The sequence below is a fragment of the Durio zibethinus genome, chromosome 24 (genome assembly GCF_047325235.1).
Source record: "Durio zibethinus cultivar Kanyao isolate XHJ-2024 chromosome 24, ASM4732523v1, whole genome shotgun sequence".
Taxonomy (NCBI): domain Eukaryota; kingdom Viridiplantae; phylum Streptophyta; class Magnoliopsida; order Malvales; family Malvaceae; genus Durio; species Durio zibethinus.
Window position 1 is genome coordinate 19284374 of NC_143185.1, and position 72089 is coordinate 19356462.

At 29.9% G+C, this 72089-nt stretch overlaps 5 protein-coding genes, 1 long non-coding RNA gene and 2 pseudogenes across 9 annotated transcripts; 5 read left to right on the forward strand and 3 right to left on the reverse strand.

Moving 5' to 3' along the window:
* Window positions 1–4477: 4477 nt before the first annotated feature.
* LOC111299968 (protein IRX15-LIKE pseudogene) lies at window positions 4478–5764 on the reverse strand (annotated as a pseudogene). The gene has a single exon (XR_016333028.1). The product of XR_016333028.1 is annotated as a protein IRX15-LIKE pseudogene (transcript).
* A 5398-nt stretch (window positions 5765–11162) lies between these two features.
* Window positions 11163–13542, forward strand: LOC111317092 (putative inactive receptor kinase At5g67200). Its single transcript, XM_022919431.2, has 2 exons — window positions 11163–12719; window positions 12802–13542. The coding sequence occupies exons 1-2, from the start codon at window positions 11294–11296 to the stop codon at window positions 13344–13346; spliced, it is 1971 nt and encodes a 656-aa protein (XP_022775166.2). The 5' UTR covers window positions 11163–11293; the 3' UTR covers window positions 13347–13542.
* Window positions 13543–13834: 292 nt separating this feature from the next.
* LOC111317091 (kinesin-like protein KIN-4A) lies at window positions 13835–25043 on the reverse strand. Its single transcript, XM_022919429.2, has 26 exons — window positions 24580–25043; window positions 23932–24078; window positions 23686–23835; window positions 23281–23534; window positions 22451–22638; window positions 22244–22368; window positions 21610–21646; window positions 20798–20889; window positions 20465–20572; window positions 20262–20375; window positions 19955–20048; window positions 19621–19733; window positions 19122–19220; window positions 18935–19048; window positions 18712–18828; window positions 18528–18608; window positions 17904–17975; window positions 17335–17428; window positions 17224–17255; window positions 16753–16850; window positions 16572–16670; window positions 16171–16392; window positions 15520–15682; window positions 14959–15114; window positions 14579–14879; window positions 13835–14260 (listed from the first exon to the last, which is right to left on the reverse strand). Exons 1-25 carry the CDS (start codon window positions 24694–24696, stop codon window positions 14667–14669), a joined length of 3099 nt encoding a protein of 1032 aa, XP_022775164.2. The 5' UTR covers window positions 24697–25043; the 3' UTR covers window positions 13835–14260; window positions 14579–14666.
* A 7405-nt stretch (window positions 25044–32448) lies between these two features.
* On the forward strand, window positions 32449–35465 carry LOC111317094 (SUMO-conjugating enzyme SCE1). The gene is made up of 5 exons (XM_022919433.2): window positions 32449–32784; window positions 32878–32961; window positions 34574–34726; window positions 34831–34944; window positions 35203–35465. Exons 1-5 carry the CDS (start codon window positions 32716–32718, stop codon window positions 35263–35265), a joined length of 483 nt encoding a protein of 160 aa, XP_022775168.1. The 5' UTR covers window positions 32449–32715; the 3' UTR covers window positions 35266–35465.
* Window positions 35466–36906: 1441 nt separating this feature from the next.
* On the forward strand, window positions 36907–38443 carry LOC149512017 (uncharacterized). Its single transcript, XR_016333151.1, has 2 exons — window positions 36907–37951; window positions 38069–38443. It is a non-coding gene; the product is annotated as an uncharacterized LOC149512017 (long non-coding RNA).
* Window positions 38444–46821: 8378 nt separating this feature from the next.
* On the forward strand, window positions 46822–47825 carry LOC111317093 (ethylene-responsive transcription factor ERF011 pseudogene; annotated as a pseudogene). The gene has a single exon (XR_016333092.1). The product of XR_016333092.1 is annotated as an ethylene-responsive transcription factor ERF011 pseudogene (transcript).
* A 1459-nt stretch (window positions 47826–49284) lies between these two features.
* LOC111317095 (CBS domain-containing protein CBSX1, chloroplastic-like) lies at window positions 49285–53261 on the reverse strand. Its single transcript, XM_022919434.2, has 8 exons — window positions 52882–53261; window positions 52157–52244; window positions 51996–52060; window positions 51350–51398; window positions 50839–50888; window positions 49949–50064; window positions 49649–49706; window positions 49285–49553 (listed from the first exon to the last, which is right to left on the reverse strand). Exons 1-8 carry the CDS (start codon window positions 53098–53100, stop codon window positions 49479–49481), a joined length of 720 nt encoding a protein of 239 aa, XP_022775169.2. The 5' UTR covers window positions 53101–53261; the 3' UTR covers window positions 49285–49478.
* A 1201-nt stretch (window positions 53262–54462) lies between these two features.
* Window positions 54463–59046, forward strand: LOC111317097 (polyadenylate-binding protein 2-like). Of its 2 annotated transcripts, none has more exons than XM_022919435.2 (9): window positions 54463–54925; window positions 55413–55531; window positions 55645–56301; window positions 56428–56505; window positions 56601–56690; window positions 56918–57055; window positions 57986–58147; window positions 58275–58478; window positions 58587–59046. In XM_022919435.2, the coding sequence occupies exons 1-9, from the start codon at window positions 54637–54639 to the stop codon at window positions 58833–58835; spliced, it is 1986 nt and encodes a 661-aa protein (XP_022775170.2). In that variant the 5' UTR covers window positions 54463–54636; the 3' UTR covers window positions 58836–59046. The 2 variants fall into 2 exon arrangements, with proteins under 2 accessions (XP_022775170.2, XP_022775171.2); XM_022919436.2 differs by having other exon boundaries at window positions 57986–58141.
* The last annotated feature ends 13043 nt before the right edge of the window (window positions 59047–72089 follow it).

Consider the following 72089-nt stretch of genomic DNA (forward strand, 5'->3'; position numbering starts at 1 on the left):
TTAATTGAATCCTCATTCACGGTAGGATTCTTCAGCCTTCAATCACAACCCAAAAAAAAAGAGAAAAAAAAAAGAATAATCAAATAAACAAAAAAATCAGATAACTGAAAAAAATTAACAGATAATTAAAAATAAAATAAGATAAATCCAAAAAAATATTACAAGATAAAAAATAATAATAATAATAAATAAATTATAATATAATAATAAATATATAACTATATAAATAAAATACATATAAATATTAACAGAAAAAAAAAACCAATAAAGATATACATATATTAATCCATAGTAATAATAAATAAATAATAAAATTCATAAAATAAAAAAGGAAAAAAAATAAAATAATACCAAATAAAAACCAAATAGGGCTTACCCATTTGGGCCAGGCCCAATTGATCCGGACCTAGACCAAATTGGGTGTCTACACTAGACATGATTGTCGATGAATCTTTTACTTTTCAAAGTTGTGGTGCTTCTGTTTAGAGGAGCATTTATTTTTTTTCAAAGTCGTTAAGCCTCTATTTAGAGGAACTTTGTTTACTTTTTCACAAAAAAAAAGAAAAAAACAGAAAAGATGAATGTGTTGGGATGAACATATGCAGTGTGTCTACGTCTTTGCACAATTTCTGTTGCACAAAAAATACGTAAAAAAAAGTAACTATAGACACCTTAATTGGTTCGGACCCAAGTCGATTGGGCCTGATTCAATAAGATCCGAGCCTAAACCCATAAGGCTCGATTCAATAGGGTCCAAGTGATAGGCCCAACTTTTTTTTTTACTATTATTATTTTTTTTATTCTTGTTTTTATTTTAAATTTTTATTATTTATTTTATTAGTAAAAAAAAAAAAGAGGAAAGATTACAAATTCTGCCGTGCATAAGCACTAGCAGAATTGCAATTAGTTTCAATCTCTACAGGATAGTTCTTAGAGTTTCTGATAATGTGAAAATTCTATTGAAAAGAAATTCCTAATTGATCAAAAACTTTGTTAAGTGTTCTCTATAAATACAATCCATGAACAAATCAGAGGGGAACACATAAAAATACAGAAGGTAGAATTCAAAAAAAAAAAATTTATAGGGTGTCAGAGGCAATTTTAGGATTTTTAGGATTTTTCTTAGAATTTTTGTTTTTTTTTTGGGAAATTTCTAGAAATTTTCCAGTTTTCGTTGAATTTGTCGACGCTGGTTGAATTTTTCAATGACTTTTTCGACGTCGTTTGAATTTTTCGAAGAGAAATTTCAAAATCTGATGATACAACCCAAATTCTAATGATGTTTTCTAAAATTCGATGTAGATTCAATCGGTGTTCATCCGGGTAGAGAGAGAAGAAGAAGAAATAAGGGGGAAAAGATAGGAGAAAGAAGAATTATGTCGAAAAGGTTGAGAATTAGTCTTATATACCCATTGAAAATGACGTCGTTTTAGTCTTACTAATCTCAGAGGATTCACACGTTTTCAAGGGGGCGACCTGACCTATAACGCGACCCAAACCAGCAACCCGCGTCTCTGCCTAGGCTCCAGCCGAGTCGAGCCACAAACCGAGCCTCCAAGCGGCACCTCTGAACCGATCTTTGTCCCTCAAGCCGAGCTATTACAACCGCTGAACCGAGCCACGCCAAAAGTTTTTTTTCTTTTTCATTTAGTTTTATTATTTATTTATTGATTATTTTTCCTTATTTATTTAATGACTAAATTAAAATAAGTTATTTATTTAATTAAACATCCTTTAATTTTAATGATCTCTTTAAAATGAAATTTTGAAAAAAAATATTTTTTGAAGGAAACTTGAATGTATCAATTTCCTTTGAACATAAAAATTAAAAATATATATTTTTAAAGAAAAAGTTGAAAGTATCAATTTTTTTTTAAAATAAAACTTGAAGAAAAATATTTTTAAAGGAAAAGTTGAAAGTATCAATTTTTCTTAAAAATAAAATTTCTAAAATAAAAATTTTCAAAAGCATTTTAAGGAAAAGTTGAAAGTATCAATTTTCCTTGAAATTAAAATTTCAAAAAAAAAATTTTGAAGAAAAGTTAGAAGTACCAATTTTTCTTAAAGAATAAAAATTATTAAGAAAAATATTATTCAGGAAAAGTTAAAAGTATCAATTTTTTTTGTATAAAAACAATGAGTTTTTTTTTTCTTATAAAACGAAAAGAAAAAGATTTATATCAAAAGTTGAATCATTATTTCTTTTTTTTTTTTTGTAAATTTTTTAATGTTAGATAATCTGACGATTGAGCCTCTGCAAGTAGAACAGTAATTTTTTTGCATACTCTTGAGGTGATGAAACTTTCTTAATTTTTTGTCAAAAATATTGTAGTCAATTAAGAATAATTTTTAATAATTAATTACTTGATAAAATTTTTAAAGTTTAATGGATAACACAAAATTGAGCTGATACCATCTTTTGATGAGACACCCATGAAGAGGCACATTTCAATACTTGTATGCTTCTAGCCGAAATTTTATTAAACATGGGAGCGTATGGATTAGTTCGCATCAATATGGAATTATTACCCCACGCTCATTCCATATTTTCTCCTTGGTTGATAATAGTGGGTACAATACAAATAATTTATGCAGCTTCAACATCTCTTGGTCAACGAAATTTAAAAAAAAAAAAAGGCCTATTCCTCCGTATCTCATATGGGTTTTATAATTATAGGAATTGGCTCTATAACTGATACGAGACTCAATGGAGCGATTTTACAAATAATATCTCATGGATTTATCGGTGCTGCACTTTTTTTCTTGGCAGGAACGAGTTATGATAGAATGCGTCTTTTTTATCTCGACGAAATGGGTGGAATGGCTATTCAGATTCCAAAAATATTTATGATGTTCAGTATGAGCGTTGTAAGATGCTATAATATTTTTCATATGTAATCGTACTTTCGAATTTAATTATAATTTCACAGATATTAAATTTATCTTTTAAAAATATCTAAATCAAATTTAAAATTTTTTTAAAAAATAAATTTAATCAAATGATCAATTATACTTAAATAAAAAAATTTAATAATAATTTTTTAAATTAATATCTAGATCCTCAAATTTAGATATTACAATGATATATCTTCACCAAATCTCTTAAATAGCCTTTTCGAACCAATGAAAAGATTGAAAGTATTTGAATATACCTCTACTGAAAGTAGTTGGATATATATCAGCTGTCTGCCTGACTATTAAGTATACCAAACCCAGTGGCGTTGTCAGATTGCAATAAACATGATTGATTAAAAGAGGTTGGATATATCTCTGCTGTCTGTTGGGTTAAGAATTTCAATTCGCTGTTTAAAAACGAAAACGATTATCCATTGATTTTGTCAGACCGTATATCTTATGGATGTTGACAAGTTTATTTTTTTAATGTAATTAATGATTGTATCAAAGAAGAATTTGGGCAAAATATTATAAAATACAGTGCATGGTGATTGCAGATCACTTAATCAAGTGATTATTAAAGGATATTTCAGATCCTTTTCTGCTTATTATCTCCTTTGCTCTCTATAAAAGTTTTTACTATATTTTCCTTTATATATGAACGTGGTCTAATAAAATTGATGCATGCATCTTAACTATTGTCTTGGAATTTTTTCCTGATTACTTCTGTTTTTCTACGATTTTGAGAAGTATCATTGTATTTATCTTCGAAATTATATTGGTAATAATATTTCAAAAAAATTTTGTGATAATAGAGAAGGAAATTTTGAATTAAAATCTTTTGCTTGAAGACAATGCTTAATCACTTTGAGTTTTATCACAGGCTGAGGTTGAGATTGAGAAAAGGTCTGTAAGATTTGAATATGAGATATTAGTATATCATTTTTTTTTTTTTTACATAAAAAAGAAATGGTCTAACATTTGGAAAATTGTTTCCCCACCATTATTGCATCATTCATGTAATTTATTTGATCAAATGTTGTTTAATCCCTTGAAACTCTAACATTTATAAAATGTGGACTAAAATCTTATATTAATGTTAGGATTTGAAAGATTTATTAAAATATTAATACAAGTGCCAATCGAGTATTTATTTAAATGATGTATATATTAAATCAATTTTAAAAATATGAATTTAAAAAAATTTAAATGCGTAATTTTTTTTTAAATGAATTAAGTAAATAAAATTTCATATATATATATATATATATATATATATATATATATATGGCTCTCAGTTCCATCGGTTGGTCTCCAAGGAATTGGTGTTTCTTCGTTGAAAGTACTTTTTCTTATGCTTGCCAATGCCATCCATCTTTAAAATGGGTCGCCAGGGGCCTAGCTACTTCACTTTCTTTTTAGTTATGAAACTCTACAAATACAACCAGTATGCAAACCTTAAACAACAAGTCCTTGATTTAATTGACTGATAAGACATATTTATTGATTGCGGGTGCTCTTCTGTTCTCACACATTAACCCAAAAAACTAAACAAAGGGAGAAGACTGAAGAGAAAGGAGAATTTAAAAGAATTTAAAATGATGATAATTTGAAGTCCTGGAACTTCTGATTCAATGAACTTACATTTTTCATTGTCAAAAAAAATTATTTTTTACACGCAGACACCACCCCTAAGAGCAAAGGTCGATCTAGACAAATTTCAAATGATGATAAATAATTTCCATATTCACCTCTTATGCCATATATTTTGGACCCTTGGGACTGTATATGATCATATTTTATGAACTTGATAACAATAACTAGGAGGATGAAGCTTTTGTTGATGTATTATTCTTGTTGCGACAGTACTGGAAGCTGTTCTCTTCCATTCTTTCCACCACGAAATGGGCAAGCGTATCATTGTATTCCACCAAGTTTTCCTTGCACAAAAACTCATCCCCACACATCTGTTCCACATCTCTATAGTAATCATGAACAAATATGTGAGTCTTGGGATTGCCCCCTTTCTTGCTTCTTGCTAGCACCCCTGAGGTGAAGATTGGCTGCATCCTGCCAGGGCCTTCAAGTCCATCTCCTCTTGGTCCATCAATCAAAATCACATCCCAATCGACTTCATAAACATGGTTTGGCAAATCATTGATTCCAAGCTTGCACTCTGAGAACAAGAGGTTTTGGACTGGCCTACATTCGTTGCGAATTTGTTCCTTGGCAGATGCTATAAGCTCTCTTGTTTCACTTATCTTGGTCGTATATTGGACATCAAAGGCATCTATTTCGGGATGTAACTCTTCGAAATAAGCAGCGTAATAGCGGTTTTCATCGATGAAAACTGTGCGGCCATTGTTGTTCAATGCCTTCCAGAGAAGAGTTTCCTGTGTTAGGCCAAAAACAAGGAAATTGCAAGGAGAGGAGCATTTACGTAGGACATCAGAGATTGGCTTCAGCTCGGAATATGCCATGTGAAAACTGTCATTGGATTTTGAAGCATAATGGAGAAGGGTGTTGATGACAGTGGTTGGCAATGGTGCACCACCAAAGGTAGAGACAGACGAGCTGGGGCCTGTCACGGTTGTACGTGTGGCTGTGGTTTTACCGGTAATTGTCTCTCTGGAGTATATGAGAGTAAGAAGGAAAGCAATGGTAAACAACGAAATGAAAGCGAGAAGCCATAACCTGTTAGGGCTTCCTTGTTTCGGGATATAGGGATGGAGGAGGATTAGCTTGGTATTGCTATTACTGTTCTTCATTTCTTTTGGTTTTCACTTAAAAAAGCGACACTTTTAAGACTCTTTTTCCTTCTCTCTTGCAATGGAAGAGAAAGATTTTGACTCCTGAGAGAATCAGGAAAAAAAATGGGTTTGATTTAAAGAAGGATATACAGAAGTTTGAAGCAATATAGGATTAGCAGCCAACATGAAGTGACATTACAGACAACCTAATAATATTCAAGAAACCAAATTAAACCACATGGAAAAAAATTCAAGTATTTTTCCCCTTTTTTAAGTTTGTTGGTTTTGTTTCCTTGAAAATCTTATTGGCTAGTGATGCTTATTTTTGTTGAAGAAAGGTGAAAAAGGCTGATCCAAAACTTGATGTTGTTTGAGAGCAGAGAAAAACATAGTGGTTGGAGCAGGAGCTGGTGAGGAGAAGGTGGATGGAACCATTGTAGCGACCCAGAAACTAATTACAAGCCAAAAGTCGCTTTTCCTTCATCGATTCCTGGTTTAGTTTCCAAGTAACCTTTTTGAATATATATGATTTCTTGAATAATTAGTTACCATTGAAGGTGACAATTCACCTGCTTCATATTCCCATTTGCAGAAACATGGCCTTAGGATTATGTCGAATTAAAGTTGATTTTTTGGATTGATTCTGCCGTCAACAAACAAATTATGTCGGTTTCCTATATTTGTAGAACAACAGATGTCTGGTTTATAGTTATATGAACAAAGTATAGCCCACATTTTTCATAAAAATTCAGCTAATCTAGTGAGGCAATAGAGACAATGCTAAGATGTAAGTAATTATGTTTAATATGAAATTCTGGATTTGCAGAAAAGTTGACGAGGTAATATCAAAATAATGTGAGTTTGATTTTGGAGTAGACCTACAAAATTAATACCTGGACACCCCACCAACCCAAATTGTCAAGCTAGAAACTCCGTTAAATCCTAATCGCTGAAATTAAAAATTTCATATCCTATTGATAGATCACGTTTATTGGCTCCCGTTCGCAGTCAGCTTGTACATGTAATATTGTATTTGCTGTTGGAATAATGCTATTTTATCTGTTAACACTAAACTCACTGTCTCAAATGCTTGAAAAGCTTTCCTCAGGGGACCAGTGTCATTGATTGGCAACTGAAAATTTCAAGACTACTTTGAGAAAAACAAATATCTTTAAAAAATAAAACAAGGTGATGCATAGCATTACTGAAATTTTCCCTTCAAACAAGGTTACAAGTGGTGACAAACCTTAGCAATGGCCCAAATATGAGACAGGTAATGTCAACCATTTGCTTTATGCTTATAAACTTGTTTTTTCTTTTGGTTTGCAAAGACAATATGCCAAGCCCTAAACAAATTAGTTATAGGTATTGTCCATTTGAATCAGTTGTGAGACCCCTCTATTTTCTTAGCCAGGTGTTTTCCTGGGTTATTATTAGGATAACAATGGTATGAATAAAATTGGATTGGATTTAACTTTTTTTTAGATATTACATAATATTATAAAATTTTAAATTTTGATTCAAATCAAAATTTATATAATTTAAATTAAACTAAATTTATTAGTTTGATTTAATTTATTAATTTTAAATTTTTATTTTTATATATTATTTTAATATAATATTTTAATATATTTAAACAAATTTTGATATAAAATTATTATTTTTATTTTATAAAAATTTAAAATATATAAATATTAAAATATATATAATTCGATTAAATTTGATTTTTTTTTATTTTTCACCTCTCAATCTAAACTTAATATATATATTTAATATCAAAACTTGATCCAAACTAAATAAAAAAAATAGATTCGAGTTGAATATTGTAATTTCAAATCTAGTCTAATTTTTTTTTCTCATCCCTAATTTTTATTTTACTTTTTAGTCTCCTGTCCGCTCAAATGCCAGTGGTAAACACTATGTAAAGCTTGACCATCGTTTTCAAGCAAGAAAATGAACAGATTTCCAGATGGTTTTTTAGCCAATGGCACGAGAATTTCAAGTTGGGGAAAGGGGAGGCTTGAAAGGCTTTTGTGCGCTATGGCCCAATTGCTACCATAATTTATGAAAATACAACACTGACATGACCTTCGTGGATTGGTAACGTTCTCTTTGGTCGAGAAAGCATCAATCTTCTCCCCCATTGGAATGGAGCAAAGGGTGAAAAGATCAAAAAAGAAAACAAGCAAAAGAGGAAATCAAAAAGCATGGGGACAAGATAAGAAAGGCACATGTTTCAAGTGCGTTAGCTTAGAAAGATGGGGCAGATGGGATTGGATTTTCAAAAAGGTAAGGAGAAGATATCCCATGGATGATGAACATTAATGAAATATGTACTAAGTTAATAATTAAATAACAAAACACCCATTGTGATTTGTGATTCACCCAACTTACCAATGGAGACAAAATGGAGGATGCATAAGCATCCAATGTTTCTTATTTTTTAAAAAAATATGATAATATTTTGTACGAAATGTGATAAATGTTCGAATTTAAATTTCAAACTATAATTATATGATTTAAATTAAAAGCGTAGCTAAAAAGTAGATATGAGCTATGATCCTCCAAAAATTTTTACACCCTTATAGTACTTTTTCTTATGAAATTTATTATTTAACCATTTTTTCTCGCTAAATTTATTATCCGACTTTTTTTTTGGATTTTAATTTAAATGAACTAACTTTTAAATTTAATTTTTTAAAAATTTCAAGAATTAATTTGTATAATAATTCATAAAGGTTTCCTGTCAATAATAAGTTAGACTAGATTAGGAGGAAAAGTGGGGGATTTCGTTTCATTGTATATAATAGCATCATCAACAATTAAATTATTACTATTACTTTACTTCACAAGTTCATTTATATTTTATCTAATGGGAAGTTTCAGGTGCTCTTTTTTTCAAATTTCCTTTCCATTAGTGGGCACCATGCCATCATCAAATATGATTGAAATTTAGGAACTTTTTGGACCTGCAAAGCAAGTATTGCTTGAAAAATATTTCTTTTTATTGGAACATAAAAATATGTTATGACAGAGGAATTCATCAACAAGAACTGAAGTAAGAAAGATCTTATGATGTCAGAATGAGGGTATGACATAATTTGTGTATAAAAATAGTTTGATAGCTACTAGTTATAAACAAAAATAAAAACATTTTCACCCAAAAAAATAAATCAAACATTTTATTTCACAAGGAAAAGGCTCCTACAAATAAATTCCTATTGAATAAAAAATTATTTTTAATTTCATTTTCCTTGTTTTAATGTTTTCTATGCTTTTTTAACTGGATTTTTCTAAACTTATTTTTGTTATACATCACTTAATTAAAAATAGTTTAAATAAAGATAAATAGCACTTAAATACTAGTTGAAAGTATATGAAAATGCTATTAATAATATATTTATATAATATCCAAAAAAAGATTTTTTTTTTCATTTTTGCAACACAAACAAATTTAACAACTATATTGTTGGCCGAGCATGTACACATATATAAAATTATTTTTTAATCCATTTGATGATAAAAGGAAATTTATTAATATATTAACGTCTTATTTTTTGAATTTCATGCAAAAAATTATTATTGGAATATGAAAACTTTTGTATAAAAAAACTCACTTCTTTAGTCACTAACAAATAATTTAGATCTTTACATTAATTAATTAATTAGTTATAGATTATAAATCCGCTCTTAATTTATATTAAAATAATATAAAAATATAATATGATATATATGTATAAATTTATATTTATATTCATGATATTTTTTTTGTGAGATAAAATTTTTAAAATTTTGAATCAAAATAAATAATATTTTTATAAATTGAGTACAAATTTTTCATAAACTTTATATTATGATGAAAATCCAAGTAATGAATAGTAGCATACCAAAAATAAGAGAATGAATAGAACTTAGCTTTAAATTTTGCTTAAATCCAAAAATAAATAATGCCTCATCATGGCATTGCCATGGGGTAAATCGAAAGTAGAAATAAATCATGTAAAATTATTATTATCATTCAATAAAAAATAATGCAACCACTTTCTTTGAATCGTGAATCTAAGCTGAGCTGGCTCTTTCGTTGTTGCTGACCGTTGCAATGTCATGGCCTTAGCTCTTGGGGGGCTCCGGTCCTTGGACTTCACGGGCTAGGCCTAACTAGTCCGAAAGCTGGTTCGTTTGACTAACGTTTGACTTCATCGAGACTCAATCGAAAGACTCGAACATTTGTCTTTGGTTTATTACAGTGAGCTTCATTAAATCAGCATTTGCCTACGTTTCCCAAACGGCGCGTGAGTCATAGCAATCGTATTAATATAAATGTAGCATCCACTAAATGGAATTTTAGTACATATACACAGAATCTAATTAACCGTTTTAATAACTTTAAAATTTTTCTTATAAAAAATTGTAGTCGCCGGATTTTAATTTTAAATTTATTCATTATTATTTTAAAAAATAATTATATGAATTAATTAAAATTAATCTTGAATTTATTTAAAAATTTTATTTATTCATTTTTTACATTTTTTTACTTTTTAAAATACTATTATTGGTAAAAATATCAAAATTTAAAGGTTGTGTACTATATTACTTAAAAATATAATTGTTTACAACTATAATACCATACAGCACCAAAATGTTAAAACATCCAAATAAAAAGCATAAAGAATCTAGGAATAATATATGTGAATTTTGGTCAACTTATATATAGTATTCCATGTTTTTTGTTTTATCTATTTAGTATTGAATGAATGCTTATTCAAAAGGGAGCAATTAATTGAGAAAAATAAAACCTTAAACACTACCAAATAAAGAACAGGATCACTCAAATGTCCCTTTCCTTGTTTTTTTTTTTTTTAATGTCAATTAATTTGCTTCCATGTATATCATTAGAAATGTAATTGAGTTGAGTCAAATCGATACAGTAAGAGTTTAAATTCGAGTTCGACTCTCAATTCGTAGTTTGATGCTCGACTCAAACTCGATCGAATTTTATTTTTTTAATTCGAGTTAATTCGTAATAGAAATTGAACTACTCGAACTTGCTTAATTAAGTTCGATTAATATATAAAAATAAATTCGATTCGCATACTCGATAAGAGTTAGATTATTTATACTCGAGTTCAAACTCGAATTTGAGATATTTTATTAATTAAAATAATAAATATATATTTAAATATAAAAATTCGATTAGACTCACGAGTTATTTGAATCGAATATAAAAATACTCAAATTCGACTTGATCAATGAGTCGAACTACTCGAGCTCGACTCTATAATAATCGAATCAAATTTAAATTTTTTTCAAATCAAATCCAAATAATTTACGAACATTAATGTATCATTTACATCCCTATATATCACCACCAAATCTAAAATACTAAAATATTTTATCATAAAATATAAAATAAATGGCTCCTTACTCACAAAGGAATTAAAAATGAAGTGAAGTACACGCGCTGTTGAGTGGGATAGCTAAGGCTAGAAGTAGAAGAATAATCTCCAAACGTCGAAATTCCTCCATGACCTTCACGTGAGTCTTATCTGCCTTCCCCAGTAACCCAGAAACAGCTCCTGTCTTCCACAAACCACAAAAAACATAGACAGAAACAGGAGAAGCCAAACCTAAAACGAAAAACATAAACAATGCCCAAAACCAACTCCAAAGCTTTGCTTCCACTTTTCTTCTTCTTCTTCTTCTTCTTGTCCTGCTTTTCTGAGCCTATAACCTACCCTCCACAAACCAACTTACTGCTCCCATCCGACGCCGTTTCCATCCTCACCTTTAAATCCAAGGCCGACCTCGACAACAAACTCCTTTACGCGCTCAATGAGCGCTTCGACTACTGCCAATGGCGAGGTGTCAAATGTGTTCAAGGTCGTGTCGTCCGCTACATCCTCCAGAATTCCGGGTTGCGTGGCACTTTTCCTGCGAACTCCCTCACGCGCCTCGACCAGCTCCGTGTCCTCAGTCTCCAGAACAATTCGTTATCCGGTCCAATCCCCGACTTGTCCTCTCTTTACAACCTGAAAGCCCTTTTTTTGGACCGTAACAATTTTTCTGGAACTTTCCCTCCTTCGATCTTTTTTCTTCATAGAATAACTTCCCTCGATCTTTCTTACAATGTTTTAAACGGTCCGATTCCGGCTAACTTAACCGCCCTGGATAGGTTAAACATCCTCCGGCTCGAGTGGAACCGGTTTAACGGAACGGTTCCCCCTTTAAACCAATCATTTCTACTCATTTTCAACGTTTCAGGTAACAATCTTACCGGACAAATACCTGCCACCCCGACTTTATTGAAGTTCAATACGACGGCGTTCTCGTTGAACCCTAATTTATGTGGGGAGATTATCAACAAACCTTGCACTTCACGTTCTCCGTTTTTCGGTTCTCCTTCAGCGTCGGGTCCGCTAGGGCAAAGCGCGGAGGCCCAAGGTGGCGGCGCCGCCACCGGTGGGATTGTAGTTCTTCCACCCCCGTCTTCACCGAAGAAGAAACACCAGAGAACTGGGGTGGTCTTAGGGTTTACAATCGGCATTGCTTTGATAATATTTTCAGTTTTGTTAGCTTTTGCTTTGGTTAGAAGACAAAGCGGTAAAAAGAGTGTAGACTCAAAAGAAACAAAGCCAACAACAGCTTCATCAGAAGCAACGAACTCAAACGTAGGAAACTCAAAAACCCAAGTTGAAGAAGTTTCGGGGAGGAAACTAGTAATACCCGGAATTCAAAAGCTGAAAAAGAGTGGGAATTTAGTGTTTGTTGCTGGGGAAGTTGAAGGTTACAGTTTAGAGCAGTTAATGAGAGCTTCAGCTGAGTTATTAGGGAGGGGTACGATGGGGACCACGTATAAGGCAGTGGTTGATAGGCAGTTGATTTTGACGGTGAAGAGATTGGATGCTTGCAAAACAGCGGTAACCAGCGGTGAAGTTTTTGAGCAGCACATGGATGCTGTTGGAGGGCTGAGACATCCCAATTTGGTGCCAATTAGAGCTTATTTTCAAGCTAAAGGAGAAAGGCTTGTGATCTATGATTATCAACCCAATGGAAGCGTTTTCAACCTCGTTCATGGTATGATTTTAGACTTTCTGTTTTTAATGATAACTAATTGTTCTGGGTTTACACAGTGAGTTATGGCCGAGTTTATGAACAGGTTCAAGATCAACAAGGGCGAAGCCTCTTCATTGGACTTCCTGTTTAAAGATAGCAGAAGATGTTGCCCAGGGCCTAGCTTACATCCACCAAGCATCAAGGCTTGTCCACGGCAACTTAAAATCCTCCAACGTCCTCCTTGGGACTGATTTCGAAGCCTGTCTCACGGACTACTGCCTTGCTCTCCTTGCAGACTCTTCTTCTACTGAAGATCCCGATTCTGCAGCCTATAAAGCTCCTGAGATTCGAAAATCGAATCGCAGATTCACTCCCCAGTCTGATGTTTATGCTTTTGGTGTCTTTCTTGTCGAGCTTTTGACGGGCAAACATCCATCACAACATCCTGTGCTTGTGCCCCATGACATGCTGGAATGGGTTAGAACGATGCGAGAAGATGATGGTGGGGAACATCACAGGCTCGGAATGCTAACTGAAGTTGCTAGCGTTTGTAGCTTGACATCACCGGAACAGAGGCCGCCAATGTGGCAAGTGTTAAAGATGATACAGCAGATCAAGGAGAGTGCGATGATGGAGGACAGTGCATAGAAAGCATCAAACGTTCTTTGACGCTAAGATGGAAGCAAATTATAATTTATTGTGTGGTGTTCAAGCTTAGCTGAGAAATTTATTCAAGCTCTTGTATATGACGATCCCGATTTCATCTATTACACGAGAGAGATTATATGATGTTAAAAAATGCAATGGGAAATGATAAAAATCAGAACTCATTAGGCTTCAAAGCAATAAATTAAGCACTTAAATTTAAACGATAGTTATAACGATCATATTATGCTGAAATAAGAGTTATGTCTAAGTTCGAAGGCTGCTCCCATCATCTGCAAAACTAGCATTTTGATCAGCCTATAATACGTGTAGCACAATGGCATAGGGTGGTGCATAAATATAGGATGGGCATTCATCCTACCAAAAAATAGATCAAGTTTTGCCAAGATAAAAAAAAATGTTAGAATTAATACAACAACACGTTAAGTTTTATATCTCATATTCTGAAATCGGTTACATTAAAAACCCAATAAAAGAATCAGGATTAGATTATAATTTGAGTTTTTTTGCATCACTCATTTCTATAAGAAATTAATATGTACACCCAAAAAAAAAAAAAAACAATTTGAAGGTCAATCATACAAAAACTGCATGAACTCCGGGCAAAAAAATGTCATTTTCATGATAAAGAATAAACAATAAAACAGGGGACTACAAAACTGAAACATCTTCGTGAACCACCAACATACTCGTATATAACCATGCTTAGTCAACTATAAGCCACTTTCCAGCACATTCGAGGCCTAGCAGTCTGCCAACATGCTTCAATGTGATGATTTACTCCCCTACAGGGTTTGAAATCCAAGCATTAGCTAAGGCCGCACAACGTACTCATATATAGACATCTCAGCTGACTATGGCAACCACCAATCTCTTATTACCTATTTACAACGTGCCTGCATTAATGGAAAAAAGAGAATCATATAAGAAATACGAATTTTCAATTAAGCAGGGACTTCTCTTGCCACTGGCACTACATCAGATTGGCTGGTTAGGAAAACAACTAAAGGGCAACAAAAGGAGCCACAAAAATGACTTAATTATGTGGAAACAGTTCAAGCAGCAAAATGTGTAATCATCCAGGAGAATGGGCTGGCTAAAATAAGGTTCCAGATCACAAAGGCAAGGTAAGTGTATCAACTGTAGCAGGCATTAGTAAACTTCAATGTTTCTTATTGTGTCAACGGATAATTAAATAACAAAATGGGAATTACCTGCATTTATTTTCTCAGTAAGCCATGCCATTATACCAGTCAAGATGTATTACAGGATTAAGAAAGCTGTTGAATACAAGCTCATCAATCATATCATTTCAATCAGAGGCTGTGAACGAGGCCTTGATCTCATGATTGTTTCATCACTGTGTTTGATCCATTCAGAGAGTTTCCATGGCTTCTGCCACTTCCATCTGAATTGAAGCAGCCACTGGTGATGACTTCTCTTCCACCTCCAGAGTCTTCCAGTTTGTCCCAGGGTTGTCGATTTCTTCATTGACAAATGTCCAACTGGTACCATCTGCACACACAATATCTATACTTTATTGATAAAGCAGAAAGAAACCAATCCAAAATAAGGCATGGAGCAGATAATTTACCTTTCTTGTCTCATCTAGAAATGCTGCTGAATCTCTAACAGACCCATTAACAACACCAGGGGTAAATTTCAGTTGCTTGGGGACTGGGAGTGACATCAGTGAAAGGGGACCACTCAAATCATCCGCAAAGTGTTTTGATGAACTGTGGGAGTTCCCCTGTGGAATTCCATTTATTAAATATGAGAATAGAAAATTAGGGATACATTATACAGTTCAATATTGTTAGATCCTAACGATTGATTTATTTCTAGTGTCATTAATGAGTACTTTGAGTTGGTCAGGAGATGATTTTTCTTAAGTTTCATAGATCATCCAATGCTCATAATTCAGACATTACTAATGGAACCAAGACATGAAATTATAGAAGGTTATATGGTAACCATCATCACCTATAGAATTCTTGATGCCTGCATTACTAGGATGTTCTGCCTTAAATAATTTCAGTCCAAAACATCAGTTAATAAGGAGTGATTTGAGCAAAGTTTTTAATGAGAATGTATTAGTGTATTACACATCAAACATTAAAAAAAAAAAAAAGTGGTGCGGAGATGATAATCTCACTGAAGGTGATGTAGCCAGGGCAATAGCAACAGCTTGCTCCCTCATCTTTTGCTCCTTCACAAGCTTTTTTTTCTGCGCCTCACTTTGCCATAATAGAGTTGTGAGATCTTTCAACTGCTGTTTGAGGTCCTTCATCTTCAAATCTTTCTCCCGCAACTGGCACCTGTTCATACAGGAACCATGGACATTAACGTTCAAACATGACAAAATAAATCTTCATGACCCATAAAACAGAGACACCAATTTTATGTTTTCACAGTGACCTCAATCAGAAAGCCCCATAATAGTAGCACCATCAGGTGGTAAGGTAAATCGGGGTAAAGAGGTAAAGAGATGCATGTGTAGTCATTGTATTGCCTGAATGTGCAAAACAAGTAATTAACTCAAGACATCCATATTTTCTGTTCGTATGTGTTCGAGTTCGCATAAGATAGTGTATAAACATTCTAGCTTCTCACATGTGTGCATGACATTGGGAGCCTATGTATTTCCAACATCTTAGCTAAGTACACATCTTCAGTTGCATTTAACCATCTACATTTAATTAATCTTAATAAATGGGTGCATTACTTAAAGTGTCTGATAACCAAATTCAGCAGAAAAAAGGGAAAGTTAAAATGAAATTATTCAGATTCCAGTTTATATAAGCACCTTGATTCTGCAGTAGCATTAAACAAGTATTGAAGCAAGTTCTTTGCATCATTTATTGAGCGTACTTGATTCCACCACCCGCGACCAACCAAACCACGTGCCTTTTCTTCTGCTTCCAAGAGTTGTGAAGACATTTCTTTGAGCACATTTGAAGACATTTTAAGCATGTTCTCAAGGGAAGTTATCCTTTCCATTCTCACATTTGGTGACATAGATAACAATCTAATTGGTTGGAAATAACATAGTAAAAGGAAAACATAATTAATTCACCATAGTTTTCTCAGAAACTTCCATTGTTTTCATAAGATGTACAATTAAGATATGATCCTGGCATCCTACCGTATATACAGAAAATATTTGGAGAGAATATATAGAATAAGTAGATACATAATCTTACATACCTAGAATGTCCATTGTTTACTCTTTTAGGAATGTCACTGTTTGAAAACAACTGATCCACTTCTTTCAATAAGGTTAACTCCTCTGTTAGAGCAGTTTGCCTACATAATCATTTAATATCAGACTTTCAGAAAGCTTACAACAGATAGTGAGTGTAAGAGAAAAAAACTGATGGATGCTTACATTTGGATCTGTTTCTTGTATTCAAAACGAACTTCGTGCACATTCACCATTACTTCTAGATCAAGATCAAGCCACCTTTGCACAGATTTTTCATTGCTCTAAAGATGCAAAAATCAAAATGAAAAATTGCCAACATTAGCTATGAAACATAAGTAACACAAAATCAACAACTAGCTTAGTTTGGACCTAGAATTGTCCATTCATTTTGTAATCAGGTGATAGAAAAATTGCAAACTCAACCCCTCATTACAGTTAATTTACTCTGTATTTCCCATCTAAGTATATAAAACATTTGGTTCATAACCATAATATTTTTCATACCATAGTTTGCACTCCTGTCACTTTGATCAAGATTCAAAGCTTAGACTGAGTTGCACCAATATCTAAACATGCTGATAGATTTCATCGGAAATTGCTGACCCAGAATAACAAATTTGCCCAGGAGTAAATGTTTAATAACAAATCATTTACCTGTGCATTTTGTGTATGTCCATTGTGATTATCTGAAAAGGTCAAAAAACAATTAGTATATCACTGAAAGAATCAATAACAGATTAGTTTCACAAAGAAAGAAACATTTACCTGAGTTGTCACGTACAGAAGATTTGTGCACTTCTAACAACTCTTTCAGCCTTTTGGTAGCCATTGCTGCTTCTTCTGTTTTCCTTTGAAGAACCTGCATGAAAAAGTTTGATCGTTAGTTATAGAACAGATAAAACCTTGACAACTATGTGATATGAAGTAGTCAAAGAAGCATGGCAAAAGGCATTCCCAAAGATTCAGGTAAAGGGGAAAGATCCCATAGAAATTTGACTGCATCAATCCTCAGATTTCTGTTTTCCTTTCTAGGAATGCTTACATAACCAGATCAGCTTAATCAAAGTGGATGTTCTATAATTGACAAATTTAAACTTAGATTAATCCTTCAAAATGCAATGGGTTACTGAATCAGATAAATGTCTAGAGGCCTACCAAGAATATGAATATGAATGCTGTCGTGCCCCATTCAAATCACGCAAGGAACAAATCAATACTATATGCAATGACCCAACTTAGCACTTTAAAATGTGGGTATAAAACGAAGCCCCATATTCCAACACTTTGAACACAAGTGAAACCATAAAACGTCAAAAGACTAGTTGATCCTTTACCATTTTTTGGCGTTGATTCAGGGCTTCAAGTTTATGCCTTTCGTACTCATTCCTCCTTCCTTCTTTTCTAAGCTGCTCAAGAAAAGTAATAGATCAATGTTAAAGTTAATAGCATTACAGTATAAAATACAACATAGGATACAAAAGGCAAGCATGACTAGCAGAAGTTCCTTTCCAAACTTTTAGAAAGGAAAGATTCAGCAGCAAAAGCAGTTCTAAGTGTATTAGAAGGCAAGATTAGGTCAGCAGGAAACACTTGCGGGGAAGAAACACCCTAATAAAATGTCCCAATAGAAGGTCCCAACATAAAGTAGTTCCTCGAGAAACATAATGCCTTAGAAGTGGCGGATAGAAACTTTGATACAATTATGTGACATTATATTTGACGGAAACACATTATATGCTGCCACACCCTGCTCACAAAAACCTCAAGAAAGTCTAGATAATAAGAGCCAAGCTAATGCATGTTCAGTTGCTTTCTAACTCCAGTTTGTGATTCATCATAGTTCATAACTGAAGCAAATCTGTTTTTGAGGTACAAACCCTTCTGCATTTAAGATAAGTGAAAAGAAAGGAGAAAGGAAGGGTGGAACTAGATTATGTTGCTCATGAAAAGTGAAGCACCTGCAGCAATTCCTTCTCACAAGAGGCCTTCCACTGTCGAAATTGTTCTGCCTCTTGTTTAATCCTGTGCTGCAATTGAACCTGCAAAGAAGGAAAAGAACATTTCCAAAATAATGAGATATACTATGCTACAATGTATTATTTATGGATGTAAACATGGAAATATCACTCAAGTAAAACTAACTTTTTGAGCCTTAATGTACTGTATTTCTGCTTGCAACCGTTTTGCTGCTTCATCACTTCTTTGCTTTTGCTTTAAGAGCTCAACCTGGTTTTCCTGTTTCCTCTTGAGATCAGAAATCTGAAATTGGAAAGACAAAAAAGAAAAAAGAGAAGAAGAAAATGTCAGCAATCAAAAAGAATATTGGTTCATAAAAGTATTAATGATTGGATATTCATAATGTCACCTGTGCCTCAAGTGCCTTTAGTTTCTGCACATTTATCTCTTGCATTTTTTGCATTTGTGCATCAGAATTAGCAGCACGGTTCTCGACTGCAGCTAACAAATGATCTCTTTCTTGCTGTGGTTGTGTCATATAAAATTAAGCATCAGTGCAAGGCATATTAAACAACAAAAACTGCAGTTCCTATTACCTGCACGGTTCCTTTTTCCTCCTCAAGTTCCATAATTTTCTTCTGAAAGTGCTGCTTTAGTGCTTCAGTGTCAACTCCCCCAACAAGTCTCATCTCAGACTGCACAGAAAGTAACAGCCTGAATTAGCCCAAGAGAATATCAGTTTAGTTCCTGCCAGAACCCTACCAGAAAAATATAAATTTATTTTAGAAGATAGGAAAGAGTTTGTTTGAGATGCAAGCTTAATGCCTTTCAATAGCTTTTGAACAAGACAAATACTTCTTAAAAAACTACCTGTAAGCACTGAATATGATGAACAAGACATTCTTGTCTCTTTTTGAAACTCTTGCACAAAGCCCTTATGGATCATAAAATAAGATTCTCCCAAGGAAAAGATCAATTTATTTTCCTATCAAACATGTATCTCAGTTGCAGTAATAAGCATTCTCTTTCAAGCCTATAATTAGTTAATTGTTATTTATATGTCTGTGCACAACTAAAGAAACTGCAAAATGAAACCTCTTTCTGCTCCAAGCACTTGTTTAACTCATTCAATTCTCTATCCATGGTATTTCGCTGAAGTGCATGCTCTAACTCTTTTGCTACTTCATCAATTTCTCCAGGATTTTCATCTGCAGAAATCAGCAATTTCACATTAGAAACATTACACCTTTTTCTTTTTTTTTTTTTTGAAGAAGCAAAGGATAAAAAGGAATTTTTCATGTTACAGAGTAACATAAATGTTATCTATTCCACCGTCACTAACACAAGATGGGATTGAAGATGGACTGTCATATTATAGGACATAATTTTAGTCTCAACATTATGCTATTCAACTAATTAAGGGGTCTACCTGACAAAACTTCATCCATTTGATAATCAGACGAGTCCATACTCTGAAAGCCCCTTTTATGTCCATTGCTTTTCATAAAACATGCGTGGCCTTCCTGAGATATGGAACAAAAAAAAGGGTAATATAACAACCAAGCTAGAAACTTTCAATTAAGTTGGTTATTTTAATGTGAAACAAATATGAATAAAATATTGAATTGGTATAAAAGAATATGATCCAGTTCAAAGCATACTATAACTGACTTGCAAAGAACAAGAAAAACAAGGGAAAAAAAGGTAAAAATCAACTAGAGAGTTCATCAACATACTAAAGCATCGCTTTCACAACACTCTACAACAGCATGTCTGCTGCGGTGTTCATGAAGTTCTCGACGAAGATCTTCATTTGTAGCCTCCAGCCAAGTAATCCTTTCTTTGAGAATCTGTTAACATATTTTATGCGCCATTGTTGTAATATCTCCATAGAAAAATGATTCAGAAACCAGTACGTTGACAGATATCAGGAAAATACCTGTACATCTGATGTAGGCCCTCCTCCACGAGCACAAAGTTCTGCTTGTAAGTACTGTAGCTGCTGACGCATTTTTTGCATCTCATTGGATATTAAATCTCTATTCACCTGTAGAATACAAAAACCTGTGTGGTTATATAAGCTGGTCATTTATGATTCAACAAAAATGATGCAAGGGTCCAAAAATTTTAAATAAAAGGAAAGGGGGGCAGGCAGCAATAATTTATTTCACATCAGAACAAAAAGAACTCAAAACCTGAAAGTATAACATATTAAATCGTGTAGATAGAATTCCAACAAAACTAGTCATAAGAAATTAGCCTAAAAACTTACAACTGGCTTATTCTGGATGTTGCGAGCACGATTAGCATATTTCAGAGTGTTAAGACTTTCCTCTGCATTGATGTCAGCAGGACTTATACAGGCTGGAAAAAAAAAATCAACATTTTACAATGGTACATAGTTGGAGAATAAAAGAATTTAAGTAACCAAAATCAAGATGTTAAGGAACAATCCCTATTACCTAAAGCAAGATGCAAATTAGAGAGAATGAGAAAGAAAAACATGCTAAAAGAATTAGCAAGCAGAGTATAAAAAATAGGCTTTCAAGAGTTTATGCATAAGCAACATGTGTCTAGAATGCGCATGATGCCTCGAAAATGATTCATAGCCCCAGAAAATATCTGAATCCAACCATCACATTTTAGATTTTATGAACAGTAGTTAGTTTAATAATATAAACAATGATAATTGGCGAAACAAACAAGCAGAAAAGGGATAAACTAAAGTAAGAAATAGCAGGATCCAGATGAACACAGGACTTCATGTATGTAAATCTATACAGCCTCGACTTGTTGTTTCTCCTTTATTGCGACATTGGCATCAAACATACAGAACATCTTCCTAAACATGCAGGTTATATAGCATCATTAGGGAAGGATAAGATAATATGGAGCAAAACTTTAGTTGTCATCAGAGAGGCTTGATACTGAGGAACAACATACTGACAAAAGCAACTAACTGGTGCACAGATTTCATGTGTGCCAATATCAATTTTTTCTGGTGAATAAAATAAAAAGGTCTTTATAGGATTATCCAAAAAAGCATAGACGTAACCATTCTAATTCAGCCATTTAGAGATGTACCTATCATAACAGTTTCGCTGTTTCCACCAAGTGAATCCTGAGAAAACAAATAGACCAGACCAGATCAGAACAATATGAATAAGTTAAAAAGGAAGTAATTAAGCAGGAAATAAAACTTTTCTAATTACTCTAATTTTCCTAAATTACAAGCCTGGGAATGACATTGATAACTCGGGTGTTAAATCATGCAAGATTGAGGCTAATAACATAAGATTTAAGATCCTTAATCAGAAAACTAGATACTGCTGTATCACAATTCACAACAAAGAAGTGTTCAGCCTCAATCTGATAAGTATAGGTGCAAAAAGAAAATAAAATAATTGTAGAGCACAGCTTTTAAGCTTTACAACAAAATGTTATAACTATACACCAATGCGCAATGTGTCATAAGAGTTTATCAAAGCATCTGATACATACTGAACTCAATAAGGCTAAATGATCACATTAAATTGCATGGGAAATTGTTCTGATTTCCTTAGTTTAAGGGTCTTTATAAAAGTAAATATGAGATAGTTGAGAAAGCTAGAGATTACTTTAAACTTACACATACTTTTGAAATCAGACCATCTTTTGGTCATCTCAATATCATCGGTTCAAATTGATGCTACATGTATCAACATAAAATAAATCTAACCTGCAAGAGTCGAGTTAATTTACTGTCTCGGTAAGGAACATGCACGCCTTCTTTACGCTTTTTCTCATCCCCAAGTGCACTGATGACATTGCCAAGTGCAAGAAGCCCTCTATTAATATGAATACCTGTTCATAAAAATAAAATGGATATTTAACATCGTCATCACACAGAAAGCATGTATTTACGTTTATAAGCACATTTACAAACCTTCTTTCAACCGAAGACCATCAGAACCTGTTCTTTTTGCTCGTTCAGATCCAGCAAGATCCACTAAATGGAGCTTCGCACTTAAATACTCTTCACCCATATCTTCATCAGGAGTTTCATTAACAGCAGAAACAGATTGGATTTTGCGCATTTGTTCTAATGTGATGGTGAAGATGGCATGGGATCGACTATTAAAAACATGCAGAATGGAACCACATGTCATTAAATTATGAACATTCACAGAAGGTTTCCAAATGAAATAATTCAACCCCAGCACTTAGGTATATGACTCAAAACCACTTTTGGCTTAAAAATTTAGGGAAAGGACCATTAGTTTTTGAAACTAAAATGTGATATAGAAAACAAAAGGAAAACACACACACAGATCCATATAACTATTCAGGAATCAGAAAAAAAAATTACCAATCCCAAGCCCCCTCTTTAAATGTCAGAATTGGGATAGTGGTACTTCCTTTTAGAAGTTCCTAGGCATTTTAACCATAAATAGTTTAAGCCTATTTGACCATGCCTGCACTTCCAATCTTGTTATATTGTAGTACAACTGCTTTAGAAATTTGGAAGCAGTAGAATTCTACCTAATGTGTAGGCAACAATTGCAAAAAGAAAAGATACCATCATCAACGCTAGCCATAGTTTCTTCGAACTTGCCAGTGACATTAAATCTCATACTATTTCATAACTTTCTCTTAAGCCAAATCTATAATGGCTCAATAGGTGGAAAAACAAAATGCTTACATATATAATAGCCTATCAGTAAAAAGTATTTCTTTTGAGAGGGAGGAGGAAAACATAAGAAGTGGAGATTTTACCTGGACTGGTTATTCATATTTGTGATCCCAGTTGCCCTACTTATTGACCCTTGCTCCAGGCAGGTAGCCATTTCTTGCAGTGTACTGACTGCAACTTCATTTGATCCAGCTAGTGTTATAACTCCACTGGGTGATTCACGAATTTGTATCAGCGTCCTTCCTGGAACTGTAACTTTCACAGCATTTCCATTAGGAGTAACAGATTTGCTTACAGGTTCAGAATCCAGTAAATCCCTCACTTCTTCCTTCAGGATCTTCAAATTCAAACCATCAAATTAGGTTAATCCTCAGAAATGATACGGCTTATATTGAAAAGAAACAAATAGTCTAACTATATTTTCAACTCATTACAGATATTCTAGGTGACTCCAGAGAAATTCCATTTCTCAAGCAGTTAACATGTACCTCTATGAAGGAAACATGTAGCTGGAACTCTGTTTGATGCTTCAATGTTTCAATTTTCTTGAATAATGCATTCATAACTTGAGGAATCAATCCCGTCTCACAACCATCTTTGGTGGCTGTCCCCATGGTATATGTCTTCCCAGATCCCGTCTGCAACAATTGCACAGGTCAACCATGAAAATAAGTACCAAGACATAAAAAAGCTAGTTTAACTTAGAGCAGCTCTCGAGTATCAATCCATATTACCTGACCATAGGCAAGTACAGTAGCATTGTATCCTTGGAATAAACCTTCGACAAGAGGAGCAACGCATTCTTGGAACATGAAAGGTGACGGAGAACCACCATTTCCATAAACATGATCAAATGTAAAGGAATGTGTCCCAATTTGCACCTGCACACAGAGCCAGAAATAATTATATTGCTAAAGCAGCCGTCACCCGGGCTAAACAAATCAAATCAATTGTATTTCATCAAATCTAATAACATAAAAAGAAAAAAAAAACAAATTTTCATTTTAAGGTAATAAATAATAAAAACTAAAGGCAATATTAACTTCATTAACGCTTTTAACTTTTGACGTATTTCCTAGTTGCGAAATTATTAAATTTCAGTGGAGCCACTGTACTTAAATATACTACTCAAAATAAGCTTGTACTTCACCAAAGCCTTTTCCACTTAAATAACTGCAATTTCAGAATAAAATTTTAAGCAAATTCAGTCTCAGATTTTCCATGCATGCATTTAGAAGGCATGTTTTGTGAAAATTTTTATCTTTCAATCTTTACTCTGTTATGGTAAAAGAAATAAATGATATAAATAAACCACGGATTCAATAAAAAAATTGCAGTATTGCAAAAAATAAATAAATAAATCGAAAGCTAAAACAGAGTACCTGAGGCTTTCCAGTTGTAACAGTAACACATTCTTTACAACCTTGAGTTCGTTCATCGCCGATTAACGGCCTAATATGAACGGCGACTTTCACCGAGCAATTCTCCGCTGCTTCCATTTGTAACAGCAAAAAAAAAAAAGGATCCAAAGCAAAATGCCGATGCAGAAAATGAAACCAAAGCCTCGAAATTTGTTTATTTAATTTCTAAGAAAACAGATTATTCCCAATCGCATAACTTAATAAGCTCGGATTACGATTTTTAAAAAAAGTGGCAAAGGCGGTGGTGGAGGTGGTAGAAGTGGCGGTGGTTGACGGCGAAGGATATAAAGAATTGCTTTCAAAAATGTTAAAAAAATAATAATAAAAGACAGAGCAACAGAAAGGAATAGAATGTGAAGACAAAGACAGTAACAAGAAAACCGCTATCGATTTCTTCTTCTTCTTCGCTGCTCCCAACTCCCACTGGTTAAGCTTTTGTTTGGTTTTACTTTTAATTAACAAAACAAAATCACATTTCTTTTCCCTGTTACCAAATTTGCCCTTCGACTCCCGCAATGTTCTGAAATTTAATTGGAGGCAAAAATAAATTTGATAATTTAAAATAAAACACAAACATAATATAAAAAATAAAATATAAAAGTGATATTATATATAATTTTCATAATAATTATATATTTGTTTAGTAAAATTATAAAATATATTTTATGATTTTATATCGATATAAATTATGATATGTAATTTTTATATAAAATATAATATAAATATATAAAATTTAATATTTTATATAATATGATGAATAAATGAATCATAAAACCTGAAAAAAATAATAATAATATTAGTACCTAACTGAAATTAATTGCATAAAAATTACGTGTGAGTTGTTTTTTATGACTATTTTTGGAATGATAAAACCGTGGCCATATGAGATTGCTTAGATTTGTGACTTTGTGACAATAGCTCTATGAGATAGACTTAAAAAGTGAAATTTCCATGAAATCATAATTTAGTTGTTGTAGTTTTAATAATAATATAAATGTAAATGATTTAAAACAACTTCTTTCTCGTAATGACTTTAAATGAATTCAATATATACATTTTGATTATGAACTTTGTTTATGCCATGCTTCGGCTTAGGGTATTTTTCAAAAAGTTAAACAAAAAATAGCAGTTAAATGTAAAGGCATGAAATATTTTTTATATTTGTATTTTGATGCACAAATAAAAAATTAAAGTGACAAATGACAAAATGAGAGAAAAGTAATTGATGGAGGCAAGATGAAACATATGATGATAACGTTCGGATATCTATATTTATAAAATGAGTTAATAAGGGATAACAATTATATGATCGAATTGATATAGCATTGAACGTGTCAAAATAATTTAATATGTCAAGTCAGTTCAAATATGTAAAATATCATATCATAACGATTTAAATGTTTGAAATGTCATGTTTGATCAAGATAAATATCTAAAATGTCTCTAATTATTTGCTTGGAGTTTCTAACGAAAGAAAAAAATCATATCTTTTTTACCACTAAATACTCCATCAAACTTATAGACTTATACATCAAAAATGGTACATAATTTTGGTTAAATGACTATATATAATGTTTATATATAAAAAAATATAAATATAAGTTTACATACACTTTTTAATTAATTGATTGATTTAAAGGTAACCTTAGTAGCTAACTATATTTAATTCATAAAAATTACGTGTGAATTGTATTTTTTTTTCACAAAATTGGCTTATTTTTTGAAGAATTTAATGAGATTTATCAAACCACGACCACATGGATAATAGATTGCTTAGATTTGTGAGTGTTGTGACAATAGCAAGGCTCAAATATTTGGATCCAAATTGAAGCCTATACCTTACTAAAGCTTAGGTTGATTCAAAGAGAAAAAAAAAAAAAAAGAAAAAAAAAAGAAGCCCATTAAAGTGATGGAAGAAATCAAACAATTAGTTGTTGTACATCATTTAATTGGGTTTCTATACTAAAATACGTCATGTGATGTATTTTATGGAAAATATAAACGGAAATCTAATTAATAATGGTTGATTATTATTATATAAATTATTAATTTTATTAAATAGGATTTAATAATAATAATTTTAAATATAAAAAATTTATAATATTTATCTCAAAATTAGTTGCAAAAATATTTTTTTTAAAATTACACTCATAATCAAATATATTATATTCATTTAATTAACTGAATAATTAATTTTAATATTATAATTAAATTATAATCACTAAATAATAAATTAACAAATTAAAACAAATTTAAATAATTAAACCCACACACGCAATAAAATTTATACCTAAAACTATAAAAGTAATTACTTGATTATTCTAAGATCATATTTACATATATTTCGATTAAAAATCATAAGAAGTTAAAAACCAATAATCCAATATTTATTTATTTTCTCTTTTATTATCAAACCGTTGTAATCTTCTCTTGCCTCTCATTGTTTTATTACATGATACTCATTGTAACAAATATGCTAAAATTTAATTTTTTTTAATATTTAAAATGAATTAGGAGTGGTCATAGCTTTCAAATTTTGTATTCTTTTTATAATGTAATCAAGAATATTCTTAAATTTTACTTGAAAATTAATTATTAAATCGTATGAAATAAAAAACTCTCAAGTACGATTATAAAAAAAAAAATTTGAATCGTCTATTCTAATTAAAAAAAAAAAAACAAACCATTAAATGAAAGGATTAATTTTTCTAATACATAAATGATTTTACTTTGAGACTAATTTATTCTCTTATTATTTTTTTAACTATTTTTGTACCATTTTTTTTTTTTCAACCTCATTTGGATTATGAGTTGTTTAACTGTGGAGATGCCAGCCAGGAAAAGGCTAAAGGGGTAATTAAATTAGGCTAAAGGCTAAAGGAAAAGTTGTTTAAGCAACAAGCAGCTTTTGGCCCTTTGGTACCTCAATCACATGCCTATTTCTATTTTTAGATGGTCCCAAAAAATGAGTCGCTCTTCTACTTTTATGTCAAATTTTTATTTCATAAAATGGTAAATCTTTGAATATGTAATTTAACTCAAATCACTTTCAAGAATTAGCAATTAATAAATTTAAAGTTTAAATTTAAATATTTATAATTTCTTTTTACTTACAGATTTTTTTTTGTCTAGTTTTTTTATGCCAAAAAGTAATTTTGTTTAAGTACTCTGATTATAGTATTTTTGCCAGGAAATAATGAAGAAAAAAAAAAAAAGGTAAAGAAAGAAAATGTTAAGGAAAAACAATCTAAACTTCAAAATCAGTAGAATTATTTATGGCAATGACTCTAATGCCCGTATCCAGAGTATAATTTAGATAAATTGAGTCGATATAACTAAAATTTTGAGTTTGAGTTTGATTTAAAATTTATTATTTAAAATTTGATTTGAGTTTAATTGAATTTTAAATTTTAAATTCAAATTTGATTCGAAATGAATTTTAAGATACTTGTGTTGGGCTAAAAGCCTCCAATCCAATCACACACAGCGGAAGCGAAATCAAACAATAAATCAAACACACAAGAGACAATAATTTAACGTGGTTCGGTCCAACTGACCTACATCAACGGATGAGAAGAAAGATCCACTAATTGTAGAGAATTACAAACATACATCATATCATCAACCCCACTCAACAATCAATACTCATAAGACACTTTCAATCTACTCTAGTCCTATGAAGTATTCTCTACCCAAACAAACACAAACCCAAAATCTTGTGCACCTTTTCAACACAATCAAACACATACCCATATGTTCCCATACATCATACCTATGTGGACCCTCTCAATCTCCTCTAGTCCACTCACAAACAAACATACACATCCATAAGACGTAGAGCCCCAATACTCTTATGAGGTGTCTATCCCACAAAACCCTACAACTCTCTTACATCTTTTTCTCGTACCTAACCCTGTAGAGACTTCACCTATTTATAACCATACAAACTTGCCCATTAAGAATCCCACTCATCTTAGAATTATTCTCCTGTAAGTCAAACTTGCCTATTAAGAATCCTTTTCCTTTTAGAATTCTTCTCTTACAAGTCAAACTTACCTATTAAGAATCATCTTTCTCTTAGAATTCTTCTTTTGCAAGTCTTCTTGTCCATCAAGCAATATCTGACAAATCTCAAACAAATCTCTAACAAATCTCAAACAAATCTCTTATGGGATTTGAGTCAATATTCCCAACAACTTGAACTCATTCAATAGATATGAAATTATTATGTATGTTTATTTTTATACATATGAAAAAATATAATTATTCGACTTGATTTAAAAACTAAAATTTGATCCAAAATCATTGTGAAGTTAGTATTTATTAAAATTTACTTGATACTATGTTTGGATTGACGAGAAGAGGAATAAAAAATAATAATAAAAACAAATACATATTTTTTTTGTTTGGATAAATTTTTATTTTAAAAGAAAAAAATAAGTGAAAATTCAATAATATTTGGTTTCTCTTATAGTTTTTACTTAATACCCTAATTTGGAAAAAAAAAAAAAAAAACTAAGGAAAGAGAAGTTAAAAAAATTTATTTTCATAAAAAGATTATTATATTTATCTTTTTATTAATATTAAAAACCTAATAACAAAAACCTAACTATATCATAATCTTCATGTAATTTTTTTAAAGTTATAAATTCTATCAAGTAAGTTCCACATGTCATTTTCAATGTAAAAATTTTTTATAAATTTTTGATGGTTTGATTTTAATTAATAATTGAATATGAATAGACATATTTTTTAAGTTTATGAGATGTAAAATTAGCTTAAAATATTTTTATTTTTATATGTAGTATATTATAATTAGATATGTTGGCAATTCTAGGACATTATAGAAAGAAAAGTGATGTCGGATAATATAACAAACATATCGTGGTTTCTGAATACTCTAAAATCATAAACAATGAAATATTATAATTGAAAAAATTTATTATAATGAATCATTTCTTTTATTTTTTACTATTTATCTAAATAATGATTAATAATTTTTTTTATTTCATTTCGTTTATTAATTTTAATTATTCAAATAAAAAGTACATATATCATTTATTTTATTTAAAAAAATTTTCTTTGACTTTCTTTTCCTTTCATTTACTAATATTTATCCAAATATTATGTAAGTTTTTCTTTCATGGTCCATTGAGACTATGAGACTCTTAATTATAGACTCTTAGTTAAGTTATTATCGAATCAAACTCAAGCTCAAATAATTCGACTTATTGATTAAGTATAATTTAATTATTCTTATATCAAATTCGAGTAGTTTATCAATCTAATTAAATTTTTATATTTTAATATATTTTAATTAATAAAATATATTGAACTTGAGTTTAAATTTAAACACAAATAATTAAATTTATTTTTACATATTAATCGAATATAATCAAATAAATTTAAATAATTTAATTTTTATTTCAAATCAATTTTAAATTAAAAAAATAAAATTTAATTAAATTTAAATCGAATTTTAAATTAAATTTAAATTTAAATTTAATATTATATTAACTTAAATTCGATGGTTATTCTCCCTAATTATGGGCCTTTTTTTTCACATGCTCCTCCTTTCGATCTTATCATAGATCGACCATTTTTTCTATCCTTTCTCGTTTGATTATCCTTAAAAAAAAAAAAAAAAAACCAGGCTTTATCTAGTGCCAGTGACATTTATAAAGTCTTATCTCAAGCTGATTCTCCCAATCCAATCAGACAATGACTAAATTCATCATCATCATCATCGTCGTCGTCGTCGTCATCATCATCGTATCTCAAAAACGATGATTTGCATTTTGGCTCAATCAATGAACAAATCCAAATCAATGAGCACAAGATTTAAAAAAAAAACAAGGGTGAAATGGGCTGTAAAAAAGAGAAATAGTTCCCATTTCCCAGATGACAATTATGGCTGGTGGTCCTCTTTTAAAACCACCATTATTGTTCACTATACATTCCCTTCCTTTTGCTATTCAGCATATTTTTTATCTTGGACTAACAGCATTGGCTCCTAAACTTTTACAAGGACCCAAGCTTTATCTTTCCAGCTCGATCTTTGAATATTTGACAGCAGAAACATGTGCAGCACCAGCATTGGCAGTAAATTCCCCATCATGGTTTATGCCTCGAAAACACTCGACACTTGCAGTTTTTTTACTATATTTTAATTTTCGTAGTGGCTAAATCATCATTGCTTCAATTTGCTTAGATGTAGAATGAAAAGAAAGTTGCGCACCAGCTAGCTGGTTCTATCTTTGTAGAAAATTATGAAAAAAGAAAAATGGAAATTGGATAACATCACATAGTTTAAATCAATGTTTTATACGAATAAAACCGTAATACGAAGATAAAAAAAATATTATAGATGATGAGATTTAAATTTTAGATTTGTTTAATATTATTTAAAATAATTATATAAATTAATTAAATTAAATATTATTATTATATTATAAGATTTAATGCAAAGCTGAGTTCAATAAGAAAACAGTGAAAATTGGAGATCATGTGGTCAATCTTTAAGTTTGAATAAAAGATATATATGTTAAAATCCCAACAATCTAATCAAATCTGGTAGGTACCTAAACATTTGCTGCGCTATTGAGAAGGTTAACAACGGAGGGTCATGAAGACATGACGTTTTAAGCAAAAGATTTTCAATAATACAAAATTTCAATTATCTCGGCTAATCCTTTGAAAAAAAAAACACATATCATATCATAATGCCATATTTGGTTCATACAAACAATAGATAGAATAAAATAATAATTATTTTATATTATACTTGATGAAAAAAAGAATAAGATTGTAAAATAATTAATTATTTTTTTGGATATAAGATGATCGATTCTTCTAAAAGTAGTGATAATTATTTTCAATCAATAAGATTAAATTTATATATTTTATTATATATTTAAAAATAATATCAATAATTTAAATTATATAAATTTTTAAAAATATAATTTTAATTAATAAATAAAATTATCATATATTAATTCTTACATACATCAAATATAAAATAAATGATATTATTAAATTTAACTTAATTCGTAATACTATTTTATCTTATTCTATTGTAATATTATATGTGAAATATATTTTAAGAATGAAAGATTATCCTTTAAAATCATGGGTCTTAGTCATTTTGATTTTATTTATTTCGGTATTAAAAAAATCATTGATTTAAAAAATTTTATGTCATTAATATTCAAGTGATAAGAGAATTTCCTTCTCTCTTAATTTTTTGGATTTGAATTCGTTAAAGGTTGTAAAAAAATAATTTTTGTGAAATCATTAAGCTTAATATATAAAAAAAAATTATTTGAATCAATACAAAAAATATTTTAATCCAATTAGACCCCTTAATTGAAAACTTATCTTTGGATTAGTAGATCTCAACAACAAATATTGACTTGCTTAAAGCAAAAAGGTTTTAAATTTAAGATCTGAATAAGGACAAACCTTTTTTTTTTTAATTTTTTGATAAGAATAAAGAATACAAGCAAATTTCGAAATTGGACTCAATATTGAAAACATTATTGGGCTTTAACGGACCCAAAAGTGGACCCAAGCTCTAACCGGAGCCCAATAAAATAAGGCACGTGATTGGTGAGGATCGTGGATGACGTGAGGAGCATAGTGGCGCGGATTTCACGCTAGAATACAGAAACAGCAAATTGATTGACTTTTGAACGGACAAATATTTAATAATTTTATTTTATATTTTATATAAATCTAAAAATATTAAAACGACACGGTGCCCGAAGGATTGGGACCCATCTTGTTTATTCCGTCTCCCTCCTGATCAAATATCGACCGTACGTTTACCCTTTTGTCAGCTCTGCGAAACGAAACAACCTTTTTTCTTCATCAAGGGCACAACCGGAATAACAAAAGAATATATGTACATATTTTCATTTTAGACGACGAAAAATAAAGAAAAGGAGAAGTCAATTCTATCGCAATTCTATCGCACTTTCCGATTTGCCGCTCATCGTCATCGTCTTTCTTTACTATCATTGTTGTAAAATTTTTTAAAAAATCAAATTATTTAAGAAAGGGAAATAGAGAACATTTCAGTGAGAGTTTTGGAGAGAGATGTCGGGAGGAATAGCGCGTGGTCGACTCGCCGAGGAGCGGAAAGCATGGAGGAAGAATCATCCCCATGTCCGTACAATTTTTTTCTTTTTGGGGTTTCGAATTTTAATGTTGCTATTGCTATATTTATTTGTGTGGTTTTCTTTTTGTTGTAAATTTTAGGGTTTTGTTGCGAAGCCAGAGACTTTGCCGGATGGAACGGTGAATTTGATGGTGTGGCATTGCACCATCCCTGGTAAAGCAGGGGTAAGTCTAAGATTCTATATAATTCCTTCAATTTCTTTTTCACCGCTTTGGATTTTTTTTAATTGTTGCCCATTAAGTTTAATGTATTCTTTTCATTGGGTGGTCTTGTCTGTTATTTTCAGTTTTATTTATTTGTCACTTGGATTTTGTTATGTTGTTAAGATTAGAGATGGAGCTGAGTTGATCTGATTAAAATCTATGTTTTATGTGATTTAATTGGGTAAAAAATGGGCCGGCGAAGATATTGATGATTCTGAACTAAATTGAATGATGGGTTTATATAGGAGTGGAGCATATGGCTTATGTGTAGCTCAAATTTATAAAATAAGCTTTTTAGATATTCGGAGGTTTTGGCTGTTGAATTTGTATAGATTATTTCTGTTCTATTATGTCGGAAAATTTTAGGGAAATGATGATTGCTGGGAAAGCTGTATGATTCTGTGAAAGCTGGGTTTTTTTTAGGCTTTTATGGAAGCAAGTTTTTGTTTTATTTAAACAATCTTTTATGTCACATTGGTAGGTTAATACTTGTAGATATTTTATAATGGTGAGTTTTACCTGATTTAGTAAATAGTGTTGTAAACAAAGATCTGTGGACTGTGGAGGAGAGACAATCAATTAGTTGTTGTTGTTCATATCATCACAACTTAGTTTTTTTTTAATCTTCATTTTTATGGTTTATTGGAGGGGAGCCTTGGAGCAATGATAAGGTTGATTAAAGTTGGGGTGAGGTGTTGGTTAAAATTGGGTCTCATTTATCATTATTATTCCATGTTAATGTAGATTTATTTGCATTATTGACCAGTATTATTATGATAATTATTTTTTTTCTTCAAAATCTTCATCCCCTATTGATAACAAAAAAACGTTTTATCCTTGGAAATTGAATGAATGTCTAAATCTTGTATGGTTCAAGATATGACTATGAGAAAGAATTTGGAATGTAGTAGCTCACCTTATTGCCTGCCAGCAATTTCAACGCGTAGCATGGCACTTCAAACAGCCTCTTATAGAATTATAAGTCTTGAGGTTGTTTGGCTATTTATATATTGCAGATTGAGAACTAACAAATTTGGGCTGTAAATTTTAATTTTGCTTTGCAGCATTGGTGGTTGTTATGCTACTAGAAGAGTGACAGCTTTGTGGTGTTGATTTTGATCTTGTAATGATATTACACCTCTGAAATTGTTTTGGTTGTTGGTCTTCTTATTCATCTGAGTATATTAATTTTCTTGTATGATAGACCTTCCATCTTTTATGATATTCCCCTTGATATCATTTTGGAATAATTCATTTTATCTATGGGCATTACTATTCCCAAGTGGCATTTCGTCCTTTAAATACATGGATGATTTTGAAGGTGTGAAGTCTAGATGCTTGCAATTTTATGCAGAGCATTTATTAATGACATGAAAATGTTTCCTCTTGCTTGTTTTAAACAAAATTGTTTAGAAAGTAAAATATTCCATTAAAAAGTCTCTGGAAACTATTGTGTCAATATTGAGAAAATAGAAAAGAATATTGAAAGAAAGTCTGCATGTTTGAATCAATTTTAACCGTGTTTCTTTTAAAGTTTGGATAGGCTTAACTCCTTGCATCATCCATGTTACAGACTGATTGGGAGGGTGGTTACTTCCCACTCACACTCCACTTCAGTGAAGATTATCCTAGCAAGCCTCCGAAGTGTAAATTTCCACAAGGTTTTTTCCACCCAAATGTTTACCCATCTGGTACTGTTTGCCTTTCAATCCTAAATGAGGATAGTGTAAGTATCTTCTCGTCCTCTTGATTGTTGGTTTACATATTTGGATTAGTGTGGCTCCACCTGTCTAGCCTCGAGGTTTCATGCCATTCTTGTGTCGTACTTAGGGTTGGAGACCAGCCATAACTGTGAAGCAAATTCTTGTGGGAATCCAGGATTTGCTGGATGCTCCAAATCCTGCTGATCCTGCTCAAACCGAAGGATATCACCTCTTCATCCAGGTATGTTTCTTAAGCTGATTTTTTAGACTGTACAATTAACATAAACTAATAAATGCCGTAACAAACTGGATGATCGAAACATTCTCGATATCAAGGCTAAATGTATTTAGTTCATTAAAAATTTTGGTCTGTTTAAGTTGGTTGCTAAAGGCAATAAAGTTCAGTCATTGGTGTTGGGACTGTGAATCCTCCTTAATAAGGTGCTCGATTAAAGTAATCATAATCAGTTGATGAATATAATCTTGTTTCCTTGTGCAGGATGCTAATGAATATAAGAGAAGAGTTCGTCAGCAAGCCAAGCAGTACCCAACTCTTATCTAGATGCTACTAGATTTTCCTATACTTGCTGGTAAAATGCCAGCTTCCTGCCTGCCTCATGTATGATGCTAGACTTTTCTTTTGCTAGAGAAAATGGCTTTGGTATTTGGTAATTATCAGTTACCTTTCTGTGTAAACTGTATGAACCAGCATTTGCACTCATTTGATTTCGATAAATGGTTATATATATATGCTTTAGTGGACTTGCAACTTGCAAGTGAAAGTTGCTTTCCATACACTGATTTTATGTTGTTCTAATTGTGCACCATACAACAAAGACAAATAATAATAATTTTATTACTTGTGTTATGAATTGGATTGCCAATTGTTTCAATTTTGCCAAGAAAAGAGAAGAAAAACCAATGGCTAAGATCCAAAGAAGAAAAATGAAAGATTGAAAGACATTAGAATAATTGGCGAAGTTATTATTTAGGAGTAGATATTCAAATTATGATGATGACAAAATTGGCGATTTTTTCTTCTGTCAACTCAACAGACAATGTAAAACCCAGAGAATTACACTGATCGGTCTCTCTGCTATTTGATTTGACCAAAAAATTTCGCTGGCTGTCGAGTGTGGACGACATGGCTGCTTACAACCCTCCATCCTATGGTCTTTTCCCTACTAACTACCCCTATTGCAAAACCCCTACGCCTGGTCCGCTGCGCTACTTCCTCACCACCAATCCTACATCCCCCAACATTCACCACCGCTACTGCCACCGCCCCTTTCCCCTCCTATCCCGTTCCTTTATACTCTTGTTCTATTTCCGGTTTGTTAGTCACTGTGAGGAAAACGGAGAAAGAGTGGGAGAGGCCGAGAGCACTGTAAGTCCGAGAATCTCGGAATGCAGCTGTCGTCCATCATAAAGAGGGGCTAAGGTATTGTGCAAAGACAGACTGTTAAGCAATACCACAAAGAATTCTCTCTTACGTTTCTTCTTTAATTCTATCTTCTCCCCTTACTCTCTGTTTCATTCTTCTGTTACTATCAAATTATTTTAAACTATTTTGCCTCATATCACAACACTTCCCAAAATTCGCTGGTACGATTTTCTTAAATAAATGCGAAGAATTTTATTATTTATTTTTTAATTGTTGGGATTGTTTGGTTGGGGTTGTTACAGCCCTTTGCTTTCACTGTTTTCTCCGACCAACAGTCTGCAATCTCCGCGATACTGGCTCTTAATGTAAGAATTCTTATGCTATTATATTTGGAAATTGTATTCCAAAGCAGAAACTCATTGAAGCTTAATTCCTATAGTAATTTGTTTTAGATTAATTGAATTTATTTATGACTATGAAATTGTCATTGGAAATTGTTTTTCCAAATAGATTTTCTGTAGAACATAGGTTGAGTTCGGAACCTTGTTTTACTGGGAATGGTGTTTGATCTTGGGAAAGGATCAACTTTGTTCATTGATTTTGCAAAATCTAATTCCCGATCAAAGCGCCCAAGAACAGGTTAGTGATTGTTATGTTTTTTGTTTTTAGTTTTCAGCAATAGTCTTTTCTGTATTTAAAGTAATTTGAACCTGAGTAATGTCTACTTGGTTTGATTATGGCAAATAGATGATGAATGGACTGGCTCCTATAACAAAGCTAAGAGATCATTTTTGAGGCCTACCACTGATTCCTGTAAGACAATCACCTAGAATTCTACTTGGACTTCTTTGTGTGTCCATCATTTTTTGAGCTTCATATAGATTGCTTGTTGATATGGTTGGGTTGATTTTTGTTGTCTGTTGCTCATATGATGTTAATTTGGAGAACGAATTAGTTACTCACATGGAGGACACATTCTTCTAAGGCTCACATTTCACATGTTTTACATGCGAAATGGGTAACATATCTGGAATGGGTAACTCTGCTTACAACATGATTGGATGTACACCTGCATAAAGGTCATCTGCACTACCTGAGAACATCTTTATTAATTGGAAATGCTTGCCTCTGGATGAATTAGCATGTAATAGTCTGCTTTAAATGAAAGGTCAAGGGCTTAGTTGAAGCAGTTATGACATGCCTTGTTCCCCAAAGTTGAAGTAGAGTATTTTTCTTTCGAGATTCCTGCTTCTGTGATTCTTTGGAACCTCATTTAATTGTCAAATTTTGTTTCAAAATTGTTAAGTTCTGGAAATGCTGATGCCAATGCTAGGCCGACGGCTATGAAATCGGTAAAAATGCTTCTATCTTTTGTGCTTGAATTTGTTTATAATAATACTTATTGAGTTGCAGTGTATCTTATCCCTTTTGTTTCGTATTTCATGGGAAACGTGTTCTACATCTTTTGTGGTTACAGTGTCAAATTTTCGTTTGACATTAAGCATCATACGAAGGAAATATAAATCTTTTCTGTTTAGGTACAAATTTTTTTGACATTATTCATCATCACCCCCATTTCCTTGTTGGCAGCCCATATGGCTCCTGAAAGAATCCTTATGGTAAAAGGATAGACTCGGACTAATATAGCATAGCTGCAGAAATCATCAAGTCTGTTAACACCAGTTGTTAATCTAGAAGAACTGATTCAAGCATGTTCAAGGTAAAAAGAAATTGTTTAGCCATGTAAATTAGCTCATGGTGTGAAATTTTCTGTCACTTCATTGTTTCTGGCGGATGCCTGGGGTTTCTGAAGTTGAAGATACAGAGCACCTGTGGAGCTTCAGTGGCATTTGTTGATTTCCAGGTATCTAATTTTTGTCTTTGTTTCTATGCTGTTTCCAATTCTGTTTCTGTTTTTACCCCTTTATCTCTCTGTCTAATATCCTTAAAAAAACAACTTTTGGTTTTCTTTTGGAAATAGGAGCAGTGAATGGTGATTGCTTTCTTCCTAGCTTAGCGTTGAAGATGCAGAAGTGTTGGTCAATGGTGACCAAATAAATGTCTAGTCAAATAGGTCCATTACAGAAACTGCTAAGGGTGGAAAAAAAAAAGAAGGAAAAGCTTCAAATTCATGCAAGTAGATTCTTTCTCTATGTTAAATTAGGGATTAAGCTAGAGTTTATTCATTTAATGTCACGTCCCTAGGGTTGTCCAATTTTTTTTTTCCTAATCATCAGCTAGTATACTATTGAGAGGTGATTCCACCTTCGTGCTAAGATTCAAATCTAAAACCTCGAACTTTCTTAATTAGTGACAATAAAAAATACTTAATCTAATTCATGGCTTAAAAACGAGATATCGATGAGGATATGATCTTATAATGGTGAAATATAATTCAAGTAGAATATCCTCTTTTTGTTGATAGTTATTGTACCATTTCTTCATTTCATGACATTTTGAATGCATAAAAACTCAATTTTTAGGGATTCACGTAGTATACTTAGATTATCTTCACTTCTCTTTGTATCTATTGCAAGTGAGAGTTGTGGACATTTATTCTTTTTTCTCCTATTAACATGATTTTTTTTTTTTTTATCTTTCATACAATTGATTCCGAAATTATTAAATATAAAATTTAGTTTGATTATTTTTATTGTTCATATTGCATAACCAGCAAAGATTTTAAGAGACTTTTGCTCTATTCTCTGATCAAAACTCTATAGTTTTTGGCGGAAATGCCTTCTAAAATTTCATTAAAATAAAAACCAAAGTGTAGATGAAGATTTAATTGTTCAATCAAAAAAATGAAGAAATTTTATTCCTCAAATATATACATTGTTCACATTCCATCAAAACTGTTATTTTTCTACGTGAAGTGTAGGTGCCCCTAAGATTGCACTGTAATATATGTGAAGGTATCCATAAGTGATGAACTTTCCAAATAATAATAATAATAATAATATAGATCATGGTATTTAAGTTTGATAATTTAAAATATGATATAATAATATAATACGAATATAATACAAAAATAAATTACGAATGTAATATGATTTAAAATTATAATAATAATTATATATAAATTTAATAAAATAAAAAAATTTTATTTTATATTTTCATATTAACACGAATTATAATATATAATTTTTATATAAAATATTATAAATATATAAATTTTAATATTTTATTCGATATAAATACATAAATTTTCTTATATCAACTTGTTAAAACCTAAACGATTTTAACATTACATTCCTTCACCTAAATTTTGACTTTTTTGGTTCAATAATTAGAGCCTCAAATTTAATATAAATATGTATATGGGAAATATTAATTACTGCTGACATTGTTTGTAAGTCTTGATTAAAGATAATTATTTTAAAATTTTACATTTTATATATTATTTTTATTAAATTAAAAAATAATATTATATATAATACAAATATATGAATCCCCTAATCTAATGATATTATCTTATTGACACATAAGCCATTTTAACATTACGTTCCTTCACCTAAAATTTGACTTTTTTGGTTCAATAATTAGAGCCTCAAATTTAATACAAATATATATGAGAAATATTAATTAGTGCTGACATCGTTTATAAGAATTGATTAAAGATATTTATTTTAAAAACTTTGCATTTTATATATTATTTTCATTAATTACATTTAACCAACGTTTAATGACATTAATTAATATTTTTCTTTTTAAAATAATATTTAAATTTCACTAATAAATGTTCATAAACATTCCGTAACAAGATCTATACAATAATAATATAATAAATATATAGTATTAATGTTTGTTGATTCAAATAGCAAGAAATTTAATTTTTTTTAAGTAAAGTCTTAATTTTGAAAATTATGAGTAAAAAAAATAAATTTTAAAGAGTTTATCATTTTACAAGATTCAATTTTATTCAATTTCGACTTAATCAAATCTCAAAATAATTATCAGATAACGGGAAGTCTCGTATAAAAAAAATCAAATATATAATATTTATTTATGACGTTCATCCCAAGATATTTTGGGGGTTTCATTTTCACTTGCTTCTGTTGACTATATTTTGCAGTCACATGACCGGATGCCATTAATCCGAAGAAAAACTTTCCAATGTCTTCTTCTTCTTCGCGTACGGGGCAGGTGCATTACAGTTATCTGATGACTTTGTTTTGGAGAAAAATTTTAAAGTCAATTTGCCTCTCAAAATGTCTTCTCTTGACTCAAATTTCTCACATTATTAATTTATGGCTTTGTCGTACCTTGAATTTGGGAGTTGTAACGCCTTATCATAACATATTATTATTTGACTGCTTATGCATTTACATTTTTCACCTTATTATATCTTTTTTTTTTGTCACAATAGTGTAAATTTCTTAATTTTAATAATTAAAATTTTGATAATTTTAAATATCTCTAATGTTTTTTATTTAATTTAAAAATATCGCATTTGATGTAATAAATATATGTTTGATTATATCAATATTTATTGATTCGAATGACAAAAAATTTAATTTTTTAAATAAAAATTTAATTTTAAATTTTGTGAACGAAAAAACAAAGCTAAAGCTAAAAAATTTAATTGAAAAACACCCACCTAACCATATTAAAACAACATTTATTTTTAGTCTTTTTTTTTTGTGCTTTCACCAACCTTGCAAATTGATTTCCCTGTCACTTTCATTTTCTTACCCAATTAGGATTTAGGAGAGCAAAGAATAAATACTTCTTCATTTTCAAAATCCTTTAATTGAGGGAGAGGTTTGTTGAAGTCAATTGTTGAATACGATTATGATCATTAAAAAAAAAAAAATCTCTTCCTTTTCGTTCTTGCAAAATCAATTATGCTTTTTTTTTTTTTTTCATTTTTAGTCACCATCAAATTACTGGCTAAACAATAAATATCAAATTGAATGTCGAATTGTTGGTTTTGTCCTACTTATTGTGAAATAAAATTTTTTAGATTCATTCGATTACATGACGAAAATTTTTTATCGTTTTCCAATTATATTTTATAATTAAATTTTTAAAATTTCAATGAATAAAATGATATGCAAAAAAATATTTTACTATGCCGAACTCTTAATTTTGAGCAATTGAAAACTAAGAATATATTTCTTTTTTGGGTTTACATACTAAATTTGTAAGTATTACTTACTGCTTTTGGATTGAATATTTTCTTAGCAGTGAAAATTAAATAAAATAATTTTAAATATGATATGGTGATACGATATAAAAATAAACGAATAAAAGACATAAAAATAATATGATTTAAAATTTTAATAAAAATTATAAATAAATTTAATTAATTCAAAAAATTATTTTATATTTTCGTATTAATACACGAATTATAATATATTATTTTCATATAAAATACAATAAAAATATATAAATTATTAATATTTTATATAATATAAATACACGTTACTAAATCTAGTGAAAACTTAAAAGTTAAATATTTGTCCACCTCTTGACAATAAGGGAGACATTCAATATCTATCTTTACTAACAACTAAAAGTCAACAGAAATAAAATTAAATCAGACAATCTCAAATATGATATAAAAATTATATAAATAAAAATTATAAAAATAATACAATTTAAAATTTTAATAAAAATTATAAATAAATTTAATAAAATTTAAAAAATATTTTTATATTTTCATATTAACATCCAAATTATGATACATTATTTTCATATGAAATATTAATATTTTATATAATACAAATTCATAAATTACTAAATCTAATGAAAACTGAAAAATTAAATACTTGTCCACCACTTGGCAATAAAGAAGATATTCAATACCCATCCTAACTAACAGCTAAAAGTCACCGGTAGTAAGGCATAAGACGAGACGTTTGGCCGGCCAAGCATGCATGGATTGTCAAACTTTTACATCAAACTCTACGTATATCCATTGCTTTAAAAAAAAAAAAAGTTGTAATATAAAAATAATAAAAAATATATATATGTTGATCAAATTTAAAATTTAAAATTATTAAATAATATTTTAAAAATAATTATATAAATCAATTAAAATAACTATTGAATTTAATATCTATCACGTTTATGTTATATTAATTAATCATTTGTTTAGCAGAGTGTTTGATAAAGTTGACAAAATATTTGAGTTTCTATGTAAAAAAATGATTATGACATTGAAAGAATCACAAACATTTTCCATTATAACTATTTGATATCCATGAACTCTAAAAGAGAATATCCCATTAAAATAAAAAAAAAAACAAATCAACAAGAGAATAGTCTTTGTCTATTTTAATTGAACCCTAACAAGATGTCTAGGGTAGCACGTCATGGCACAGCTCCATATTGCAATCGGACGAATGAGGATTTGGGGAGGAAAAAATCAATCCCAAACAGTTTAATTTAATCAATTCTCTTGCAACAACCTGTCTGTGTCTTAATTAACAAAAAAATAAGCACTACTACAAACAACGTTAATTAGTTGTCGTAGAGCAATGTACCTCCAAAGCAAAGACAGCTCCACATATTAAAATAAGTGGAAGAATATATATATATATATAATTTTTATGATAATTTTTATCTTAAATTACGATTTCAAAATTTTTTATGTAAAAAATCATTTTATCGTGTTACTTTCATTAGATTCAAAGTTTTAAACATATTTTAAAAGATGAAATTTGCTAATAAATGTTTTTCGGACATTCTCTAAAGTTATTTGAAAAACGATTGGTATGTCGTGGATTCAATGTTATTCTATGGCTATTTTTCAATCTCACATATATCAATGATATATTAGTATTTATTAGTTATTCATGTTTAACGTGAATAACATTTAAATTTGATTTGATTATTATCGAGTTAAGTTTGAGCTCAAATAGTTCAATTAATCGATCGAATTAAATTCGAATATTTTTATATTTGATTTAAATAACTCGTAAGTTTAATCTAATTTTTATATTTTAATTATTTTAATTAATAAAATATTTTAAACTCAAACTCAAGTATAAATAATCAAATTTTTGTTAAATATAAAAATTAAATTTATTTTTACATATTAATCAAATTTAATCGAATAAATTTAAATAATTCAATTTTTATCTTGAATATAATTCGAGTTAAAAATATAAAATTTAATTGAATTTGAACAAAATTTTAAGTTTTGAATTTCAAATTAAATTCAAACTTAATCAATTACAACCCTAATCTCAATACTATTAATCTACTGTTATATCAAAAGGAGGCTTAGAATTTCACTGCAATGGAAGTGCATCAACCCTGCTTTCTGTGATTGTCTCTGGTAAGAGATAGGTTTCACGTGGGCTCGAATCCCATCGATGACCCCCACAGCTGTTTTTGCTTGGCCTCTTGCTTGAGAACCATAATAATCTTTGTCTAAAAATCATCCAACCAATAAAACAAATCCCAAGTTTTCTTTGTTGGCTACTCCCTTCATACGATAACTTTTATATTTTTTTTCAAGAAATGTTAAGTATAAGAGAGATAACATGCTTAAAAAAAAAAGACAAACTAAATTTACAAATCATTTATAAAAAGAATTATTGATAATGAAACTCAAATTTAAATCTTAAAAAAAATCAAATTTTACTAACTCAACCAATTTCATTGTCATCTGTTTGATATTTATTAAACCAAGCTTGAAAATGTTCAACCTATTTGCCTACGACCCAAAGCATTAGCATTTTTTCTTTGATCTATACGATTTAAAGTCATACTCTATAAGAGAAAATTAGACGCAGGATCTTCCTTTAGCTTTGTTTAATTATGTTATTTCAACCTACTCCTTTTTGTCTCGATTTTGCTTGTCTTAAATTGCTTCTTCACATTCATTTAAATGAAAGTCGACATTGCACATGCTTAAAATATGTAATCAATCAAAATATTCATTTTTTTAAAATTTTAACTTATAAACGTTTACAATCTTTTGGATCAATTAGTATATCGTTAAAGTTGATATTTATAAATTACGAGTTTGTGAGAATTTAAATACGTAATATCTTCTTCAACCATGTGTAATAAGATAAAAAGATGTAAAAATAAATTAAAAATTTCAAAAAATAAAAAATTTTACTCATAAACACCTTTTATATTTGATGTTATCACATTTTTATGTAAGGATATATATATATATATATTAATTCCTTTTATTAAGTATCAAAATTTTCATTTTGTTACGATAAAATATTTGACTCAATGATAAACGTGTATATGTTTTAATTTTATTCATAAAAGAATGGATTTGAATTATCTTTCCATTAAAAATTTTCATGCCTCACTTATTGGTGTAATCCTTCTTTTTAAGATACCTTTGTTAAATGACAAGTTATTCAATAGTTTGTCTTTGTAAGAGTTGAAGGTGTATAAGGATGTCAACTTAACAGGTATAGAATAACTAGAGTATTATTTATATTTGATTTTATATTTTTACATTATATTCATTTTTTATCCGTATTCGATAGATATTTTAAGTTCATACTTATCTTTATTCTACGACTAAAACCTTACGAGTAAGGATTTTCCTACACTTGTAGTTCTTTTTAATTAAATCATCACATTTAATGTCTAGCCAAAAGCATTATCATACCAAATGACCTTTCGGATATGACACGGATATTTAAATGCCTCATGTCTAAGTATGACATTTAAATATAGTTGATCCAATATCCAAGTGTCATATAGTAATATTAAAACAAAAGCTATTTTTCATGTCTTAAATCGATTTTTTTAGTTTGAAACTTTCCCAAACTATTAAATAGCTTCTTAATCATTACTTTCTAATTTCATTGATTAATACATCATATTTAATCAATTAAATTTTATTTTTTACTAAATTTTAAAAATATTTCAACATTTACCAATTCCAAAAATATCATAAATAAAGGTTGCAAAACCCCACTCCCTCCTCCAAAAATCATAAATTAATATCCAAAGTTTCATTTATAATTTATATACTATAAGACCTAGAAAAGTTGTTATATTACGCATGACTTGTTATAATGAAATTCATGTAATTGTCTGCGATACTTGATATTTTCTATGAAATCTATGGTATAACAATACATTATTAAATTAAGGTTTAAGAGTCAAAAAAGCCTTCGAGTAAAAAACTATTTATCAATTAAATTTTTGATATTTTATTATAATTAATTAAGTTTTAAAAATTTTATTTTAAATTAATTGAACTTTTAAATATTTATTTTTACTTAATTAAATTTTTATATATCTATTTTTATTTAATTAAACTATCGATTAGATAAAAATAATTAATTATTATTTTTTCTAATAAAAGCTTAATCGATAAAAATAAATATTTAAAAATTTAATTATTATTGAATTTTAATTGAAAAGCTCTTTTTTTTTTTTTTGACCTTTTTGTCATAAATACAAAGAGAGAAGAAATGGTATGCAATCCCGCAAATTAAAAAGACGAAGCATAAATAATTAGGCCGTCCATTAATAATATGACAAAAGGGGATGGAATTGCCCTATTAATTTTGGTTGGTGGGCCATAAAAGACTATTAAAACTTTCCAATTTTATCCTCAAATTTATCGTCGGAAAACGAAATATGACATGGACAAAAATGGACATCCACTCGTATCGTTGTTGCGTAGAGGGAAAGTCAATTCCCAACGGTATCTATCAACCGACCACCGACCTACGCCTTTGCTCTTGTTTGCCTCCTCAGAAATTAATAATTAATTTAATTAAATTAAAAAACTTGAAAAAGAACAAAAGACATTTCGTTTTCTTAACCTTTGAAATCCACTTCACTTGCCCACAAAACGACAATCCCAATCACCGTCTGCCAAATACACAATTATTTATCTAATTAATTTATTTTCTCCTTTAATCAATGATTAAACCATTTGAAGTATAAACCTAACCCCAATGAGACCTGTTTAATCTCATTATTTAAAATATGTTTTATTATTTTTTATAAAAAATCATAATTAAAGAATAAAAAATTATAAATACTAAAATTTAAAATCATTGAATATATTTTTTAAAAATTATTAAATTAATTAATTAAAATATTTTATGAAATTATGAATATAAATTATAATAATAATATATATTTAAATATAAAAAATTACTAAATAATTAAACAAATAAATTACTTAATAAATTATAATATAATTAAACAAATTCAACATAAATTTAAATTAAATACACACAATTAAACTTTTACTTAAGAACTCAGAATTTTAAGACATTGTCCTTGTCACTAAATTAAGATTTCATTATCATAAATTAATTGAATTAAATAATTAATAAAATCATTTAAATAAACATTGATATATTTATATAATTATTTTAAAAAGAATTTTAAATTGAAGTCTCAACTTTTTCATATTCTTATTCCTTTGAAAATATTTAATTTATCCTATATATAATTAAGACAAATTTCAAAATTTTTATGTTATTTTTAGATTTTTTAAAAATAAAAACAAGTTAAATATTTATTCATATAATTACATCTTCTTCTCCAATAAAAAAAAAGCCCATTATGAAAATCATTAAAATTATTTATTTATTTCCAAAACAATGCCAAACAACCCCAAGATGCCAAGATTAAGGCATCTACATCTAAGCCCTGTATTTTTCCCAATTATAACATTTAAATTAAAAAAAAAAAAAAACATATCCCTTACTTCACACAGATTTGTGTCGGTGAATTTGGATTTTTTTTCCTTTTTTTTCTTCTTCGGTTTCTTCTATCTCTCTTTGTTTCTCAGTTCTCTCATATACTTTGGGTGCGTCTCTGAAAAACATTTCAACGTGTAACCTTAAAACACATGACACAAACAAACCACCATGCCATCTCAAAAACTCAACTCTCCCCTTTCCTAGTTCTTCTCATGTCCTAATAAAGACCCAACTCTTCCATAACCAAAGACAGAACACGTCCGAAGCTAAGAAACGTAGAATTTCTCGAAGAAATTCGATTGGAAACCATGGAAAATGGAACAGGAGTTGTTGCTTCAAGGGAGAGTTCGAGGAAGTCTACGGAAAGGCCGTACAAAGGGATAAGGATGAGAAAGTGGGGGAAATGGGTGGCTGAGATAAGGGAACCGAATAAACGGTCGAGGATTTGGTTAGGGTCTTATTCCACCCCCGTTGCGGCGGCCAGAGCTTATGATACGGCGGTTTTTTACCTACGTGGGCCGTCTGCTAGGTTGAATTTTCCTGACCTTTTGGCGGGAGAGAAAGTTGGCGGCGCCTCACTCGGTGGAGAATTGTCGGCGGCTTTTATAAGGAAAAAAGCTATTGAAGTTGGTGCTAGAGTTGATGCTCTTGAGGCAGGTCATCATCACAACAACCACCATAATCATCATGGTCATAGTTATAATCTTAATCAGAATTACAATCGTAGTTATGGCGATGAGTTGAAGTCAAGTGACGGGTTTCTACAGCGGGTCGACTTGAACAAGATGCCCGACCCGGAGGATTCGGATGGTGATTGGGCAAGCAAGTAAAAAGGAAAAAAAAAGTTGATTTAATCATGACCCTCCAATTATTATGATTACAAAGTTGTAAATTTGGTCCGTCTCTTACGGCCGCTGTGCTGAGAAAGAAGGGGGGGAGGGGGCTGGTTGCTAACATGCACCATGGGGTCAGTAGCTAACGTGCGCCACAGTGGCGGAGGTAAGTCTCAGTGATGGCTGAAGAAATGATGAAGCCTTTGTATTAATTATTAGTATAATGAAAAAACTTTTGGTTTCTCTATTTAGGCACTCTTTTTTTTTTTCTTTTGATATTTGGGATTTGATGGTGAAAAATTTTGGCCAGTGTAAAAAATGGGTAACTTTCTATCTTTTAACTACTTGTTTTTTTTTTTTGAACTGATTTAATTTTACGTTAAATTTATTTAATTACATTTTAATTTGTTAGTTTGATATAAACCTAAATATTTAATTATGATCATAATTTGTAATTGTAATTAAAAAATATTTTTCAATTTTTGCAGAAGCCTTTAGTGTTAGGAGAGAGAAGAGGGGGGATTTTGCTTTTAAAGTTCTCAACCAGAAGCATTTATAAGTCTAAAAATTTTCTAAAAATAAAAAAAAATTATATATTTTTTTATGAGTAGATGATTTGCTTTGTCGAGATAATTTTTACTTTTAAACTAAAAAAAAATAAAGATCTCAATCAGAAAAAGAGAAGAGAGTGGGGAAGAGGGAACAGGCAGTGGCCTACACATCTCAGCAGTTGTTGCAAATTGGCCACGCTAACCACTAAAGTTATAACTACTGAAGTCAGTGATAAGATTTTTGAGTTAGGTATTTTCTGGTGCTCCCTTGTGGATGTGGGTCACCAGAAGCAAAGAGAAAGAGATTTATTAAAAAAAAAAAAAAACCCGAGTAGGGATTGCCGTCCTTTAAGTGGGTGATGATGCTGGGTCCAAACTGATTGTGGGGTTTGTAAATTTCGGAAACTTTGTCTGAAAACATGCTGTCAAATCGCCGCTCGCCCAAATATATATTTAACAGCTTAAAATAGCCGATCGGGTGAAAGGTTTTCTTTTTGGACTTGTTTTCTTCTTCGTGTTTAGTTAACAACCTGCATGCCCCTATCTTTCTGGCCTTTCTTTTTTAATGGAGGAAAGGACAATGCTCTTCGTGGGAAAATCCCCACGATCAACGGAAGAATATTGTTTACCTAACAGTAAATTCGGAATATTTAATGTCCCTTGGCCTTTTTGGGTGGATGCTATTGCAATTTTAACCTATTTGCCGTCCATCAAACGCGGAAGTTACATAAACGTTTAAGAGGTTTTCCATGAAAATTTGATTGAAAATAAATTATTAGCAAAGATACATCCAAATTATTAAATCTTTATCAATTCAATAATGCACAACAAAGTATTAAATCCTTACCAACTAAATCTCTTATAAAAAAAATTTTGCATCACTAGTAAATTTTTTTCTTTTCTCATTTTTAAATTCGTGGGAAACCAAAATAAGAAATAACTGTTGTTGGCCGGTTAGTTTCAACCAGCACATGAAACAGAGAACAAAAAGCATCAGCTGTTAATTTTGGTTCAACAATCAACCACTGGGTGTCTGAACAACATTATTTCATGTCCAAATATACAAGCTGCGTTCGAAAAAACAGATACTAGAATAAAAGTTCATGCATTTGTGGCGGATTAAAGGCATTGACATGAAATTCTGCGCTCCCAATGTGTTAATCATGGTAAATAGTTTTATAATTAAAATATTATTAATGTAAATTATATAAACACAGGATGAAAGTGAACATATTATGCACGTAATCTCATTTCTTCCATCTTTCCTTTGATAAATGAAGAAAGGCTACCAAAAAAATTTTCATTCCTGCATTGAAAGCTTCAAATTCCTTGAGAATGATGTTCTCCAGTTATGCTTTTCCTTCGGTTTCACGCTTTATTTGAAGGGCAGCTCTTACGACATTCCCTCTTGTGATAATACCGACCTTTGGAAATGGGATAGAGCTTAGCAAACACCAGAAGAAAACATAAACAAAAGTTGTTTAAATCAGAGGGAAATTTTTCATGTTTTTTCACTTACCAGCTTATCCTCAGCATCAACAACAGGAAGTCGACGATATTTTGTCTCCAGCAATAATCTGAAAAGTTTATAAACCAATTAGAAATCTGATAATGTCCTTCAACTCTTTTACAATGTATCTGATGACCATTTATTCGGCTTGGTTGAAGTGGCAGGATGATATGAGTTTAGATAAAGATTTTAGATTTTAATCTAAATGCTTTCCTCTTATGCCAAAAAATGAAAACAAAAACAGAAGCATATTTTAGGGAAGTAGTTAATCAAAATATGCCAAAGCAAAGGCAAAATAAGTCCACACACCTAGCAGCATCCTCAAGGTTAGTTGTTTCACGTACAACTACCGGAGCTGGTGTCATTAAATCGCCAACTACCTGGCCATTGGTTTTACTGAGTAACTTCTGTAACTCGTTGAAAGTCTGCAAAATTAAGGACCACTCAGTTGGACATGTAAAATTAAACCATGAGTACAAATGAGTTCTTCTGGAGACAGTTGGATTAAACTGAAATAGAAAACCAAGTTGTGCGACCCTCAAAGTTTACAATCTGGTTTGTATCCGCAAATATTGTCAAAATGGAAAAGATCTATTCGAAAATAAATAAATAAATAAAATAAGCAGATTTAGAAATGCCTACGTAGCAAGTGAATGTTAAAAGGAAAATTTGATGATGATCTGAAGGAGAAAGAGAACTTATAGAACCATTGCTACAAAAGGAAAAGAAACATGAACCAGTCAATACAAAGATGCCCAAGGTGGTTTAGCTTTCTGCCATATAAATCAACCAATGCAGGGCAGGAAAATTGTTTGATTAAAATTCAGGAAGCCAGGAAGATGAACCTTGGCCAACATAGCTTGGCTGACAATATAGTTTTGACACATCCTCCAGGAACAGGAATTGCAACAGAGCTCAACTCTCACAGTGATTTAGACAATAAGAATAGATCTTATTATGGCAATATACAGTTCAAACCTTAAAATAGATGTTATCTCCTATTTTTAAATCTAATGGAAGCAATTGCCACAACTTCATTTCTATTTACCAAGATTCAATATGCTAAAACTTACCTCTGTTTATAATGATGCAATGGAAGAAAAACGTTTTGAAAATGAACAATATAAAACTATGTAGAAAGACATTGACTTTTGCTAAAAAAATGCATCTATTTCAGAAGAGTGACAGTTTTCGCTTACTTTCCAAGTGCTATCAACTTCAGGAAACAAGTCGTTCTCAGTCCGCCGCCCTGGTTGTAAGAACAAATAAAATGATGTAATGTAAGAAATGACTATCATTACATGAACATATCCCAGATTCAAGACACATTTCAAAAAAGCACAAAGTTCTACTTAATCATATTAAAGAAATTGGTTTCATAACAATCAATGCTTACTCTAATTTCTATTAGCTAGCAAGAATATAGAAGTGACCACATTCTTGTGCAGAACTGCCATAGAAAAACTTGCATCTCATCTTAATACAAACTGATCCACACTATGCTATAAAAAAATCCTAAAAACCACAGGGGAAGCAATAAAAAGTTCAATGCTCAACATAAACTGTAGTTTTTGCTCAAACTAAGATAAACAATTTGTATGTCTACTTCTAATAGAATTATATTGAGTGTACAAATTGTACATAATAAGGAAATAACAACTAAAAGAAAGATGAATAACACAGTGCATCCGTTAGATAACTTTAATTTACCAGATATAGAGTCCAAGGCTAGCAAGTCATAATCAGAAACAAGTCCAACCTGCAGCAGCAAAGAACGTGTCCCAATTATTCCAAAAGTAATAGTTAACATCTACTAGGTCAAAAAGATAAGGCAGATTTACAAAACAAATAAACAACCAAAATTGACTGCAAATGAAAGCATGATAGCAAACTTTGGAAAAAAACAAGGCATCTAAATGTTGACACTCCAGACATTATCACATGGGAATAAAGAAACAATAATGAGTTGATCTATAAAGCAGATTTGATTATGCCAACAGGCTCAGAAAGTCATCATATGCTCACCTTTAGTTATTAAGGATGAAGAAAGGGAGGAACATATATGTGTATACCTACAGTCTCTATAGGCCACAGTAGATATTTGCTTAAACCTAATGAATAATGACACTATAATTCCAAGTCTTGAAGAGTAGCATTATACCCTTCATTGACAACATCAAAGATCCAACCGAACACTCACTTTTGGGCCGTGGGCCTAGTAGGACAATGCAAATGCTAGAATTCCACTTATCTGGGAATGTCAAGATATCATGATAGTTTAAAGAGTTTAGGCGTTTGGAATTAGAAATTAGCAAAAGAAAAACTAATTAATAGTTAAAAGGGAAAGATAACATACCAATTTCCAATCATCATCAATCACAGGACAACCAGTGATTCTGTGTTCAACAAGAGTTTCCAGTGCTATTGGTGTTGACAGAAGATCAACGCATTAGAGCTTTATAAAAAATTTTAAAAAATACAACAAATTGTAAGATATAAACGAAGCATAACAAATACCTTCATCAACAGTTGTTGTTGGCTTTACCACATGCAAGTCCTCTTTTCTCGTCATAAAATCGCCAACTGTATATACTCCACCTCTTTGCTACATGCACACAAAATCAACAAGAAATGTTCATATAGAGAACAAGAATAAAGTTAGAAAACCATATAAGCCATCATCCCATGTTGCCAATGCTAAAGCTTTTTTCCTTGTGAATCAAGTATTTTATGCTTAAAACCTTTGGGTAATCATTATACAGACAGAGAATAAAAAAAAATTCAATCTAATTGTATTTACCTGAAGCATTTGATTTAGCACTACACTATTTCAGACCGCACACACAAGCACACAAATATATAATAAGCAAAACGCATTACAATCAAGATCCCAATTCAAATGAAACAAATCAAAGCAATACTTGTAGGGCTTAATTACTGTCTTTGCATCGTTTAATCCACCTGAAAACTTACAGCTTACTACAGAAAATCAAGGACAGTAGAGATATTGAAACCTAAGTTGACAAAAATAAAATGTTTTACTTCTAAAGCAGTTCGCAAATTAGTATTAATTTCAGCTAAGTTGACAATAATAGGCATCCAAGCATTGACAAGAAATATGTAAAAAATAACAAATAATAACAAATTGCTTGCTAATTCTTAGAAGTTAAATTAACTAAAGATTTCTAAACAGAGTAAAGAAAAGCTAGAAATTTTTAAAGCGAATGGATAAGGTAACAAACGGAAACGGAATTGGCGGTGAGAGTGCCGCTAGAGGCGACAACGGAAGCGGATGACCTGCGAAAACCAGCACCAGCGGATATGGTGGATAAGGGAAAGAGGAGGCGGTGTACGGGGCTAAAGATGAGCTGGCAAGGCATATGGTGAATGGAAGCAGTGGAGGTGGAAGTGGCGCGTAGACGCGTGAAGGAGAAGGATTCCGTATGGAGAACTGAGTCCATCCTTTTATCGGGCTGTTTTTCCTTGCGTGGCGGTGGCCCCTTGGTATCAGTGTTTGGATTTTTTGGTGAAGATGATGAAGGGAAAAGAGAAAGGGAATGTCGGAGAGTTCGAAGAGGGCCGGAAAGCGGAGTTATAGATTTGTTTGGAGGTGGAGATATAGTGATTAGCGTAGCCAACCGACTTAACGCTGATTTGGACTTTGCGATTTTGGGCCTAAACTTCGAAACGGCTGTTGATTACGACTCGGGAACGGTTAAACTTTTTGCGGAATAAATGTTCCAATTTCTGCCTAAATAAATAAGAAAAAAAATCAAATTTATTAATTATTAACAGTAAAAAAATTTATCTTTTAGAATATAATAAAAAATTAAAAAATAAAATATATGAAAATTTTTTAATTCAATTTGTAAAATTAAAAAATTTTATTATTAATGTATAAAAAACGAACTTAATAAATAATGTAAAATCAGTAATTTTCAAAGCTACACTGTTTAAATTTTATTATACATACAAATTTAAATAAGAGGAAGCTATCACATTTTAAAATCATAACATTTAACAAAAATTGACATTGAATTTATATTTATGAAAAGAAATTACTGATAACGAAAATCAAATTTAAATTTAAAAAATAATATGATCTTTACAACTCAATCAACGAAATTATATTATTTAAATAATTAAATAATAATTAAATTAGAAAATTTTATATAAAAATAATTTTTTTAAAAAAAATATAAAAATATTTTAAAATATTTATCCTTATCTTGTTTCTTAAAAAAAAATTTTAATTTAAATCAAAGTTTTGAATAAAATAATATAAGATATGTGTGTTATGAATCGAACCTCAAACTCATAGACTTAGATTTATGCATGGATCGTCACACATGCACCTACCATGGAATACCAATTTACATGCAAAGGCTAACTTTAATTCAATAAAATAATAAACAACATAATTTAGTAAATTCTCCTTTTTGGTATAAAACAAAAATAATAATTTGATTAAAATCTTGCACAATAATATCTATCTATTCAAAAAATCTGAAAATAATTTGGTATTTATTTCTGGCCAAAAGAAATATTTATATTGCATAGTTGGAAATTTTTATTATTGAAAAAGACTGATAACAAAATTAATTTTAATTTATACACCGAAGAATCTCCTCCCGTTTACCCTATAAGGGAAAATAGACGTCAAAGCGCCTAACGTAGGAACTAAATCAGATTGGGAACCAACAAAGGAAACAAATCAACGGTAAGAATCGCATCAATCAAAAGAATAAAAATTAGGGTTAGACAGTTGTCGGCCCCACCAACTTTCCCTACTATATAATCTTCCCTTCTCTTATGAACGCGGTGCGGTGCCGCCCGTGCTGCCCAAAAACTAAAAAAACCCGTTATTTTCTCTTCTTTCTCCGATATATTTTTATCCCAAAAAAATTTCAAAAAAAGATTTATTCAGTTGTTTTGTGTTATTGTTTTATCATCATCAGTAACCTTTTTTTAAGAAAAAAGAGGAAAAAAAAGAAGGGATGGAGGTCATGGCGCAGGTTCAAATGCAAACTCAGGCGGCTCCGGTGGCGGTGACGTCGTCGTCGCTGCCGCCACAGCAGCAGCAGGTTGTGAATGGGGTGGCGAGTAATGGTGTGAGTGTGACTACGTCGTTGTATGTTGGGGATCTTGATCTGGCTGTGACGGAATCTCAGCTTTATGATTTCTTTAGCCAAGTGGGAGCAGTGGTTTCGGTTAGGGTTTGCAAAGACTTGACTACCCGTCGCTCTCTTGGTTATGGTTATGTTAATTACAGCAACAGCCATGAAGGTTACCTTTGTCTTTCTCTTTATTTTCACTTCCTGAGTATTTGGTTTATTTAGGCTCGTTTGTATATTTCATATTTATATGCTTTTTTAATTATGACATCATTAAAATTTATTCTATGCGTGGTACTATATCAATGTACGTGTGTTTTCTTAGTATCTAATGATTAGCTGGATGATAGCAGATCAATATTCTTATGTCTTTTATGATTGTGGTGGAGATAGGGGGTTGTGGGAGGGGAATTGAAATATGTGTTGGTTCTCAAGTTGTTTCTGCCTAATTTCATGTGGCTTCATCGCTTATCTTTGCTTACTGCCAATCCTGTATGTTGAACAATCAAGTTTTTCTCCTTGAAGTCCTTTTCACTTGCATTTGGTTAGTGCAACCTGCATGAATGCATGAACAACCTAATGAAAATTTGTATTTTTTAATTGACCACCAGAGCATCCATGTTTGCTGATATCTTTCTGTGTATAATTGTTCGTAACAGCTGCACGGGCATTGGATGTACTGAATTTTACTCCTCTCAATGGCAAACCAATTAGGATAATGTATTCTAACAGGGATCCCACTGTCCGTAAAAGTGGGGCAGGGAATATATTTATCAAGGTACTTGTGTTCTTCAATGTCTCTGGTGATGTTTTCTTGAACCCTTTTATATCATATATTAATTGTTTTTCGTCTCCTGGCTGATTCTGATTCGTTATCTGTTTTCTTGAAAGAATTTGGACAAGACAATTGACAACAAAGCTTTACATGACACATTTTCTACGTTTGGAAATATTCTATCTTGCAAGATAGCTACTGATCATTCTGGCCAATCTAAAGGATATGGGTTTGTGCAATTTGATAATGAAGAGTCTGCCAAAAATGCAATTGATAAGCTGAATGGTATGCTACTTAATGACAAACAAGTTTTTGTTGGACCTTTCCTTCGTAAACAGGAAAGAGAGTCAGCTGTAGACAAGGTAAAGTTTAACAATGTCTATGTAAAGAATCTGTCAGAATCAACAACTGATGAGGATTTAAAGAATGTATTTGGTGACTATGGACCTATAACTAGTGCTGTGATTATGAGAGATGCAGAAGGAAAGTCAAAATGTTTTGGATTTGTCAACTTTGAGAATCCTGATGATGCAGCTCGTTCTGTTGATTCTCTCAATGGAAAGAAGTTTGATGATAAAGAATGGTATGTTGGGAAGGCTCAGAAGAAATCTGAAAGAGAGATGGAACTGAAAGGGCGGTATGAGCAGACTTTAAAGGAAACAGCAGACAAATTTGAAGGACTGAATTTATATGTTAAAAACCTAGATGATAGCATCAATGATGATAAGCTTAGGGAACTGTTCTCCGAATTTGGTACAATCACTTCATGCAAGGTTTGTAACATGGTTCAATATTAGTAAATTCCATTTTTCAGTTTGCAGCATAAAACTTATGTGTGGTGTACTCCTTTTTTTTTCTTCTGCCTCTCTGCTTCTCCCACTCCTTTTGGGGCTTAACAGGTTATGTGTGATCCTAATGGTATAAGTAGGGGCTCAGGCTTTATTGCCTTTTCAACTGCTGAAGAAGCATCTAGAGCTGTAAGATATTTTGTTTTCATTTGCCGAAGTAAGTTTTTGACTAGTTTTTTCTTTTTTCTTTTCCTATTGTTCTTGACTTTTGTTCTGTGTTGTAGCTTATGGAGATGAATGGTAAAATGGTAGTTAGGAAACCACTTTATGTTGCACTTGCTCAAAGGAAAGAAGAAAGGAGAGCTAGGTTGCAGGTATTCATATTAGTAGCTTCTTTCTTGTACTATTGGGTCACAGGGACATATGCATATAGAATACTAGTCCACGTCTATTGAGCTTATTGAGCTTATTTCTCTTTGTTGTTAGTGGTGCTTAGTTAAAAAAGACTAGGTTTTTATGTTTTTTTAATGGATGTTGAGTTAAAATCAGCATAAGCTATGTATGGTTTATAGTAAGGATGGTTTTGTTGTTTTATGTACAGGCACAGTTTTCTCAAATGCGTCCTGGTGCAATGGGACCTGCTGTTGGCCCTCGGATGCCCTTGTATCCTCCTGGTGCTCCAGGTCTTGGACAGCAACTATTCTTTGGTCAAGGCCCTCCTGCTATAATTCCTCCCCAAGTAATACGACTTGATCATGCGTTGATTATTTTCTTAACTCTAGTTGATTTTTCTGTTTTTTGGTGCATCTCAGCTTCTTTATATGATGAAGTTTGTTTGAATGTATTTTATATATTAGGAGGCACTTCAATTGTTTATTCTTATTTTTCTCAAGGATGATCATAAGTTATAACCTTGGAAACTATTATTAGTAAATTCTTTGGTGTACATTTGATATAATATTTATTCGCTAGTTAAAGGATTGTAACTCTTCAATGTGAGAGCTTTGAAGCTTAAATTCCCAAGAGCAGAGTTTTGGTTTTGACCTTTTTCTTAGGCAATTTTGGCTGACAATTTATATTTCATCTCTGATTTTGCTGACACTAATTCTTAACTTCTGCTGTCCTTTCATTATGGCGAAGTGTGACTACTTTTTGTTACTTGAGAACATGCAATGTCCATTCGTGTTGTCCTTTGTGGTTTTTTTTTTTTTGATAAGTAATGTATTTATTATCCAAGAAGCAGTAAAAACTGCTACAAGCATTCACAACAGTGTCCAATTACTGTACAAATAGATCTCTACTCAATTCCCATCTGTCCACAGTATTTGATTTACATGGTCTAGAGCTATATTCTTTACACCTATTAGTCTCAACCTTACTACATCTTTAATCTGCCTCATTACTCTGTGCATCCTTCTGAGTTGTAGAGTATCCTGCTCCTCTTTACGCAGATCATATGTATGTAAATTCCCCATGGCCTTTCCTTTCAGCTTCTTCACTGATCCACTGGATCTCACTCTCCCAGTCATCCATCTACCTGCACAGATTACATAGTTGCAATATCTGTTTCCATATTGCCTTTGAGTATGTCCAACTGAAAAAATATGATTGTGTTTGTGGTTAGGTTTTGGATGCTATAAGTTGATAAGTTTTCTGTAATTTATAACAGCCTGGATTTGGGTATCAGCAGCAACTAGTTCCTGGCATGAGGCCAAACTTTTTCATGCCAATGGTTCAGCCAGGACAGCAGAATCAGCGCCCAGGAGGCAGACGATCTGGAGCTGGCCTGATGCAACAACCACAGCAACCACTTCCCTTCTTGCAGGCACGGGTTGACTGCTAGCATCTTGATGTTGTTGATGGTTTTTCTTTTTTACTACTACATTTCAACATATCTTTGCTTTTTCACCTGTATTAGATTTCTTACCAAGATATATTTGTCTTGATGCTAATTGCAGATGCTTCCTAAGGGCCATGTCTACCGTTATCCCCCAGGTCGCAACATGCCTGATGTTCCAATCCCTGGTGTTCCTGGAGGCATGCTTCCTGTTCCTTATGACATGGGTGGAATTCCATTCAGAGATGCTGCATTTTCACAGCCCATGGCTACTGGGGCTCTTGCTTCTGCTCTCGCCAATGCAACACCTGAACAACAGAGGACAGTAAGATAAGATTACCTTTTATTCATAGTCAACTAGCTGTGTCAAATATCATAGCTACAAATTTTTTGTCCCACATTAATGTTTCTTTTGACTGTTTTGTGGATGCAGTTGTTGGGAGAAAACCTATACCCACTTGTAGACCAGCTGGAGCATGATAATGCAGCAAAGGTGACGGGCATGCTTCTAGAGATGGATCAGACTGAGGTTTTACATTTACTAGAGTCACCAGAAGCTTTGAAAGCAAAGGTTGCGGAGGCCTTGGACGTTCTGAGGAATGTTGGTCCGCAACAGCAGCAAGCAAATAGTGCAACTGATCGGCTGGCCTCGTTGTCTCTAAATGACAACCTTGTCTCTTGAATTTAATATCTGTCGCATAAATTCAACAATTTGATCCTTCAAATAAAGTTCATGTGGCACTTTGGTTTTGTTCTTAGGGATTTGCTCAATAATTGGTGTCGGCTGGATTTTATTGGCCATGGATTTTTAAGTTGTGTTATTTTATTTTATATCTAGACACTATTGTCAGTTTGCTAGGGACTTGGTTAATCAATTTCCATAGTTCTGCTTCTTCATGGTCTAACGTTGATTGTGAATCCAATTCAAATTGGATTTGGGCTTTTAGCTTGGACATGGCCGAGAACTCTGTTAATATGCAGTAGAGATGACATTCAGAATATCTTTCATTTTTGCGATTCAATTGTTAGTCTGACAAAGCTAAATCAAATCAACTTTTATAATGCAAAAATAAAGCATATAATCTCCTCTGAGGTGATGAGCTCTTTGATTTGTCTTGATTATGCTGTCAAATGATTCATCATGTCAAATGTCTGACTGAATTAAAGCCGGTGGAGACACAAAGTATACCACATGATCCAACATAATCTGCGTATCTAATGACATTTTAACCGACAACTCGTGTCATTTTTAGTTGATGAGAGATTCGGACATTTTGTTATTCTCAGCCCAGCTCAACCGAGCAATGGTGGGGAGACAAGCTATCGTTGAGAACAGAAAATCCTGTGAAAAAATCTCTCCTAGATTCTACAGCCACAGCCACCGAGTCTTATGGCCACATGGCCACAAGACATTGGGTCTCTCCCCTGTAATTGATAAAGATTTAGCTTGAGATGATGTTCCAATGTCTGCAATCTATATTTAAAGCCGCTTCATATGTTTGTAATCCTATACCCTAGCTAGGAGGAAGTAATTTTCAGTATGAACAACAATTCAAGATCAATTGGGCTCAATCTCAAGTAGGGTGCGGCTAGCGCTACATCAAATTAATAGAGTTAGTCTTTGGAGAAAATGAACCCAAATTGTACCCTTCCCATGGCTACCTGAGTTTGACCATCCTACCTATAGCTTACAGGGTTAGTCTACTTTTTATTTAAAGGAATAACCCTTGAAGAAGAATGTTTAATGATATATTTAAATTTTAAAAATTTTTAACATGACATATATAAATTTAAATGTATTAAATTGATGTTAAAAATATCATTTTAAAATTATTTAAGAAGAAGATTGATGTCTAAAATATTTCTAATCGTATTATTTATATAAAAAGTAAATGTTATTAATAGTTTTTGAATATAATAAAATATTTAAATTATAAATTTATTAATTAAAATTATATTTATTTTTTATATAATTAATTTTAAATGATAATATGTAATAAATAAATAATTTTTAAATATTATATTAATTAATAAATTTATAATTTAAATATTTTATTATATTCAAAAACTATTAATAACATTTACTTTTTATATAAATAATAGATTAGAGATATTTTAGACATCAATCTTTTTCTTAAATAATTTTAAAATGATATTTTTAACATCAATTTAATACATTTAAATTTATACTTTCGGATCATCTATCATAAAATTCTTATCGGTCAAGGAAAAAAATAATAAAGAAGAAATAAACTCTTATCCTACAAATTAAATTAGAAATATAGGGTGCTCAACCCTGTGCTAAATTCAAAAGTCAACTTCATTGGTGCTAATTGCTAACTCTTGCATGGACAACTGCTTAGGTAAGGCTCAAGGCCGGCTGTGAACCTAACATCTTTGGACCCTCCCCCTCTTTGATTTATAGCATTGAGCCAACAAGGGAAAATTAAAAATTCAATCCTTTTACTCGGCTAAAAATCATAATTGAATTCTTATAAAATAATTTAAATAACTATTATTGTTTTGTACAGTTCAAAAGTTCATAGATAACTATTTAAAAAAAAAAAGGTGAATAAAGGCCTAACAACTGTTAAGAGAATGGAACAATTTGATGACCTTGTCTTTATGACTTCTCCAATAAAATAAAGAAAAGAATTTCTTTAAAAAAAGAAGAGGAATTGGTCATGATTTATGTGTTCAATTTCTAAGGAATTACAAAAGTAAAAATCCCTAGGATGTGTAGAATTTTAGTTTGACCTAAGATTGTTTTTTTCCCATCTTCATCAAAGGATTGTTAGGCATAGCCTAATTATTCAACTACCCTTCTCAATCCTTGCCTTAGCCACAAACAAAATATGATACAATAATTTTTTTAAAATTAAAAAATATATAAATTTATTAGTAAAATATTTAACATGTATACTAATTACTTAATAAATTGTATTTTTTATTGATGTAAGAAATCGAATCATTTATTGGCAAATGAAATTTGTGTGCAAAAAATTTTTTTTTTATCAAAAATGTTTAAAAACAAAAAAAAATTATAGCATCTTTAAAATCAAAATAAACTATCAACAGAAGACGGTGTTGTGAACAAAATTAATTTCCACTCTTTGTTTCCATAGGAAGGGATATAAATTAGGTCCACATCCGTTGGATTGAGTGGTGTTGAGTCTTTATGCCGTGTGTGGTTAACGTATCCTCTGTTTTCTACTTCGCAAAGAGGGGACGGGATGGTACTGTGATTCGGACATTTGCCTACGCTATTATTATTATTTTTTTATGAAGTACCAAACACGAATTGCCATTTTAGGAAAGTTTCTAAAACAAGTCCAATAATTTGGGCATCCACCATTCATATTCGTCATTTCAACAAAGTGAACGATTGAAAACAAGTTAAACAATAACAGCAGTACTATATCTATATATATATATAATGTCTGGCTACGTAAAGTCCGATATAATCGGAGAATTATTATCACGCATTCAAATCAAACCTTATACTTTTGCTATTTTTTGGAGGTCGAAAAATGTGATTGTAATTTGATTCAACTTACAAAGAAAAAAAAACAAAAACAAGAGGTTGGTAATGACAAGTGAGGGAAACAATGCTGGTAAGCCAAAGGACAGAAAAAGACACCAGATTTTTTCTAAACCTCATCTTTGTGGCTGATCTCCTTCAGGGGAATACAACAGATGAATCAAGTAGGAGTAAAAGATGTTATAAGATTTTATAAAAAATAAAAAAAAAAAACATGACTCAACACACACAAAAGAGCAGCATCAAGGCTTTTAACCTAAAAAATACTATGCATGGCCATGTGCACATGAATTTGCTCTACCTCCCTCCATAATCTGCTGCCTTTTTTCACCACAAAGGCTTTTTTGGGATGGTTTTGATGCCTTTGCCTTTGCCATATGGTACCCTTTATTCTCTGCCTCTCCTCCCTTTTTAACTATATTGACAAAACAAGAATATTTGTTGTTTGCAATTATGTTATTCCAACTTTGCTTCTTTTTTTTTTTCTCGACATACCTATGTTCAATACATATCCGATGAATATGATTATAAAAAAACCGAGTTTTTAAATATATAAAAAATTTTAAAATTAAATATGTTTGTGTTAGATGTATAGGTTACGTCCGAATTTGATCCGTCACATAGGTTTATAACATATTGTTAACACATAAATGATAAACAAGCAACCTCTAGCTTATATTAATTCTAGATTTACCAAATTGAGAAGTGATTGGTTGCTGACTTTATACACAAAATAATTACTGACTTTTTCTAGGATCTGGACCTCTTAATTGGTTTCAAACGTTTTTTAAAACTTTATTTTTCCCGGAAAATATCGAACAAGTTGCACTAGCTAGGTCAGAAAATCCGGAAATTCATGAATCGTTAGTTATCAAGGATTGGGGACCATATATATATGTATAGTGATGAATCTAGCAGTTTCGTGGACCACAATTTTGGATCGAATGCAAAGGATTCGAACTGTCATAAATAGTTGTAAAGTTTTAACTATGTGGAAATTAAACTGCTGTTCTGTAAATCAAACCCAGAAGTTGGATTTATGGAATGTAAGAACATGGCAGTTTAGATGTAGTTGTTTTATTGCCTTGAAATGATCTATTCCTCTTCAAGTTGGCAAAATCTTAGATTTTTAGGTCATGTTTAGTACTTAGAATGATAGATAGATTAGTATGATAATTATTTTATATTATGTTTGGTTTATATCTAATTAAAAAAGATAAAATTATAAGGAGAACTATAATCTTTTTGGTACATGAGAATTCAATCCTTCTAAAGTTGAGATAATTATTTTTAATCTATAAAATTAAACTGTCTTATTATACTCTTAAAAATTATATTAATAATTTAAATTGTATAAATTTTGAATAATGATAATTTTGACCAATAAATAAATTATTTCATTTTAATTTTTGCACATATGAAACATAATATAAGATGATATTATGTAATATAATCATTTTCATAATATCATCTTATTTTATCATATAATAATATTATGTACCAAACATAATCTTAACATATAAATAATTGAGCAATTAGTCACCTATGGACGAAAATAAAATATTTCATCTAAATCATAGAATATTCCACTAAAAATTATAATTAATTTTTACTTTTTATATAATAAAAAGTAAAAATATTTTATATCAAGTTTCAATTAAAAATAATACCAATAATTAAATGAAAATAAATTACTTATTTTTAAAAAAATAACAATGCCACTATTTTTTTTGTTAGAAAAGTAAAATTTGCAAAATTGCAAAATGTTAGATTATTGGAATTAGTGAATTACTAAGTATGATGGGTTAATTTGCCATGTAGTTATTGTTAGATCTAATAATTCATATTTTCATATCATATTTTATATCGTATTTGATATGTATAATAATATGAATTATTAAAATATGAATACAACATAAACTATAAATCAAAAATTTAAAAAGAAGGCTCAATTTTGTAATTTCACTAATTTTACTTTTTCTTAAATTATTAACATTGTTAGTATTTTTTAAAAAGAATAATTGATGTTATCTTTACTTGAAATTTGATATAAAATAATTTATTTTTTATATAATAAAATTTTTTAATGAAATATTCTATTTTCACTGATAAGTAACAAGAAATGCATAAAAAATTAATAAAATGATAAAATTATATACAAAAATAATGATAAATATAAAGTCTCTAATCTAGTGCAATAATAAATTTGACTTTTTTTCCATTAAAAGATGATTTTTTTTAATGATAAAACTACAAATTACTCAAACACAAATGAAAAGCTTACAAATAGCAGCTGTCAAATAATGAAAGATTCCTGTTTCCAAAAAAAAAAAATTATTACAACGTTTTCAACACAATATTCCTCGTAATCTTTTAGTATTTCAAACAAACCAACCTAAGATTGATTGTAATTAGCACATCATTTACCACCACAAGTCCCAACCCATCATCTTTTCAAAGCAAAAACAAAAATCTTTTCGCCAGCAGACTAGAAGTCCGATATTTATGTAACAGTAATAATAAGAATAACGATGACAATAATAATATTATTATTATTTTTATTATTATGAATTATTGGTGTGAAAGAACATAAGATGATCGGACAGGACAATGTGGGGTTTCAGACGTCATATCGTTCCACCCCACCACTCGACCTGTAACTTTGATCCAACAGTGAATTAGGTGCCCTCTTTAAAATCTTTATAAAAACAAATCTCATTGATTTCCCAATATATATCTGCATTGGCACATAAATACTCAATAAATAAGTTCCAGCTCATTCTCTGTCTTCACAGTCTCTCGACACACAATTAACGTTGTATAGATTCCATGTCTTGTATTGTTTGGATAATTTTCCTTGACTTTTCTTTTCAAATTTTCTACCATGGGTTCTTTTCCATATAAAAAAATTTCATTATTTTGTGGAAGGAAAATTGAGATCAAGGAAATGAGAAATAATTTTTTTTCCTTGTTGAAACAGTTTTTTTTAAAGTAAAATGTTGTATTGTTAAAATTTAAGATTTTAATTGTATAATTTAATATCATGTATAAAAAAAATACTATGATCCAAAGTAATTAAGAATCATAATCAAAATAAAATTAAAATTATATACATGTTAAACAAATGAATGTATGATATAATTTTCTTTTTTTAAAGAGGAGTGTTAAGATTATTATCTTGAACATGAAATTATTCAACTTTATTGAAAGAATTGAAAAGAAATCCTTTGGGATATTCATTAATGGAGAATCCTATAGACTTTGGTTGCCATGTCTCAACAATTGATAATTTCAAAGCTCGAAAAGAAAAGTTGTTCAATCGTGTTATGATGAAAAAAGGCTTGATTTGCTGCCGTTCCCTTGCCTGTTGCCTCTCTTTCTAGTTCTGATGTCCCTCACGCGCAAATCAAAGCACTTTGAGCAGGATTTTTTTAATCATCAATCAACTGATCAAATCAATATATTTTTTTAATATTTTAGTACAATAATTTCTTTATGATATGTTGTCTTTTTTTTATTTTTTTTAATCTCAAATCATATTATACTGAAAATGCTATTCTTTCTTTTTCTTTTTTTTTTTTCAAATAGCATATCCACTTTTTATGTTGAAAATTTTTAAAAAATAATAAACATTTAATAACAAAAGCATGATGTTTTTTTATTTTTTAACTAAAAATCATTAAACAAAAAACAAAGTAATGGAGTAACAAATGCTTTAAGAAAAAAACAAAAATTGTTAACTATAATTTGATTTGATTCATATTTTAATTAGATTAAAAATGATAGTTTAATTCATCTCTGACTCAATTTATTTTTTAAGATTAATATTTTTAAATTAATTTTTTAATTAAATCGAGTAATAATAAAATAAAGTCAAGATTAAAACAAGGTTGAGTTTTCAACAAATCCGTTTTATCTTAATTTGGTATATATACAATTATTTTTAATAATTTATTTAATTATATATATTATATTTAATTATATATTTATATTTAAAATAATATTTTATACTTTATTAATTTATGATCGAATTATGTATGATTTTATATAAGATTAGATCGAATTAAGATATAAAAAATAAAAAATCATTAAGTCAAATAAAGTTTGAGATAAATACAAATTTATTTTGATCCGATCTGTTATCATTTTTAATTTGAATGAATGATCATATCATTTTCGTTGAATTTAAAAATAATAATAATTATCATAATTATAATTATAATTAAAAAACTCAATAAAATTTTATACTATATAAATTTTATTAAATTAATATTTAAATTTAATTAATAATTAAATGAGTTGAACCATATTATATCGAAAATAAGATAATAATTTCATTGCTTCTGCATTAAGCAGGGCAATTGGGCTATTTCTAAAAATTGATTGATGGACTGACGGGGATCTTAGGAAGATCTTGAACAACTTATCCTGTCTGACAAATTATTAAAATCCTAATAAAACCCCATTTTTGTACTCATCATCTGTTAAAAAATAATCTATTTATATCTTTCCATGGCCATGTTTCACAAATCTCATAGGTTTACTTGGGAAACCCAAAATCTTTTTTATAAAATAATAATATGATATTAGGATTCGATTGTTTCCCATTATAGCAAGTACACATGAAGGGCCTATCACATAACCTTTCTTAATTAAATATTTTATCACTCAACATGTTATTTAAGTCACACTTGGAAATTGTGAATTTTAAACATGTAATATTTTTTTAATTAAATTAGTATTAAGATAAAAGATCTTGAAAATTATATTTTTATTATAATAATTAATTTTAGTGATGTGAATTGCAGGAGAAACTTTGCTGCTGCAATTTGATGGGTTTGATTTATTTATTAATTTATTTTTGGTGTTTCTCGTGAATTCTTACGTGGATGTGAGATTTTTTTAAAACTTTTTAAAGGGGATTTATGAGAATTCATGTATTTTTTCAAAATTTTAGTATTAGTTATTTAATTTTAACATTTAATTTAATAGTATCCAATTTTTGGAATCAAAAACTTAGCTTTTCTTATGATATTATAGGATTATGAGAGAAAAAATTATGTTATTTTTAAATTTGATTTAAATAAAAAATTATAAAATAATCGTTATTATTTTAAAAAATATATCTGAAAGTGATTGTAAATTAATTATAGATTTATGTTGCCTAAAAAAATTATTTTATATTACAATTAATGACAGTTTGGCATGAAAATTGCTTTAAATAATCATGTTTAATTTTTTTAAAGTATTTAAGGTCATTTTTAGCTAAAAACACTTTAAATAATCATATTCTTTTTTTTTTACGATTATTTAATACTTTTTTACCATAAAAAGTTTAAATAATTATCTACAAAAAATTGAATGAGATTATTTAAGATCTTTTCTGACAAAAATTTCCTTAAATAATCTTTCAAAAAAATTGATCAACATTATTTAAAGTATTTTCTAGCTAAAAATACCTTAAATAATAATAAAAAAATCCCTAAGAATAAACGTTAAAGTAAAATATCATACTTATGACCTTATGATTAATAACCATATGTTTTAATCAATTGAGCTACTCTAATTTTTTTTATATTTTATCTCTTAAATTTTATAAGTAATAAAAAAATTATTTAAGATGTTCTTAGTAAAAAAAACATTAAATAATATGATTCAAAAAATTGATGGGTATTATTTAAAGCATTTTTTACCAAAAATATATTAAATAATCCCTTTAAAAAATCATTAAAACTTTAGAAAGAATGATCAAACTTACATCCTTATGATTAATAACCATTTACTCTAATCGACTGTGCTTATTCAATTTTTTTATATTTTGTTTCTTAAATCATATAAGTAATTAAATAAATTATTTAAGACATTTTTAGTAAAAAACTCCTTAAAAATACAGTCTAAAAAAGTGAAGGGTATTATTCAAGACTTTTTTTTACCAAAAAAGTCTTAAATAATTTCATTGAAAAAAATATTAGAGATTATTTAAGGTATTTTTTACCCAAAACACTTTAAATAATTCATTTAAAAAAATTAGAGATTTTTTAAGTCGTTTTTTTTATCAAAAACACTTTAAATGATATCTTTCAAAAAATTGAAGAGTATTATTTAAGGTTTTTTTTACTAAAAATACCTTAAATATTTTTAAAAAAAAAAATTAGAGATTATTTATAATAATCCCTTCATATTTTTTAAATGACATTTATTTAAGGTATTTTTGGACAAAAAATTATTAAATAATTCATTTTAAAAAAATAAAATAGATTATTTAAGACGTTTCTCAACTATAAACGTCTTAAATAATCTCAAATATTTTTTATTGATGATATTTTATAAATAAAAATATCAATCAAATAAAATATTTATCTTATTTTATTATCAAATATATCATTTATCATTTGGATACTTATTATTAATAAAAACTAACAAAAACTTGTCATCCTATATATTAAGAAAATTATAATAATTATTTATCAATTAATATATGTAAATTCTTCCAAATCAAATGAATAAATCTAAACATAAAATATCTTAAAAATTAAAAAATATTTCAAATATCATACTTTCTCAAAAATTATATATATATTTTTAAATTCTAAATTTCACAAATCAAACACCCTTAAAAGAAAACGTTGTGCGATGTGAAAGTCTTATTTAATCATTAACTTTCCATTGGCCCTATTGCCCACTGCTTATATTTTCTATATCAGCAATGTATGTGGATTTAATTTATTCTGAACTATGATTTTTTTCATGTGATTTGACTTTTGCTATGAATGAATCAAATTGTAGCAAAAATTTTAAAGTGTGTTTGATTATTGTATTTATTATAAGTAAAAGTATTCATTTGATCGATTCAATTAATTTTGAATCGAATTATTTAAAATTAAATTAATTAAATTATTTTATTTTATTTTTATTAATCGAATTGAATTTATAAATTTTAAAAATGAATCGATTGAATTTAATTCGATCAATTTAATAAATTTTTTAATTAATTGAATAATAAAAATATTTAAATTAAATTATATATTAAACTCTTAATTTCTCATATTTAAAATAAACTAAATAAAATTATTTGGTAAAATATTCAAATATTAAAGTATTATATTAAAAATTCCAATAAGTTATAAAATTAAATTATCCATTTCATAGATTTTTTATTTTATATTTAGATTATATTATATTTCGATTAAAATTTTGATTAATTTGATTAATTCGGTTTTTGAACTGAATTTATCAAAAATAAAATTTTTTAAAAATTATTTTTATTAATCGATTAAAATTAATTTGATGATCGATCGATTAATTAAAATAAATTAATTCAATTGATTAATTCGATTGAAACCAAATTATAAACATCTCTAACTACAAGTCATGTTTTATTTTTTTAAATGAATAATAAAAAAGAAATATCAATGAAATCCTTTTTTTTTTATGATATGACAAAGGATATTTTTCGTCTTTGTTTGAATTTATTTATTTTTAATTATTTTAAAAGTACAATCACTCATATTGATTTAATATATTCAATTTTTTTATTTTTAAAATATTTTTATAATCAATTTTTTATTGATAAAAAATAAAATTTATCTATTTTTCAACTAGATTAACCCTTACTAGTAATATAATAAAATATCAAAAGAGACTAAAGAGAGATATCTAATGATTATAGTTAGGATTCCTCTATAAAACACAATTAGGTGTACCAAGTGCTCTCTCCTTTGGTAAATAAAAAGATTTATGATAAATCACTATTTCACCAATAACATCTATTAGACCTAAATTAACTTGGTTATTACGATTTTCTAGTAAAGGGAAAAACTTGTTATGGAGACTTTGATGAGACCATTATCGTCAAATCTAATTATGATTTTACTTTTTAGGAGAACGATCATTTACAACCACCCACATCATTTGGTTTTAGTAATCTTTATTCTAGTAGGAAATCAAAAGCAATTTTCTTTTGATATTATTAGGTCTTCCATTGAAGAGAAAAGTACTTGACAACACAACTAAATTTAGATCGACATCCCAAAGGCATTTAGAACATTTTTTTTAATAAGATTTAGATTCGAATCTTGCCATTAGTAATTTTTCTTATGAGTAATTTATAAATTCAACATTAATCATTATTTAAGTTTACGATCTGTTCTTATCTTAAAATAAAAACGTTCTCTCATCTCAAACTATTTTTAATAAAAATAACAAACTTTTTTTCCCCTTTGTTCTCTACTTGCTTTTACCTAATTGTGAATTGATAGATCAATTGTGTAGGTAAAACCATAAAGAGTAGCTTAAAAGTCAAGTTTAGAGCTATCTAATTCATTTCCAACATGAACAATCCAAATTGAATTAGAAGTTCATTTTTAAGTTTGCTTGTTATAGCATTTCATGAAGTCCTTGCATCTAAATATATAAATACACAGAAAAGTAAAAAGCTTCCAAGATGGTCCCCTATATCTATTATCTGATTGTTTTTAATTAGAGAACTACAAAATTTATAAAAAAAAAAATCACAAAAATAAACCCTAATTGGCATGTGAATTTCCAACTCAATTTGATTGCATTGTTTTGTTGGGTAAGTGTCATTTTCATTATAATTCTTAGTTTAAAAAAAATGAAAAAGAAGAAAAGAATACCTGGCTTGTACATTAGTAGTCAGCTGATAATTTTCATCCAATTAATTATACAACAAAACCATGTTGCCCAACACATATGTACTGCCTATCCACCATCCAATTTTGAAAAAAAAAAATTAATGTTTGATGGTAGAGTATTTATGGATATCCCAATATTGAAAAATAAAAAAATTTAAAAGATTTGGATACTGTTAAAATTTTTTCTTGACATTTTTTGTCAATAAAATTAATAAATTTGTTGATAATTTTTTATATATATTATAAATAAATACAATATAATTTCTAAATCTGCCACCTCCCAAAAGAAGAAAAACGAAGCAAAGAATTAGATTTAGAAGGGGAGGCAAAAGGGTTAGGGTTAGGATTAAGGATAAGAATAGAGAAAGAATATCATTTATAATGAATGTAGTACAATTAATTAATTATAATTTAAAATTATATGAAATTTATTTAAAATTTATATAAAATTCACATTTATAAATTATGGATCCTACATAAATTTGTATTTTGATTGAATAACCATAATGTTATAACAAAAAAATATAAATGATATAATCATGTGAAGAGAGAAAAGAGGAAGAATGAAAGGTAAGGCTCTCAAAATGAGAAGAAATAAAGAAAGAAATAAAAAGAAAAAAGAAAGGCACTTTGGAGGGTACTGTTTCCACTTGGAGAGAACAACCTCTTGAAACAAAAGCCTCGTCCCACTAACATTATTGGAAGGTTTCTGCTTCAGCTGCTCACCATTTCACCTCACTCAACACAAAGAGCAAGGTTTCAGAGTTGGGATGGAAATGGCAATGGAAATGGATAGATAAAATGATAAACAGATAGCACGAACGACGACATAGACATTTAAGATTTTATTTTACTTTAATGGATGATAAAATTAATTATGATGAAATTTAAAATAATAATAAAACATTATTATAATTATGATTAAAAAATTTATTATAATTATAATTTAAAAAATTTAATAAAAATTTTATATTAAATAAATTTTATTAAAATTAATATTTAAATTTAATTGATAATAAGATGAGATCATACTGCAATGTAAAATTACGTAAAAATCCATAAAACATTTTGGTTTTCATTGTCGAGAAATTTGTCTAGGCGCATTCTGACGTGGCTATCTCCATTTTTTCTCCAATGGGCCCTACTTTTACAAATGACGTTTGTTTCTTTCTTTGCACTCTTCCTTCTCAGCTTCCTGATTATTTATATATATATAAATAATAATTTTTTAAATTTTATAAACAAAATTAAAATATTACGGCATGTTTAATTTTTATATTTTTCATATATTTTAAAGAGTGTATATTATCTGTTAATTTTATATTAATTTTAAAAAATTTATAACTAATAAATGAGATAATTTCTTTTATTTCTTTAATATATAATTTTTATTTCATTTTTTCATCTTTAATTATTTAAAATTTGGGTTTCTATTTTCTAATGCTGGTGATGTCAAGCATGATGATATCTCTTAAATCTACGAATCTATCGATTAATCCATAATCATATGGTTGAGTTGGCTTTAGTATTTTGGAGTCAGAGTTAGACCCAAGCTCTTAACTAAGAGAGTGCTGCCACGCTTCTCCTTCACTTTACTTTTCAATTTGGGCTGTAAAAGTTTTTGAAATAAACCATCAATTTCCACCTTCCATGAAAGCTATTTTTGTAGTTAGGTTTTGAATACTTTTGACACTAATTAGATACACCAACAATTCATGAAAAAGATTTCTATACGATAATA

Excerpts from the sequence above, each read along its gene's own strand:
- LOC111317092 (XM_022919431.2), top strand. The coding sequence starts at position 11,294 with ATGCCCAAAACCAACTCCAAAGCTTTGCTTCCACTTTTCTTCTTCTTC. Across the intron at positions 12,720-12,801 it reads CGTTTTCAACCTCGTTCATG|GTTCAAGATCAACAAGGGCG; the intron begins GTATGATTTTAG and ends GTTTATGAACAG.
- LOC111317091 (XM_022919429.2), bottom strand. The coding sequence starts at position 24,696 with ATGGAAGCAGCGGAGAATTGCTCGGTGAAAGTCGCCGTTCATATTAGG. Across the intron at positions 16,671-16,752 it reads TACAAGAAACAGATCCAAAT|GCAAACTGCTCTAACAGAGG; the intron begins GTAAGCATCCAT and ends ATGATTATGTAG. Across the intron at positions 15,683-16,170 it reads AATGCTACTGCAGAATCAAG|GTGCCAGTTGCGGGAGAAAG; the intron begins GTGCTTATATAA and ends CTGTATGAACAG.
- LOC111317094 (XM_022919433.2), top strand. The coding sequence starts at position 32,716 with ATGTCGGGAGGAATAGCGCGTGGTCGACTCGCCGAGGAGCGGAAAGCA. Across the intron at positions 34,727-34,830 it reads CAATCCTAAATGAGGATAGT|GGTTGGAGACCAGCCATAAC; the intron begins GTAAGTATCTTC and ends TGTCGTACTTAG. Across the intron at positions 34,945-35,202 it reads GATATCACCTCTTCATCCAG|GATGCTAATGAATATAAGAG; the intron begins GTATGTTTCTTA and ends TTCCTTGTGCAG.
- LOC111317095 (XM_022919434.2), bottom strand. The coding sequence starts at position 53,100 with ATGGACTCAGTTCTCCATACGGAATCCTTCTCCTTCACGCGTCTACGC. Across the intron at positions 52,245-52,881 it reads TCACCGCCAATTCCGTTTCC|CAAAGAGGTGGAGTATATAC; the intron begins GTTTGTTACCTT and ends GTGTGCATGTAG. Across the intron at positions 52,061-52,156 it reads AACAACAACTGTTGATGAAG|CACTGGAAACTCTTGTTGAA; the intron begins GTATTTGTTATG and ends CAACACCAATAG.
- LOC111317097 (XM_022919435.2), top strand. The coding sequence starts at position 54,637 with ATGGAGGTCATGGCGCAGGTTCAAATGCAAACTCAGGCGGCTCCGGTG. Across the intron at positions 54,926-55,412 it reads TTACAGCAACAGCCATGAAG|CTGCACGGGCATTGGATGTA; the intron begins GTTACCTTTGTC and ends TGTTCGTAACAG. Across the intron at positions 57,056-57,985 it reads CTGCTATAATTCCTCCCCAA|CCTGGATTTGGGTATCAGCA; the intron begins GTAATACGACTT and ends AATTTATAACAG.